Source organism: Populus alba, chromosome 7, assembly GCF_005239225.2.
Source record: "Populus alba chromosome 7, ASM523922v2, whole genome shotgun sequence".
In the NCBI taxonomy this organism is placed as follows: Eukaryota; Viridiplantae; Streptophyta; class Magnoliopsida; order Malpighiales; family Salicaceae; genus Populus; species Populus alba.
Window position 1 is genome coordinate 11,443,766 of NC_133290.1, and position 72,089 is coordinate 11,515,854.

Below are 72,089 nucleotides of genomic sequence, written 5' to 3' on the forward strand. Positions count from 1 at the left end.
GCATTGATTGAAGGTTTTAATTGAAAATTACTTGCTAATCTTTTAAAGCCATTTGTTAGAGAAGTTTTTAGAATTAGTCTGTTTTTCTTGGCTATTACATAGTTATATTCTTTTTGTCATTTGGCTAGCTCAAAAGATTGCACAAGAATAATTGATTTAAGAATCTTTAATATTGGTTTAATGTCTTTTTTCATCGCATTAATGAAGTTGGATATATAATATGCTTTTAGCAAGGAATTACCATTAATGATTTGAGTTCCTCGGATTTCTCCACATAAGGTTCTACATCCTTCTCTTGTTCTATCTTGTTGAAATCTTATACTATATCATTACAAGCGTCAAATTTTATATAGATTATCTTTGAGAACTTATCTTAGTTAGTTAAGTCATTACCTCGTACCAGGAATCCCTTTTAATATTAGATTATTTGATAATTGAGTGTCATAGTTTTATTAAGCTTGTTTTTGACTGAAAGTTACCCTGGTATCATGCTAAAGTCATAAATTTAACATGTTAACTCAGATGAATTCAAATTGAGTTTTTTAGCCTTTTTATGTTATTTAATTATTATTTTTTATAAATTTATTTATTATCATTGTATTTTTTTATTCATATTATTTGAAGTAATTGAGTTTATTAATCAATATTGAGTCCAATGATCTACTTTTTTAAGAACACTTGCATTGTTTTAGTATCTTTTTTTCTTATTATTGAAAAAAATTAAGTCAACATGAAGTGTATCGCAGACCCCTGTCTAGTTAGGGTCTTTATGGGAGTATAGTAAATATTATATTTCATAGTACTTTTTACATCAAAATAATATATTATTTTTATTTTAAAAAAATCATTTTTAATATAAAAATAATCTAAAAACAGAAACTTGGAGTTCCGAAAGTCCCTAATCACCGCTTAAACCCTCGGTGAAACTGGGTGAAGCACCGCATTCATTGGAACTGCAACTTCAAATAATAATAATAATTTGAAGCTAAAATATTTTTTTAAAAAATATAAGTTGAATCGGAAAGGCAAATGGAAACTTAGTTCGCTATAACCAATCTTATGCTGCTTCCACTAATTAGCATAACGTAACATTAACCCGTTTTAATCCACCCTCCAATGGAGATCCCAGACCCACCGTATTTCTCTTGTCATTCAGAGTCTTGTGCCCATCTCCTTCAAACTAGCCTTAAATCGAGAGACCCTTTAAAAGGAAAATCAATCCATGCTCAGATGGTTAAATTAGGCCTTACCTTCAGTGTCTATTTAATGAACAACCTCATGAACTTGTATGCAAAAACCGGGTCTCTTTTAGATGCCCACGATTTATTCAATGAAATGCCTGTGAAGACCACTTTCTCATGGAACACAATTCTTTCTGGGTATGCGAAGCAGGGAAAATTAGAGAAAGCCCATCAGGTGTTTGATTTAATACCTGTTCGTGATTCTGTTTCGTGGACTACGATAATCGTGGGTTATAATCAAATGGGTCGTTTTGAAGATGCGATAAAGATTTTTGTAGATATGGTGAAGGATAAAGTTTTGCCGACCCAGTTCACACTTACTAATGTCCTTGCTTCATGTGCTGCCACCGGGTCTCGAGGTATAGGGAAGAAGGTTCATTCTTTTGTTGTTAAATTAGGACTTCATGCGTGTGTTCCTGTTGCAAATTCGCTTTTAAATATGTATGCAAAGACAGGGGATTTGAAGATGGCCAAGGTTGTTTTTGATAGGATGAAGTTGAGGAACACATCAAGCTGGAATGCTATGATTTCCTTGCATATGAATTGTGGTAGGGTTGACCTCGCTCTTGCTCAGTTTGAGCTCTTGAGTGAACGCGATATTGTTTCATGGAATTCAATGATTGCAGGATGCAATCAGCATGGTTTTGATAATGAAGCATTACAGTTCTTCTCTAGTATGTTAAAAGATACGTCTCTGAAGCCTGATAGGTTTTCCCTAGCAAGTGCTTTATCGGCTTGTGCCAGTCTTGAGAAGTTGAGTCTTGGTAAACAAATTCATGGTTATATTGTTCGGACAATGTTCGACGCTTCAGGAGCTGTGGGAAATGCTTTGATCTCAATGTATGCGAAGTCTGGAGGAGTTGAAATTGCTCGAAGAATCATAGAGCAGAGTGGGATTTCAGATCTTGATGTGATAGCTTTTACGGCCTTATTGGATGGATATGTCAAGCTCGGTGATATAACCCCAGCCAGACAAATATTTAACTCATTGAAAGACCCCGATGTGGTTGCTTGGACTGCCATGATTGTAGGTTTTGTACAGAATGGCTTAAATAATGATGCTATAGAGGTATTCAAAACAATGGTGAGTGAAGGGCCTCGGCCAAACAGTTTTACTCTAGCAGCTATGTTGAGTGCCAGTTCAAGTGTGACATCTTTGAATCATGGAAAACAAATTCATGCAAGTGCAATAAGATCAGGGGAGGCATTGTCACCTTCTGTGGGCAATGCTCTGACTACGATGTATGCAAAAGCTGGAAGCATAAATGGTGCACGGAAAGTATTCAATCTTCTACGTCAGAACAGAGATACTGTCTCTTGGACTTCTATGATTATGGCTTTAGCTCAACATGGTCTTGGAGAAGAAGCCATAGAACTATTTGAACAGATGTTGGCACTTGGTATCAAGCCTGACCATATAACTTATGTTGGGGTGCTCTCTGCCTGTACACATGGAGGATTGGTGGAGCAGGGCCGAAGCTATTTTGATTTGATGAAAAATGCACACAAAATTGATCCCACCCTGAGCCACTATGCATGCATGGTTGACCTATTTGGGCGTGCTGGATTGCTGCAAGAAGCATACAAATTTGTAGAAAATATGCCTATGGAACCGGATGTTATAGCTTGGGGTTCACTTTTATCTTCTTGTAAGGTTTATAAAAATGTTGATCTGGCAAAAGTTGCGGCAGAGAGACTGCTACTTATTGAGCCTAACAATAGTGGGGCATACTCTGCCCTTGCTAATGTGTATTCATCTTGTGGGAAATGGGATGATGCTGCAAAAATTAGAAAATTGATGAAGGCTAGAGGAGTTAAAAAGGAGCAAGGACTTAGTTGGGTTCAGATCCAGAACAAAACCCATGTATTTGGAGTGGAGGATGGTCTTCACCCACAGAAAGACGAAATCTATAAGATGATGGACAAGATATGGAAGGAGATAAAAAAGATGGGTTTTGCTCCAGACACTGAATCTGTGTTGCATGACCTTGGAGTAGAGGTGAAAGATCAGATTCTTAGATATCACAGCGAGAAACTTGCCATCGCATTTGGGATAATAAGTACTCCAGAAAACACTACATTGCGGATCATGAAGAACCTTCGAGTCTGTAATGACTGTCACAATGCAATCAAATTTATCTCCAAGCTTGTAGACAGAGAAATAATTGTGAGAGATGCTACTCGTTTTCACCATTTCAAGGATGGTTCCTGTTCTTGTAAGGACTATTGGTAGGCATATAGCATTTAGAAACAAACTTCAATTGTCAAGTCTACAAAACTTGGTTGATTCAGGATTTACTATGAAAAGGCGGATAGTTGGCATAGGAGGAAGTCACAGCTTTGGCTGATTCCCCACTCTTCAACATTCTTGTTACCCATTTTTAGTCAACTCCTTATTGGAACTCTGCTTAATGTGTAAATCTGAAGAAGATTCTGGAGATGTGCGTGTTGTTCTCAGTCATGAAGGTCCGTCACAAATTCACAATGGCTTCTGCAGGACTGTCTTCCTCAGAGATGGGACTGCCTTATTCTGGCAAGCTAAGTATCTTTCACAGAGGACTGTCATATCCACCATTTCTATGGTACACGGCTTGAGGATTCATAACAAATTTACAGCTGCTTCTGCAGGACTCTTTTTCTTGGAGGCGGGATTGCCGGTTCTGCTGTGCTAAGTAGCTTTGACTTCGAACGGCTACATCTGCTCCTCAAGCTGTGCCTACAACGCATGAACTCGCTCGATTTGCTAGTTCTACTTCTAAAATTGAAGGATATATACTAGTATAGCTGCTGCAATCATATGTTGCATCCCATGGAGCCATGTGAAAAATACCCTCACTTAGCGGTCCATGATCCATCATGAACATCAACTACGTACTACTAAAAAAATATTTCTATTATCTTTTGCATTTAGTGTAATGCTAACAAGTGCCTACAAGGCATTGACAAGGAGCATATTGATTATACAATTATTTATGCATTAGAAAATAAAATTGCTCCCTTTAGCGGCCATGGATGTTTTAACCTTGATGTGTGGATGGCTCACAAATGATTGGAAATGTGAATTCTAATGGACACTCCTTTTCAAAACCCTTGCAATCCCTCTACTCCCTGACTTTTATTTATGTATGATTTTTACACTATTTTTAGTAAGTTGATCCCCTTACTTATAATTCATTAAGAATCTAATACTTTTATCTGTTTTGATTTTATTAAATATTGTGGTTCAATTGTGTTTTTGAAATTTTTTTAGTTTTAAATAAAAAAAATTTAAATATTTTTTGATTGTTTTGATATATTGATATTAAAAATAAACTATAAAAAACTTATTTTAATATATTTTTAAATAAAATATATTTTAAAAGATAATTTCTATTACTACTCCTAAACGAGGCTTTTATCATAATAGGTTTTTAGTTTCTCCCTAATATAGTAGACGTGTTGGACTCCCTACTTTGCTCTAAAGGAAGATCCTCGTAAGAACATTATAAAACCTGAAGAATGTGGTCCTCTCTAAACGATCATACCAGCTAAACTAAGCCTCCAGGAATGTCAGGCTAGCAGCTGTTCTCAGACTTGGTATTTCACTAATGAAGAATTGGTTCCCAAACTAGAGCAGCGGGGAGAAACATAAGCTTGTACATGCCAGAGAGGAGGGAGGGGAAAGAAAAGGAAGAAGACGACCTTGGATTACTTCATTTAAGTTCCAAACTGGATAACCAGTACAACCATTGTAGTTTCTGTGAAGTAGGCATCGCCGGAGAAACTCCACCACCACCTGTTAAACCCTCCCAGTAAATGAGAAAAAGGGCGGAGGAACTGGTATAGGAACACTGACGCCAAGCTGGATAGAAGCGAATCATGTTAAACATGCTTGCATTTCACTAAGTGCCTTCTTCATGCAGAAATAAACACTCCACGAGATAAATTTTGTGAACCCTCTAATATGACAAGATTAATGCTGAGAATCTTCAAGAAAATATCAACGCTAAATCACCCTGCAAGTAATTCTCCATTGTTCCTCTAATTTACCATGAGTCATCAAATCTTTCCAAAAAAAAAGGGTAATTGAAGCCAAATAACATAAAAGTTATCAGTTTGTAGCTCTAAATATTCTCCAATGATACAAGTGATTTTTTTATTTCACCTGCCCAGCATCTATTTCCGTTAATTGGATTCGTTTCAGCAGCAGCAGCAGCAGATGTAGTGAGTATGGCAGCTCCATTTCCACGCCTGTCAAAAGAGCATTAATATGTAAAATGTAAACGAGAAACACAGTCCATGGAAGGAAAATGATAAAACAGGCAAGCGAGAAGTCAAGATGAGAAAGTAATTGTTAATGTTCATGATGTTGATGGCTTCTTTAAAGCTGTCAGCCTGAAGGTTAGGAGAAAGAACTAAGGATATATGTTAATTCATTGCCATGTTAACTGTCAGATGCCTCAGAAACATAAAGGGTACTCAAGAAGAACGGGGCCAAGAATTTCAATGATGAATCTAGATGGTAAAATCTCTGAAATTCACGTTCAAGAAAAAACAAATTCAAAAAAGCTAAAATGAAATTTGGTTGATAAAAACTTGAAATAATAATTGTCTAAAATAAAACATCAAAACTATTAGAATGAAACCCTCACTCAATAATTATAAAAAATCATGAATAAAAAGTATAATAAATATCTCCATAAAAAGAGTTAATTTTTTGATAAGTTTAAGAAAAGTTTTTTAAGAACAAGCATGAGTTTTTCTCACAAGCACATATATTTTTGAATAAACCAATATGTAATTGAAAAAAAGTGCTTATAGTGTTGAAAAAGATTTAACCCTGATATACTGATATTAAGTCAATTTAAATAAAGCTTGAACAACTTTAAAAAAATCCCATAACATGAGAAATAATGAAACACCTGAGTCTGAAATATAAAGCCTTAATATCGCATATAAATAACTAAAATAGACCTAAAAAAAAATAAAAGGAAATATTTGATGCCCCTTTCTTCCGTGTAGAATAAGAAAACATTACAGATAAGCTTTTTGTCACCTTTAGTGTTTTTTTGGTTAAAAAAAATTATTACTCAAGTTCATAAATTATAAGGAAATAAATAATAAAGTTGATACAACAACTCAAGTCTATATTATGATGCTTCCTTGAAATTTGATTGATTTGAAATTTTAACTCTATAAAATACATGGCTTTGAAAACTTTTACTAAAATTTTAGCTTAATCTAATAATTGGATTAAAAAATATATTTGTTAACATCAAATTATACACAATGAAATATTAAGCTAAAAAATCAAATATAATTGTCCAACTCCTTACATGTATCGTATCATTCCTCCTACAAAGTAAATGTACGAAGAGTGTAGCAGTCAATTTTTCACCAAGATTTAAGGTCTACTACATCTTCATGCATTTGAAAATTACTAGTTTTGTACTTGTGCTTCACCGTGAGTCAATTTTTTTCAATAAAAAATAATATATAGGCTTTTTAAATACATTTTTAGATATAAAAAAAAAATTCTCAATCACAAATTAAATGTTTATACATGTATCTAATTAATTAAATCGATATTTTATCAAAAGATAACTCAGATTAAGATAATTTGATCTCACAACATAGCCTATGTACTTAATTATATTTAATAACTATGTTTCTTAGAATATTATTTTTATTTAATGAAACAACCACTTGTGTCAATCAAAGGTAAATAAAGTTGTAAAAAAATGCGAGCTAAATCAAAACATGAAACTCAACCATAAAATAACCAAATGTTGAACAACAAAACTAGGAAAAAAAACATTAATTCAAATAAAAATAACAAAAGAAAAAAGATATGGGTCAACCTGCGTAAACGCAAACTAACCTCATGATCATGGGCATATGACTGGGGTAACCTCATTAAAAAAAAATTAAAAAAAAAAAGCACAAAGACTAATTAAAAAAAAGTTAAATATTGAAGGATAAAATTAAAAAAATATTAAAATATTTTATCTCGCAATACGGTTCATATAGTAGGTTGTGTTTAATAACAATATTTCTTAGAATATAATTCTTATTTAATTAAATGATTATCTATGGCAATAAAGGTTTTAAAAAAAGTCACAAATAAAGTGAATTGAATCAAACTATATAGCTTAATTATAAAAAAAATAATGTAAAATGATGAAACTTAAAAATAATTGAGTTAACCAACATTAATCTGTTAACCCCACAACCATGAGCACATGATTGAGATAACCCAATAGAAAAAAAAAGTGAAAAAAAAATTGCAAAGACCAATTCCTAAAAAAATTAAATGTTAAAGGATGAAATTAATTTTTTTTTAAATGATGTTAAAAAAAGGAAAAAAACTAAGGTCAACCAATGTTAACTTTTAAAACTCATGATCGTGATCATGAAACCAAGAATTACCGCGCAAAAGACAAACCTAAAAACCAAAGAAGCAAAATTCTCAATAAAAAATATTGAAGCATGAAATTGGAGAAATTTTTTTAAAAAAGAAACAACATAAACCCGAGTCAACCCGGGTTAATTTGTTAACCCTGTAATCATAGGCATATGATTTGAATAATCTTATAGAAAAGAAAGAGAGAGAGAGAGAGAGTAAAAAAAACCATGAAGATCAATTCCATAAAAATCAAATATTAAATAATGAAATTGAAAAAAAAATAATTTTATAAAAGGACCTAAAAAACTCAAAGTTAACCCGTGTTAATCTTTAAAACCCGTGTCTCAATAAAAAGAAGTCGAGGAATGAAATTTGAAAAAGAAATGCAATAAAAAAAAGATCCAAAACAAAATAAACATCAGTAAAAAGAATAGGGAGAAAATTCATTATTAAAAAAAAATCAAATGATGGAGATGAAATTGAAACAAAATTTAATTAGTGAAAGGATTAAAAAAATCAAAAAAATGAAGGATCAAATTTGATCTAAAAATCAAATGAAACCTAATTATTAGGGATAAAATTGAAGAAAAAAACCAATCAAAAAAAGATAAATAAAAATAAAATTAATAGCAATTAAAAGAACAAGGACTAAATTGAATATAAAATATAAATGGTAGGACATTCTCATACTTTGGCCAACCACTTTTCCTTTTTATTAATATTTTATATTTGTGAAAGACCAAATTACCCATAATTCAACTTGATTATAATAAAATAAAAAAAATCAAAATGAAATGACAAGATCCCTTTGAATGGAAGCTTTATTTTTATTGATTCCTATGGCAGTTGAGTAATTTAATTATGCTTAATCAAAATGTCTAAAAAGCCCTTGGACACAAGTTGATGTTTTTTTTTCTTATAAAGCTAATGTAGTCATTGTATTTTTCATAATAGAAGTTAAAAGTTAGGTTTGCTCCTAATTAATTTTCCAATGAACAATATGTACCTATAAAAAAACCAAATTACCTCTTAATTGCTAGGACAATGATTGTTTTTTAAGGGTTAAAGTGAAAAAGTATTGTTTACTGTTACAATATATCTTTACATGATTTAGTTTCTGTTACTAGATTTGCTGCTTGCGCTTTATTGTGCATCGAGCAATTATTTTGGATGTAAAAAGGAATAGTAGGGTAAAAAAATTCTAGAATCACATCATTGGTTGAGTTGTTAATTTAAATAATATGAACAAGAAAATACTACAATAATAAATAAATTGATGAAAGAAATGAGAATGAAAAAAAGATAAAAAGAACCAAACTTAAACTCATCTGGAATTTAAATAATTTATTGTTTATGAATGTTTTTTATATTCTTGGTTATTGTAATTGCTTATAATTTTATGAATAATGATTCTCAAATTCCTCTTTTGAACGGGGAAATGTTTTTGGATCGGAATACAAAATCCTTTTTTGGCTGATATAATTTGCTTATACATCATTTCTACTTCAAGATCCTGGTAAGTTGACAATGGATCTAACTTTTTCTTAGCTCTTTTAATTTCTTTTTAGTTTTTAATTACCATGTATCGTTTCAAGTTAGGTTGTTTATTACAGAATTTCGATTTTTCTTCATATTCACTTGTGGTGCCTGTGTGTTTGGGTTTGTAGGCTGGTGTTTTGTTACAGAGTTTCTATTTTCCTTTGACATGCAAATTGATTTAAAATGCATTCATTGTTTTGGCTGTTTATTTTATTTTATTTTTTTATTAATGTAGATGTACGAACTAGTTTGCACGTACCTCGACTAATCCCATAGGCCCTGAAGTTAATGACTATGTAAACCTTTAGTAGCCATCATATAAGCAACCACAAGGCTCAAACCTGAGACTACATAGAAAGCAAACCTTTTAATTTCAAGCTCTTACTACTGAGCCACTGTTGTCGATTGATTTTGATTATGCATTTTGACATGGATTATTTAGGATCATCATGTTACAAAGGTCTAATCTTTGGTAGTATCTTAGATTTTAACATGTGGAACCGTTTGGAAATACGGTCCAACATGTATTTTTAAAAAAATAATTTTTTTATATTTTTGAATTGTTTTGATGTGTTGATCTCAAAAATAATTTTAAAAAAAAAAAAATATATTATTTTGATGTATTTCTAACTAAAAAACACTTTTAAACCGCAACAGCAGCTACAATCCAAAAAAAGAGTTTCAATGGGAATTTAGTCATTAAAAATATTGATTGTTTCAGTGGGAATGCAGTCATTATGGTATATCCCTAAGGATTAATGGAAGGGATATGCCATGTTGTTGTGGGTAGATTGCATAAAACCAAACAGCTTGAAGGATCCTATTTTTCTGCAATTCGTAGACAGTGAATGTGAGTTTAGTTCAGGTGATCTGGTTTGGATTTATGCTTTCGTAGCAGGAGAAGAAGCTCTTAGTTGTTTCATTTGATCAACGAGAACTCTTCATTTATTAAGACTAATGATAACTTATCTCTTATAAAAATTAAAAATGGAGAGGAAACAAATAAAAAAAGACCTCTCTAAATGTGTTTATTTGCGAGGTGCCCTGCGCAGCGCACAGAAAGTTTGAGTTTTATGCTTTTCAAACTGAGCACCACTTAAACAAACATGGTTTCTAGAATGGGTACTGCAACCATTGCAATATTATCTGTTTTTTGTGTTTTAAAAACGTTTTTAAAAAAATTTAAATTTTATTTATTTATTTCAAATTAATATATTTTTAGTGTTTTTAAATTATTTTGTTATGCTGATATCAAAAATAATTTTTTAAAAATATCATTGACATACTTTTTAACACAAAAAATTATTTAAAAAATAACTACACTTCTAAATAAAAAAACTCTCAGTTTTGCTCTAAAGATGCAAAACTGTAATGAAAGAACAAGTTAAATGTAAAAAAAAAAAATGATAAAAATAATCCAAGGCCATAAATGTTTTGGAATCTTTTATGTTTTGAAAATCTTGTTCCGGCTCTCCCTTGTTTTTGTCTCTATAACCCAACTACCTCTTATAGATTCAAGATTATTTTTTAAAAAAAAATTAACCCTAAAAGATATAATTTAATTGATCAGTTTCTGAATTTATTTTCTAAATATTACCAGTTTGAGTCTCACAAACCTCAAGACCACTAGAGATTTACATGGTCGTCAACTTCAGGATCGTTGAGATTAGTCGAGATAGATGCAAACTAATTTGGACACCCACGGTAATAAATAAAAAAATTATAATTTTAACCAAATATCTTTCAATTTATTTTTTATTAATTAGTATTTTCAATAATAATTTTAACTAAACATATATTTTAATCTAATTAGTAGCAATTAAATTTTTTTTTTTTCATATTACAATTGCAAAACCAACCACAATTTCATACATGCACTAAAGCATAAATGTAAAAACAAAAACAGGAAAAAAAAAACAACAACTAAAGGGTCAATTGAAGCAGAAAAAAATCTCAATTTTTTTCCAACACTGATGTGACAAAAAATAAAAATAAAATCAGTTCCTTACAGAGAACGCAGCTATGCAGAAGCAAGCAAGAAAGCATTACAACAATTTTGTTTTTTTCAGTGGACCGAAGTGACAACCACCCTACTTTTCAACTTTGTTTACTAGCTAATGTGACCAAGAAAAGAAAAGGACATTTTTATTTTTTAAAGGAAAAGAGGCAGTATTTTTGTTCATAGTTAATTTCAGTCCTAAAAGATTTAATTTACTTTTATAAATTAAATTAAATTAAATTAAATTTTATCAAATTAAACATCAATTAAATATCAAAGTTTTTTTCCCAACGTTGTGAGAACCTAGAAGCTAAGTAAACAAAATTGTAAGTTTTTTTTTTTACACTGCAAGATAATAAAACAAAATAGTCAATACCAAACACCCCCCCCCACAAACACAAAATATAAAAAAAAAATTGGAAAAAAAAAATAAGAGAACAAAATATAAAATTCTTCCAAGAAAAAAAAAATAAAGCTCGGTTACAATAAATAATGCTCTCTCACAATTTCTTCATGAGCTTCTTTATTTTATTTTATTTTGTAATAAAAGCATATGCAACAATTTTTCTAGAATTTAAACTATAATCTTTAAATATAATAATAATAATAATAATAATAAAAAAAAAAAGATCATTATGAATTGCACTATTACAATCAGCGTCAATTAGTAGCAGGACACGGTAGCAATTATAGTAATTTTTCCTAGCAGTTACAATAATTTTTTCAAGGCTGTGAAATGTTAAATTTAAGATAATAAAATATATAAAATGAAATTAAAAAAAGAAAAAAATTAAGAAAGAAAAACTCAAAAACACAAAACATAAAAAAATGTTATAATGAATTGTGTTTGTAAGATTATTTACAGTAAAAACATCATTTGTTTTTAATTTATTTTTTTAACCTGTAGTGACCAAAGCTGTGTTTTTCTGACTTACACTTGCTTAGAGGACCCCACTTTAGAAATTTATAGAATAAAATATCAGAGAGAGAAGACAGTGCTGGCTAAAACAGGTTTACGAAAACACAGAATTAGCCAAAACGAATAATTTTAAATGTTCAGGACAAACTACTAGAATTATCATGATGGCACATCTTGAAGTTCTCAAACTTCAAAACTATAGAGTACACATTAGTCATTTGATTAATTCACTGCACTCCAAGCCACACATCAGGAGTATTTGAAAATGCAGGTTAATTTATATTTTTAAAAGATTTAAAAAAAATTATAAAACATTAATTTTTTTATATATATATTTTGAATCTTTTTTATGCGCTAATCTCATAAATACTTTTAAAAAATATAAAAAAATATTATTTTAATAAAAACACTTTGAAAAACAACTGCAATCATACTTTCAAACAAGTCTATTGAAATAATAAAATAATTATTTTGCTCATCTTAAATAAAATCTAATAACTTATTAGTAAGGGTTATATAGTTTTTCATAAAATTTATTGGTCATTATCAAATTTATTAGGACAAATTGGTTTTTTTGTGTTTTTTTATAATAAAATGACTTAATTACCTTTAAAAATAAGAAAGATTAAATTGGAATTAAAGGGCTTTTTAGCCTTTTTATTTTTTCAGCATGGTAATTTCATGATAATTTTGTTTGCTTTCTAGGTCGCTACCTTGACAATGCATGTGACTACTTTCGGTGTCATCGTGCGGCCTTTCACAATAGCATTAAAATTGTTTTAGAGAGTCTTTTCTGTTGATGGGATGGTGTCCATAGTAAAGTGACAGTAAGTCTTTAACGAGTTTTTCTTTCTTCTCCTCTCGAGTATGATATTAACAATTATTTTTTATAGTTAATTATTACCTTTTCTTGTTTGCTTTATTTACTATTGATGCCTTTTTTTTTTAATTATATTAGTAAATTAATTGAGTTTATTGAACTCAGTTATGTTAGTGACATGGGTCTTATATTTTTCTTGATTCTATAAAAATGTTGGTGTCACTTGGAATATATTTTTTTTATGTTAGAAATTTTTTTACCCGATTCATGACATAGCATGAGACATTTATCCACTAACACCTAAAACAAAGGATACTTAATCACTACTACTTGGTGATAAATCAAAACAAAGCAAAGGCCCTAATATATTTGGATGCAACCTAAAAACAAAACCAATAATGTAATATGAAAAAATAAACTACACATGAAATGGATGATAGAACGACATATTTATTTATAAAATCTTAGATATAATAAATTATGCAAGCCCTAAAATAAATGAAAAGATAAAATATAATAGCCCAACTAATTAAAATAAAACCAAAGTTGAATTTTGTAATTCATTACCAAAATTGAAACCTAAATTCAAACAAATGGTTCTGCATCGTCTTGATGATTTAAAAGTTCTACCATATATTAATGGAAAAAATATGGGTATTTATTTTTCAATGCAACTAAAATCACATCAAAATTCATTCTATAACTCTAGTTATTGACAAAACAATAGTGAAATGTTAAAATTGACAGATTTAAATCTTTTTCTTCCAATCTTTTTATAATATTTGAATACTTATTTATAAACCCTTCTTGAATATGAATCAAATTAATTAAGATTTGCTTTTAATTTCTTGATATCTTGATATCCTCTTGAAGTCCACCTTAACTCATGTATATTGAAAAAGTCTATTGATTGCTTCAATGAACCTCTTTATTCGAACTCTTATAACTAGATCCAATAAAATCTCTAATTGTTCTCTTGATAATAAAGCTAGGATCACATCAACTTTGGTAGGAAATCACTCGATTTTCACTCTCTATGCCTTAAAATTTGAAAGGAAATGAAGAATTGAAGGAGAAGAAGAAATTTCCCAAGCTCTCTCTTCCTCTCCATAAGACTTAAGCCTATTATATTGGGAAGGAAGGATTTTTCCTTCAATTTATCAAAATGCCACTCATTTGACACTATTTAATTGGAAGTTTTCACTTTTAATCATATAAAATTTTATCTTAATTAAGTTTTTTTTTAGTTGAGAATTATGCTATTTAACACATAGTTTATATTTTTTTTTTATTAAATTCCATGTAATTTTTAATTTGTTATCAAGTATGATTATAGAGATTATTTTTTCTGGATCTTGGCAAGAAATCTTTTTAGAATATTGGTAAGTTTTTTATTTTTACCAGCCATTATAATTATTTTTTATTTTGATTTATTTATTATCATTTTTTGACCTGTTTCCTGATTTTTTTTTTTTTACAATATACTAGTAGTGTATAAATATTTTTTTGATGTTAAAAAATATGCCCTACATCAATCTAATCCAAAACTATACTTGTCCTAGACTAAAATCATGTGATTTTATTTTTAATTAGATATTTTTCAATGCAACTATAATTGTATCAAAATTCATATGGTTTTGTTTATTTTTGCATTTCAAATTAATATTTTTTTTATATTTTTAGATTATTTTGATATGCTGATATTAAAAATAATTTTTTAAAATTAAAAATATATTATTTAATATATTTTTAAATAAAAAATATTTTAAAAAATATCCATAACCTAACTTTCAAACAATGTTGCAGGCCGTCGGTTGATGAGCGTGCTTTGATCATTGTTTTGTGGTTAATTTGTGTAATTATCGTATTGAGTCATGATAAAAAATCAAGATGGTGGGTAATTAGGACTTCAGGAATATTCTCCTCGAAAATGTCCAGCCGCAGTGGATCATAACTTGACCACAATGCATCTTACAATAAACACTGTATCTTGCTGACGAATGGCCCATGTTTTATTAGCTGTAAGAATCTTTGTTTGGTTCAGTCTACTCACATCCATATCAGCTTTAATTTTATAAAGTATTTTTTATTTAAAAGTATATTTTTATTTTTAAAAATATATTTTTAATATTAATATATTAAAATAATTTAAAATCATAAAAATAAAATTAATTTTAAAAAGGTTTGAATGTTATCAGAGAAAAGGATAACATTAAAAAACATAAAATAATGTGTGCATGTTTGCAGAAAGAAAGGAACAAGACGAAAAGCCCCCATAAATAAACACTCACATAGTCATTCTCAATCACCTCCACCAAGGCATCAGCTATTGTTTTTCTCCTCTCCCAAATTCGTTTGCTTTTTGGCCATGGCTTTCCAAACACAAATGTTAAGAAGAAAAGTGAAAGAAGCCAAAGCCAGGTTTTGCTGGAACTCTCTCTGCAGTTCTTTCTCTACAGTTCCTTCTCCTATTGATTCTCCTCCTCAACTTCCACCATTTGATTACCAACCAAAACCTTACAAAGGACCATCAGCTGATGAAATCTTGAAAAAACGCAAGAAATTTTTGGGTCCTTCTCTTTTTTACTACTATCAGAAGCCTGTTAGTCTCTAATCTTATGTACCCTTTTAATTTAATGGTTTCCTTCTTCATATATGGCATAAAAGTTTTGATCTTTGTTTGGTTTTACTGTGTTGTCACTCTGTTCATCACTTTCTGATCTTGCCCTTTTGATTTCAATCTATCTTTCCTTTTTCATTTTGTGTTGATTGATGATGTTGTTGTCGTTTTGCAGTTGAATATTGTTGAAGGAAAGATGCAATATTTATTTGATGAAAATGGTAGGAGGTATTTGGATGCTTTTGCTGGGATAGTGACTGTCTCTTGTGGGCACTGCCATCCTCAAATTTTAAATGCAATTATGGAGCAAAGCAAGCTGCTCCAACATGCTACTACCATTTACTTGAACCATACAATTGCTGATTTTGCTGAGACCTTAGCTGCTAAGATGCCTGGAAATCTCAAGGTCTTTGGTGTCCTTGATCCCTTTCTTTTAATTTCCTTTCGGTAAATAATCGTAATTCTTGAAGGAATATGCAGGAACGATGTAATTTAGGTTTTGATTATTTGTTTTTGTTTTTGTTTTAAAATGATGATCATTATTCTAAGTGGTTGGTTGGATAATGCTTAAACTAATTAGTTAAATTTTTCAAAACATGAATTTTCTTGGTAATCAGTGCGTAATTCATCATTATTTGTGTCAAAGGTACAAAATATTCCTGAAGTAAACTGTGAGGACGATCATTGAAGATTTTGCTGCTTAAACTGATTTGAAAACAATATCTAAATTTTAAACTTGTTTGCATGTGCAGGTTGTCTATTTTGTAAATTCTGGATCAGAAGCTAATGAATTAGCTATGCTGATGGCTAGACTATACAGTGGTAACCTTGAAATGATTTCGTTAAGAAATTCATATCATGGTGGAAGTTCTGGTACAATAGGACTGACAGCTCTAAACACATGGAAATACTCAATTCCGCAGGTTTGTTGGTCTACTGTTGCTGCAGGAAAATATGATCACTCGTTGTAATTGGATTGATTCCAGGAAATCTAACAGAAGAATACTGCAGGGCGAAATTCATCATGTTATTAACCCAGACCCGTACCGAGGAATCTTTGGCTCTGATCCTACTGGTTATGCCAGAGATGTGCAGGATCACATTGATTATGGTACTTCAGGAAAAGTTGCTGGATTTATATCTGAAACCATTCAGGTTGGTGACTTGACTTTGACACTTGTTTCCAGTAAGACTTTGATACTTGTTTCCAGTAAGCAGCGTATATGGTTGTTTTGACAACCGTGAAAATGAAATTTCAAGGAAACTCTATTCTCTCTTTTGGATGAATATAGGGAGTTGGAGGAGCGGTTGAATTGGCCCCTGGATACTTGAAATTGGTTTATGACATTGTGCGTAAGGCAGGAGGTGTTTGCATAGCTGATGAGGTGCAAACAGGGTTTGGTCGCACAGGAAGCCACTATTGGGGTTTTGAGACACAAGGTGTAATCCCTGACATTGTTACTATGGCAAAGGTATTTAAAATCACCTCTTTCAGATTTGTTCATCAGTGCTGCAAAGATAATTCTATGTTTTAAATAGCTCTCACTTCAACATGTTACTTTCACTATCTTTTGAAAACTGCATGACCTCCCACAAGTAACACCAAATAGCATTTATCAGGGCATTGGCAATGGTTTGCCATTAGGAGCTGTAGTAACAACACCAGAAATAGCACAAGTAATGGCGCAAAAAATTCAGTTCAATACTTTTGGTGGGAACCCCGTGTGCTCTGCTGGTGGGCTTGAAGTATTGAGAGTCATAGACCAAGAGAAGCGTCAAGAGCATAGTGCTGCTGTTGGTTCACACTTGATTGGACGTTTGAGGGAGCTACAAAGAAGTCATGACAGTAATTTATCTTGAACTTGGCATCTCAATACTCTGTTGTGATATTTGCCTGTGTGATTTACACGACATTTTCTGCACGCCGTATATTAAGTATTCTGTTGGCTGTCTTTTTGCACCATCTGAAATCTGAACTACTTTCAAATGCAAACCAACTATTACTAACTTGCTATAGCAAACCATTCTTTTGAGTGTGGTTCTATTCATATACCAACATACACTAATGTAAACCTAACTAGATTTTTGTTTAGGGCTCTTTTCATCCATAACTATATATAAAAGCACAATTTTTTAAAAAAACTTTTGATCGATTATTATAAATTTAATACAATATTAACATTATAGCATATCTCCAACAGTAACATGTAAATTCCACCTCACTCTAATTAAGAACAAAAATAAACATTGAAGATAATTCATAAATTTTTTTTTATTAAAACCTAAAAAATAAAGTAATCTCATCTTTTCATTGTTTCCTATTTCTAAAACCCTAAACAACATAAAATAAGTTTCTTAAATCACTCCTAACTTGTATAGTATATCATTAGCACTTTATTTTGCAGAGTTTGTGCCAAAAACCTAGTTCCTGTAAGTGTGTGCAGATGAATTTTCTTTTATGCATGTGCTTGTACAATGTCTTGGGATGGGCTTTTACACAAATAAGCTGCATCTGAATGTTGTGCACGTGTGTTTTTGTAAGACATGAGCCAAGCTAGTTTCTTTCTTTAACAGCTTCATATAGGATTAATTAGTTTTGCTGCTTCTGTAGCCTTGTGCAGAATAGAAATCAAGCCAGCCAAACAGAAGTCCAAATTTTATCAACTTTTTCGTCAGATGTGATGATTACATGAATTTAGATGTTGATATGTAACTTCTGAATTACTACTAGTTTAGTGCATCACAGTGTTTAACTTTTTTATGATATTTTAAGCTGCTCTGAAATTTTAATTGTTGTTTCAGTCATTGGAGATGTAAGGGGCAGGGGCTTAATGGTTGGGATAGAACTTGTGACTGACAGGAAGGAAAAAACCCCTGCCAAAGCAGAAACCGCAATCTTGTTTGAGAAACTTAGAGGTAATAAGGCACAACCTCCTAACACCATAAACGTAGAAAAGATAAGCCTTTGATTATGAAATGATTTTCTCATCGATTTCTACTTTGTATTTATCATCACTGGTTCCTGAGTGCAGAGCTTGGCATCTTAGTCGGCAAAGGTGGAATACATGGAAATGTGTTTCGTATCAAACCACCGATGTGCTTCACCAAAGATGATGCAGGTACTCTTCATGTCTCTTCAAGTGCTTAAATAAATCAAACCCTCGTGTTTTTAGATAAGCAATAAGGTAACTTTCAGGAGAGATTCTGAGAGCTTTTAAGAACTGCCGTTTCTGTGAAAAAAAACTCTGAATTGCTTGCATGATGATTACCATTGTTAATTTTGTTTACATGCTCTTTTTAACCAAATGATCTAATGTCACGGTTTTTGTTTTGGCATACGCAGACTGTCTTGTTGACGCGTTGGACTATTCAATGTCAAAGTTGTGAGGAGCTACCTGCCAGAAGCTGAGATGAATATGTAATTATTCACCATTTTTTGGCATCGATCTCTTCTGATAGGTTGCTTTCAATAATATCGAGCAAATATCTAACCTTTCTAACAATAGGATGAGTTTGCTTGTTTCTGATTCTATTACCTGAAAAAATCAAACTGTATTTCCATGTTCTGTGGATGCACATGTCATGATGTGCACCAATGGATACGTTACTTGAAAACTCATGCAAGGAAAACATAATCCAAGAAAGGCTTTAGTAGTTATCGGTGTGCGCGACAGATAATTTTTAGGTCAACGATGCTGGCAAGGCATTAGATTCTTTCGTTTTTAAGGTGCAGGCAGAGTCAATACTCAAGAAAAAACTTCTATTGCAAGAGGACCTCGGACCTCTGAGGACAGTTAATGTCCAATTTCTCAGAATTATTGGCTCTGTAGTTCCAGGTTACTCAGCAATACCCTCCAAATCAGGCCATGTGCCTAAGCAACCATCTCTAAATGTGGATTCTGAAGACTAAAATATTGATTGAGCTCAACTGGTGATATTAAAGTGGTGGGGATGGATAAGAAGATTTAGAAACTCACAAAATGAAACTGGAAAGGCTCTTTGCTTTGTATTTCTTCTTGCACCAAACATAAACTACAAACCAGAAAAAGGGTGAAAAAATTGCTAGTACAGAAGAAAAGAAACGAAAAAGACAAGAAACATCACTAGCTAGATAAAAAGTAGAGACCAATCATGTTAAACTATTCTATGAAGCCATTGAAGAGTGGACTCAGGATGGTGGATTGATAGTGGCAATCTGATGAACACGTCCAAAGATTTGTCGTTTTAATTAGTGGAATGACATGGATTGGTTAGTTCAGTATTGCTGACAAACGTTGCATGCTTAAATGATTACAGCAAGATTAGTAGAACTAGTAATACGATAGTAACAACATCGCTTTCTTTTTTGCTTTGCTACTTACTTTTGTACATCCTTTTTGAGTAGTTTATGAATAGCTTTAGCTTAGTTAGGGCTTTGCTTGTGTTGCTGGAACACTATCCTGTTGTCTGACAACTAGGTTATTTCCAGTAATTATCATCCATGCTCATTATGGGATCACAAGACAACTGAGCTAAAGCTGTCCCAGTCAGAATTCCCTGGAAATGAAACAGAAACTAATGGAAACAAAATGGCTATGAGTTGCATCTTCTTAACTGTGCATCAATGATATTACATAATTTCGGCAGCAAAACATCCATGCCATTCATTATTGACTTCATTGTCAGCTAGGGTTTTCCTAGCCTACATTGACCATTTCAGTATAAGCAAGGGAGATGGGAGGCAACAAATAATTTGCAATTCTCACGATTTATGTACAAGGCAGAACAAAAATACAAATCACAAGTAGACTACAATTTACATGACAAAGTTTCATCTGCAGACTCAAACGTGATATATCATTTGATGGCAAGACAGTAGCAGCACTGAAAATTGATTTAACCACAAACTTCCTCTTGATAGAATGGCTATTTATATCTAGAACTTTCCAGCTGTAGGAGGCTGCTTGAAAAATGTCAGCAGCTTGAATTGTCTACATAAGATTACATGATTACCCTAAGACGCCCTTTTTCTTTCTGAGTATGGCTCCAGTGATGATTATCTCCTTGAGACCTTGACCAGCTATAGGGTCCTAATATGAAGCTAGGCAGGCTCACGTCGGGGAGTTGCCCAACGTGAACTCAGATCCCGAAGCCGTTGTAAGTATTCTCCTAAGGCAAGCAGCCCTCGAGCTGCCTGACGTGTTGTTAAGATCCGAGACATCTGCTGCAAAGTTTCCTGGCGTATATGGTCTGCCTGTTAAAACAAAGAGTTGATGTTAGATATAACAACAAGCCCAGCTGGTTGACCTCATTCAGAAAGCTGGGGAGCATAACTTCAAGCACAACCAATTTTGACCTATATGCTAGCAAAAACTTGATCACCCACATCTGCATAACAGGATTATTTCATGACACAAGGCACTAATATGCTTTAATGCAAGTTAAGAATGCCTTTTCCTCTGAAATTGAAGTGATTACTTCATGGATTGTGTGTGTTATGAGTGCACATGCCTAAGAACATAGACTCAAACCATTCGAGAATGCAAAGAGAAGGTGCATTATAAGACCTGCTGCACAAAGCGGGCCACAGCTTCTAACTTCTCAATTGCACTTTCCAAATGAGGCGAGTAACTTGCTTCACCCAACTGACCAGCTGCCACAGTCTCTGCTACATTTTGCTGGAGTTTTTCCAAACCTTGTGAAAGAGCATCTTCAGCTTGCTGGCATGATTGTCTGAGATTAACAACATCCATAAGTTGCTGTTCTGTCAAGGGCTCCATGCAAGGCACGAGAATCTGTAATCAACATAAATTTGTGAATATATCTCAGAAGAAACTGGGTCGGAATAGAAAATATGACAGAAAGTCCAGAAACACAGAATAAAATGAATACTTGAGTCAATGAAGCAACTATTTGAATGATGTAAGAACTTATTAATTGTATGAACCAAATGATAAGATGCTAATCTATAACATATGTTACTGCCGATACTTACGTCTAGGAAGTGAGAAACGCTCTATTAACAACCACATGCAATCAGCATGACTCTATACCAATAGCAGAACCCTCCAAATGAATTATCACTGTATAAATATTTGCGCTTTACATGACTAGACAGGACTTGCTGGCTATTATGTGCAAGACAACACAATATAACCACAGTTTTGGAGTAACAAGGGCCATAACCATATTTACAGCAAAGTAGACAATGACCAAAAACCAACTGTATAAATAATAAACCAGACTGGCAATATGTCACGCACTTTAACAATTGCCAGCATAATGCTCGACGTGAAAGAAATTTAATATACCGAGCCAAACATCAGCGCAGACTGGAATGCAGTGATAAGTTGTCAAAGTTAGATCAAGTTTACCCACCTTGGCAAGGTGGGGAGATCAAAATGAGGTATTTCACAAGTTCAAAGGCACCCCCACATATAACCTTCAATTGATAATTTTAAATAACTAATTCATCACCTTAAGAAGCTCTGAAGGGCGAAACCCTCCAATCCACAAGAAAAACCTTTCTGCCGACGATTTCCACAGGCCAGACATCACATAGAAAACATCAGCTTTTGCTGCAGTTGCTTTCAGGCGAAAAAGTTCGAAATAGTGGCTCATGTCCCTCTCTACAAGTATGCGGAGCTCTACGTCACTTATATGAGCGTTTAAAGCAGTCTTCATATCACAAATATGTCTGTTTTGCTCCTCCAACCAGTGCCCATACTCCATCTCAAAAGTTGCAATCCCTACAGAATCCTCAGAGTCAGCATGTGTTTGATAGATAAATGTGAACGAACAAGATTAAAGTTAAACCACAAGAAGTAAAATGTCAAGAAATTAACAGAGAAAATACAGGCATTTTTCAGGTGAGAGTCATGTATTGACAGAAACCTCCTAGGACCATATTTTAAGTGCTAATTTCGGGCATGTCAGCCAATAAAGGGGACAGCAGTTCACCTTTTATTTGCCATTGAAGTGCTTAATCATTGTTTAAACATTATACATAATAGTAGTGCATGAAGATCGAGTTACAAGTATATGAATTAAATAATGCAACAAATCGTTTCTACTTTGGATGGTCTCCGGTGCTCAAATGAGCTCAAGCAAACTGAAAATTTTTCAACTAAAATAATTTTACGAATTTATTAGCAACTAAACCCCCTATCTTCTTTTATAATTTTGTCATTTTCCAGCAAGAATCAAACAGAGAGTAAACGACTAACTTGGAGACAAAAATAAAAAAGAAAAAGACAGCTCATATAGAAAATAAAGTGAACCATTAACTTTTAAGAATAACTTAAAGGTCTATGGCATGAAACATTTGACAATGCCCACTGCAAAGTGAGAGAGACATGTAATTCAAACTTGATAGACCACCATCTGGGAATTCGGCAACAGAACAAAAAGTAATAGAGTACTTTGGCAAACATACCTGAGTTTGTAGGTCCTCCAAAACCTAGCTGACTAGCATCTACTCCACCACCTATATACAGGCCCTGTTGTCTAGCTCTGTCAAGCTCCTGCTCCAACTGAATGAGCTTCACACGACTTGATTCTAGCTGCTGAACATAAGCCTGTAAATAAAATTAAAATCACATTTAGTAACAATAATCCTCTTATTGCTTGTAGGCCAGCAGTTTTTAATGCATGGTGCATGGTCCTTCCTACCTTCTTCCGCAAACGGCTTTTACGAGCAGCCTCGCGATTTTGTGCAAGACGTCTTTGTACCTGTAAGCATTCATATGTATAGTTACGAAGCAAGTATTCATATTTTTTCAGAAAGAACTCTCAAGGTTAATTTTTTTGTTGTCATAAGAGAAGCTTGTGGTTGAAACTATTGGATGATGAACATATTTGTATCAATAGACAGAAAAGAACAGATTCTAAAGATCTATGGATGAAATGATCTAAATATGGAAAAGGTCACACTGTCAAACATATCATATTATTTCAGTGTTAATATCTTGATAATCTCAATTAAATAGTGACCGAAACTATAACAAGACTAAAGTAAGACTTCAATGGAGAAAGAAGAGATACAAGATATGACAATCAAGAGATAAAAGACATCCAACATAGTTTAGCAGAACTAGAAATCCATAGCCAGCATCACTATCAGACTTTACCTTATCAGCAGGTTTAGATGCTTCTTGGTCATACTTGTTAGAATGTCCAAGAGTACCCTGTGAAGTATCCTCTGACTAAAAACAAATAAATAAAAAATATGCATCAGCTTGCAAATCCGAAAGTAAAACCAGATATTAGAACTAAGAGTGAGCTTCCAACAATTTTCACCTGATTGTCTAGCTTTGTGTCTGGTGCTATAATCATCGATGCAGAAGCATTTGGATTGCCAGCTATGAACATTGTTGAGGTATTAGGATTTCCATTACTCTTAAAATTTTCTCCCCACATACCAATCTGATGCATAGGGTCATAGATGCCCATCCTTCCGGAGGTGACAAACTGAGTGGTTGTGGAATTCATTCTCCTTTGAATTGGGGAGGCAGATCAATAGGCTCTTGGCATAAATGCATAAATGCGGAGATGAAAATAATAGGAGGCGCTTGAGTTCAGTTGACAATGGAAGAGTTTCAGAAGTTGGGACAAGAAGTCTTCACATTAATGCTACGAAACAGAACTGAGTAAAGAAAAACACAATAAGACAGCGACTGACAAAATATAAATCAAAATGACAAAGTGGTAGTGCTAAAGAGCAGAAAACTAAAGGGAAAAATAAAAAGTGAAGCAAGTACACGAGATCCCAACTATACCAATCTGGTATCAGAGACTAATATCTTACTGCACATCACTATTCATGACTTTCTGGTACCATATGAACCCTAGGGAGGCAAAAGTAAATGCACATTCATGGCAGATAAAGAAGAATCTTAGATTCATGGAAGTGCACAAGCCACTGACACTTCCCCTGAAAGGCATTCCACAGCCACGAAAGGTCTGTGAATGTGCTCTTTCAAAACACTCACATAAGCTTCACATGGAGAGAGACCACCAAGCATGAACACCCCCCGCCCCCTTTTTTTATTTCATTCTTCCTGTGTCTCGGCTCGTTCCTATACCACCATTCTTGGATCTACTGTTTGCTTGTCTCACTTAACGTGCTTATGGTGGAACCGGTCCTACATGCGTGGTTTGCTATTGTGGTAGGAAATCTCCAAACATGTGGTATCTTTAATCATTGCCACCAGAGAAGAGGAGCAAGAGGTCAACTAGAATGTTGTGTCTTTGTCGACAATAGTGATAAATGGATTGCACAGAAGTGAAAACAGAGGAAAACTAGTGTAACTCTGTGATCCGAAACATCTCCTGAAGCTTTCCCTACCATCAACTTTAAGGAGTATCTCACAGTTACAGATGAGCATTACAGCTCTCGAAAGCCAAAAATAATTGACAAACAACTTGTTTTCAGACCGAAGCAGCACAGCTGCAATCATAAAAAGGAAAGGTTGGCAGCAGAACAGCTTGTTTTCCTCACAGAGAAAAGCAATCGTAAATCAATTTTGGCTTCCATCGAGGCCAGAAACTTAGAAGAAACTCACTTTCAATAGCTAAAAAAGAACCAAAGGAAAGCAGAACATATTCAAACACTCAAAAATTTTAGGACATCAAAAAGAGCCCCTCTTCCACGTCAATCAATGATTCGCAAATCTCATCACGATAAGCATAACTCAACTCTCCAGCATCTTCTAATCAGCAAACAATTCAAACCAATATCATGTCAAACATATAATCATCACACGAGTAAGACTTTTGTCCATAAGAAAACTTTGCAAAAGAAAAGAAAACAAAACACATACAATTAGTTCATAAAAAATACATACATACATACGTATATACATACATACATACATATATATATATAGTCATATAGTATCAGCTTTAGAACACTTGAATTCTCCTAGCTAAGCTAGACTTGAACAGAACAGCTTGAAAATTATTAGATTTCCTTATCTTTGTCGAGCCCTTTTCAACTTTCTCAATAACCAAACAGACTCCCTCAAAAACAAACCAAAAGAAAGCAAAAGAAAAACAGACCTTTTTTTCAAATCAAAGCAACATGAAAGAAACTTTCCCGCCTCTGCAACTGCAAGAAGTAGGGCTAGAGGCAATTTTTGGAAATTTTCTGAAGTGAAATCCTAAGAGAAGAAGTAATAGAATTTGTTGCAGTAATTCTCTCAAAACCACCAGTCCCATCATCATTAGCAACAAGAATCGAATGGCAATAAGACAGCTTAAAAGAGACTCTCTTCTCTTCAATAGTGTTCTATATTCATTTTTTTATTTTCTTTCTTTTCTTTTTTTATATTTTTTTATACGTATGGAATTAAATATATTGTATTTAAATTTTAAAGAAGATATACTCTACAACTTTTGAATTTTTATGAAAAACGTCGCAGTTAGTGTAAAATTTTAGGGAAATAATATTATTTAAAAAACATTAGGAAATAGCATAGTTTAACACAACTCTTATTTTGAACATGGTTTTAAACAAAACCATGATTCAGAATATCAATTGGATAAATCATGATTGTGAATTGCTTTTTATAATTAGTATTTAAGCACCTATCTATGCTTCATTGTCCCGCTTCTTAAAAAACATAAATACTAAAAAAACTACCATAAAAACAATCTTCAATCACTGAAAACACTCTTTAATACTCCACCAAAATACCATAATTATCTTCCCCTCATTTTAACAGGTCTTTCTATTTTTATTTTTTTTAAAATCATTAGCTAAAACTTGATTAACATCCTTCCCGTTGTGACAAAAGGTGGAAACATCACTAGTCATAAAAAATCAATATAAAATAATTGTATTGTTTCATAGTTTTATGAGTTTTGTTAATGAATTGAAAATTTTTTAGTTTTGATTTATGATTATTTATATTGTGTGTTGATAATTGAGTATTTTGTTGATGTTGATGTAATTTTGAGTTTTGAGTAATGCAATTATGTTTGTTTTTATGCAATTGATATTATTTATGGAATCAATTAGGTTTGAATTAGATAAATTAGGGTTTGAATTGATTTTTGGGTTACTTGTCATATGTGATAATTTTGTTTGAATTGAGATAAATTTTATTTTTATTGATGCAATTAGGTAATTTTTCAATTAATTGATGGTATTAATAAAGTTATGGTTGAAATCATAATAAATAGATTTTGCATTGAATTTTGGTAAAATTCTAATAATGAGGATTTTGTTTCAATTGAGATCATTTAAGTTTTTATTGGTGTAATTAGATATGTTTTCATTGATATTATTAAGGTTCAAAATAACAACAATTAAGGTTTGTGTTGAATTATGAGATAAATTGTTTTGATGAAATGGGTATTTTTATTTTATAAAATATGCCTTCCAACTTCTTTATGTTATATCATTATGATGGTATTATTGTTCCTGATATAAATAATAGTATAACTTATATTAATAGAAGTATTATGTTATTGAATACTACTAGAGACATGTCATTTAAAGATACCAAACAAGTTATATATGGAAGACTTGGGATGAATTATAATGATGTTGAAATAGTTATCACTTGTAAATGTCTTGTTGAGAAACATTAGTATTTTTCTATACCAATTACATATGATGTGGATTTTAAAAATATAATAAAATTGTTTGTCCAAAATAGAACAAACATGATTGAGTTGTATGCGAATAGATGACCTAAACTTAGAAGTTCATATAATACAAAGCATGGAGATATTATTGTATTTATACCCATATTTGCTCAACCAATTAGATAATCATTATATTTAACTAGTGGTGGTATGTTTAGGACATTAAAAGATAGGATTATGGGAATTTATGATGAAAATATAATTAAAATTGCATATTGTTTTCCATATAAGTACGACTCCTACAAACCTAGTGATAATGAAGATGAGGGTGCCATAAATTTAGTTGAAACATCAAATAATGTTAATGATAAGATAATTAGGCCTCATGTTCTAGAATTTGATTATGATATTGAAGTTGATGATATTGTTTATAATAATCGGTCTATTTATCATAAAAATTTAGCTATTGATTTTTTGGTGGATTTTAGAATTAAAGATGATTTAAAGAATAATGTTAAGCAATAGCATAGTGCATATTCATTGAAATATTAATTTTATTGTTCAAACTAAATATTTGTTCAATTACAATGTGTTAATGCTCTTGAATGTTAAAGATATTTACATAAGTTTAAGATAAAATTATGTTATGTCATAACCAACAAATAACTGACCGTTATTCACATTGGCGTTTATATATTAATAAATTGTTATTGTCATTACTTGTTATTTAATACAGCCACTATTTCTATTGATAGTTTATTAATAAAACCACAATTCTAATTGGTGATGGTATTATCTGTGATAACCACGAAGAAGGTGTGTGTTTGGTCTCAATTAATAAAGGAGGGTCCATGAATTTATTTAAATTTTAATTACAAAACTAAAAAATTTAATTGTAAATAGCACTTTTATTTAGATCACATCAAAAGGGTGAGGTAGGAGAAACGTATTTTCAACGGTACATTCCAGATGGAGAAGTAGAAGAGAGGGATTTTATTATTAGGAATGATCAATTCTAGACCACAAACAACATAAATTAAAAAAAATACAATGTTGTTAATTATTGAGTTCTTGGTATTATTTTATTATGTCTTGGTTTTATTGGCTCATCATGGCTACAGGGAGTCAAAGTTTACACAGGCGTGTCCACCAACGCTAATGTGCGGACCAGAGGATCTATCAATGCTCCGCCTCGAAGGTATCTTGTTTAGGGATGCGATGTAACTGTTTTTCAGTTAAATTTGTTTATTTTTAATTAATTTTTTTTATTATTTTTATATGTTAATGTTAAAAATAAATTTTAAAAATAAAAATATATATTATTTTAATTTATTTTTAATAAAAAATATTTTAAAAAACAAATTTTATTGTACTCTTACACCCCTGCACACCTCCACTGCGTTTGTGTCTAACGTCGTTTTCCGGTGAGTATTTCAAGCAAATCGAACAAGTTCTTCTTATCTTATAAGACAAGCTAAATTGCAATGGAACTTCAAATTTTGAGATTTAAGTTTTGAGTGGTTTACACGGGCATGTGAAGAGCGTGAGCCAGCGGATCAGAGTGAGATTGTTATGCGGGCATGGGGATCACCCGAGAGCATCTGTTTGGTTACAATATTTTGCGAGTAGGATTTGTTTTCCTGGAGTGGTATAATAACGGCTACAATTGGATTAGATAATATAATTATTAATTATAAATCTACCGTGCAAAATACATCTTGTATCCCCTTCCATGGTAAAGTGTTTTTTTTTTTCTTAATTTGACTTTAATTGTACCAAATTGTAGGCTAATTTGTTGGACAATAGTTGGATTGAAAGTCCGGGAATTAAAGTTAAAAATATTGAGAAAAATAGTGACTTCAACAAAATTTAAATGAAATATTGATTGTTGTTCCATACTTTTTAAATTATAAATATTAATTTTTTTTGGCTTTTTTAAAATTTAAAGGCAAAATCAATTTTGATCTCAAACTTTATTTTATTATTATTATTATTATTATTATTATTATTATCCTTGGTTAGAGAAATGTAAGAGAAAGTTGTTGTAATCTAACATTAGAAAAGAGAAAATTTATGTTGACATTGATCCCTGCTAAGAAAACATACTAAGGTTTTCTATAAAGAGAGTTCACATTAATTTTTGTTTTTTTGAAATTTCCTAGAAAAAATATATCTAAATTTGGTAAGATTTTTTATTTTGGGTTGATTTAGGTTTTTAAAATGGGTTTGTGGGTTTTTTTTATGCCATGAATAAGTTTATTAAATTGTCTAGGATGTTTTTTATGTGTTTTGGTTCAATGGGTTGAAAGATCGGTTTCTAGATCAAAACATTATGCCTCGTTTTTTGTTTTTGTTTAAAAAAACAATTATCATTCACCCTATCAAAAAATAAAAATTAAGGGCTTAACATTCAAATCTTAATTAAATAGGCAACACCTGACTTTTTTTTTTCAATGTTTTTTTAATTAATTCCTTTTATGTATTTATATTTTCAAAATAATTTTTTTTTTTATCTTTTATCTTGTTTATGTAGACTCTTTTAAATAGCAGTTATCTTTTAATTATTTTGTATGTGTTTAATTTTTTGAGATATTTTCTTATTTATCTTTATTTTTTATGTTTTATATAAATGAAATTTATATTAAAAATAAAATATTTTTTTTGGATAATATTTTTAATATGTGTAACTTTGTATAATAATTTTTTGCTTTTTATTTATTTAATCAATTTCATACATGTCTATTTTATTATGATTTAATTAAACAAAATAATAATTTTTGTGAACAAAGTTTTTAAACATGACTATTTTAAAGATACCGAGTTGTGAAACCAAATATTTCAGCCTATTTTCAACTCTTAATTTTTTTTTTATTAATGACTTTTTATTTATTAATATACATAGTTTTTTAATTTATTTTATTAAATATATAAATAAAAAATTTTTTATTTTTATTTTTTATATATGTAATAAACACATTGAAAAAAATCTATATATATATTTTTTTTATGAAAAAAATTAACTAATGAATAGCCAGTATTGCAAGTAGTTTTAGATCGTAAAAGTCAGCTAAAGCATGACCCACATGATCTGCACGTGAATTGAAAATCTTCATATATTAGATAAATTAATTCCATTGAATCACATAAATTTAATGGCTAAATATTGAAGAAAAAAAAACTGATTCGGGAAAAACTAAAGCAAAGTAGGCATTATGCATGGTTAAAGAATTTAGGTGTACATAAACTAGTTAAGATACAGAATTTAGATATTAAATAATAAAAATATCATGAAGTTTCGTCATTGCTGACGATGATGTAATTGACCCTATGGCTGTGGTATGATCACAATGCATGAATGAATATATTAATATTAATATTAATATATGCATAGATAATTGATTCGCTCACACAACCATAAAATACGCAATTATTAAAATAAAAAAATGAAAACCATACCAAGATTAGAGTTGAGGAAGAGAGAAAAACTACAATAATGAAAAGTCTGCAGGCCATTTTCTCCAATAAATACTGCATAAATATGAAAAATTAAATAAGTGTGCAATACATACATCAAATATGTTGAATAGCTCTTTTAAGGAAATTAAAAAAAAAAAAAAAAAAAAAAGCAGGGACAGAGACATGACGCAATGTGGACAGTAACTTCATTAAATATGAGGATTAAGAACTAATCACTTAAATAGATAATTATGCGTTTGATAACATCGTTGAACCTGTGTCTTAAAAAACCAATTTATTTGAAAAATTAAAAATAATTATTTTTTAAAATATTTTTTGATAGCATGGGTTTGGTGATGTTAAAAATTAAAAAATTTAAAAAATAAATTATTTTAATATATTTTTAATTAAAAATATTTTTTAAAAACATTATAAACCATATTCTTGAACGTACACTTAGTTTGGTTTTGGACGAGGCCTCGTTTGTTTGTTTGCTATAAAATAATTTTTTTAAAAAAATAATTTTTAGAAAAAATAAATTCTTAAAAAATTGGATTATTTCTTGATATTTAGTAGTATCATAAAAAATAAATTAAAAAATATTTTACAGTATTTAGTTATGCTATGAAAAATAAACTAAGAAATAACTTATAAATATTTTTTTTTTGAATTTATCTAACATATATATAACATTAAATAAAATTATTTAACCACTTACAATAAAACAATGAGATATAAAAAATATAATAGTAAAAAAACAATTTATTATATCATATATTTATATATAGCTTATTTTATAAAATATAAATATTTAAATATAATATTATAGACATATAACCTTGTTAAATATTTTTTAAATAAGTTTTATTTTGAAAACCTCAAAATATTTTTTAATTAATGAAAAAGCAAAATTAATTAATAGTTTATTTTATAGGAGTTCGAGGAAAGAGAGAGATTTATGAAATATATATATTCTGTGTTAAAGAAAAAAAAAGTGTTTTCTAGAATTAAAAAGAGAAAAACACTTTCTGTTAGGAAAGGTTTATATTTTCGGAAACTAATTTCCAAGAATTTACTAAACATTTGGAAAGGTTGAAAACTAATTTTCAAAAGAGTAGTTTTCTTTAAAAAATCAAGTCCAAAATCTCATTCTCCTTTGCCGTCCGTTGCATGTTAAGTTTGTCACGTGACCACCATTCAAAAATAATTGTCTCGTGGAAAAAGAATAGACCCCTTCTTTTACGCATCACACGCCTCTCACCGTCACCCACGTAAACCACATTTTCTTACCTGATAAACTAGTTAATGTCCACTTCTACTTTTATAGCTTTGATTTTCTAATATGACCCTTATGATTTTTAAAAAGTCTTAATTTTATCGTTTATTGCTAAATAACCAACGAGAAGCTAATTATTAACATACTTTCATTTATTTTTAATTACTGCTCTCTGTTTTTTCCTCTCAAAAGTCAAAACCCCACACATATTTTAATATATAAAAAACTTATGAAAAAAAAAAAACTAGATTTAGAAAGCTAGGCTATTTAGTGGTTGGGTGTTCACATTGGAACCTTTTGGAAGCTAGAAGGGTAAAAGATATTGAAAAGTCTTAAACTTTTAAGTGTGGCAATGGAATATTGATGATTTATAGGGACAAAACAAAAACAAAACAAAAAAAGTTAACCCAAATGATTAAAAAAAAAAAAAAAAAAAAAAGAAAAAATCCAATTTTTGAGTAGGAATCTTTATCCACTTGCGTAATTGTTTGTTACATGTCTTCTAAACAAATATTTTTGAAAGCTTGGCGATCCTACCTAACCATAAGCAGCTGATGGCTCTTCATGCCCTGCAAGGACAAGATCATAGTTGTAAAATCCTACACGATGAATTTATATAGAAAATTAGAGATTTGGTCACAACACATGTTATTTGAATAGATCAAACTTTTGACCTAAAAATTGTTGAAAGTTTGGTAAATATTACTTTTCAAAGTATTTTTTATTTAAAAATATTTAAAATAATATATTTTTAAATTTTTTAAATTTATTTTTGATCTCAACACATCAAAAATATAAATAAATAAATAAAAAATAAATTTTAATCAGGCTGCACTTTCAAATGATGGTGAAATATATTAGAATTGATTGTGCCTCTAATGTCGTGTCAACTATAAGCAAAAGCAATCCTTTTTTAAATACCAAAAAAAAATATTTATTTAATCAAATTATACTATCCAAAAGTGAATGAATTTATGTTTTTTTTTTAAATTATAAATTATGGTTATTGTTATTTGGATATTTGAGGTTTTAAATTTATTATTTTGTATTTTGGATATTTGAATTATATTTGTTACTTGGAACTTTTAAATCTTTAAATTGTTATTTATTTTTCAAATTAATTAAAAAGTGAGTTTGGATTGAAATTAAAAGACTTGTTTGAAACTAAAACAAATTTATATTAAATCATTTTTAATATAATATTTGATAATTAACCCACCAAGCTAACCAAGAAATCACATATATTTAAGTTGATAACCAGATCGTTTTAGATTGAGTCCGACGATTATAAACAAAGAGCCACCTCAACAATTAATATATTATAAACAACTTGCTCCTAAAATATTCACAGTTTTCCTGCCTGTTGCCCACTTATATATCACTTTGTACTTAAAAAAAACAAGAAATTTTGGCTTATCTGCGCCAATAATTAATTTAATTATACATCCTTTGAAGCTAGATACACAGTTTCAAGCTAGATATTTTATATATAAACTGCCCATACATATCCAGAAAGCAAACATTTCAAGATTTGATCACATAAAGCCATCTAATAGATATTTAGTAATAAAAAATTTGAAATCAAGAGATTAATTTATTTTTTCTATGTTTTTAAATTTAAACCTTGTGGTTGCTAATATAATGGTTATTGGAGATCTTATTTGATAAAATTAATCAAGATATATACAAGTTAATCTGAAAACTAACATTAATAATAATAATAAAATAAAAAATCTAATAGTGTTTACATCATTAATTTAAGGGAAAGAAATCATAGAAATAACGGTGATCGATGAAAATAGCCATTTAAAGCTTAATGGACGGTTTTCAGCCTCCTTTTATATGGTAAAGAATATCTTTTGGATGATAGGAGCATATCAAGGTAGGATATTTGAACAAAAAGATCAAAATATATTTCTTACAAGTGAATATATCCAGATATAGCCAGTCTCAAAGTATGATGAATCTCCCGATAAACAGAAAAATAAAATAAAATCAATAATTATATAGATTCTTAATTCAACGGATGGCTTTGATGCTTCCTTTTATATCATTAATTTGGATGATGAGATTAATGGGAGCAAGAACGTACGTATAGGTGTCAAGCTCTCTTACACGTTCAAGATCTTTGCCAAATTAACTCAGTTGCCCACGTCTGTTATGGCCCCATGCCATGCATGCATGAGCTCTGTACTGTCTCCAGCTCTTTCCATTTTTAGAGGATGTTCCAAGCAAAATTCATCCTACAGGGACGCATTATAGAGACAACATGTGCGTGGTCTTGTTTGATTCATGAAGTACATTTCTTTTTTTATTCCTTGTCGTAAAGTCGAGTTAGTAATTAAACCCTCAAATTCAACTTTACGTACGCAATGATATCATTTCTTGAAATATTAGCTTATAATTTAAATTTTAAAATAAAAATAATTATATATTTAACATGACAACAGTGTCATGATAACTAAAAAGTTACGAGATTTAATTTTATTTTAATTAATAAAAAGAATTAAATATAAAGTAAAATAAACATATATAAATTTTAAATATAAAAAAATAATATAAATTATATATCAATAGTTTACATAATAATAATAATAATAATAATAATAATAATATAAGTATTTGAATTGGGATAGTTATCTAACAAATGTTTTGGATCAGTAGATTGCAAATGAAAAAAAAAAACATTACTATATATTTCAAATCAAAGAAATTTTTAGCTGAATATGGATAATTAGACTAAACAAAATATGTTAGGGAGATGGCACAATAATTATTGCTTATAGAAATCATAATTTTCTGATTGGTTATTGTAACGGATCTCAACATTATTATTATATATTAAATGTTGCAATGGATCGGATTTATTTGAATAAAATTATCTGTTGGATTAATGCATGGACGAATTTATTTTTATTTTTATTTTTATTATTATAGCTTTACAGTAAGAGTGTCCCTGAATGAATATATTATTTGCATGGACTGCTACCATGTAGTAATTTCAAGAAATGGGTCGAGCATTAATTTATACTATGATCCATACCATGCAAGGTGTCACGAGGCGTCACATCCACTAGCTTTAGAATTAGAAAGTTCATACAATCACTTTTGCTTTTATCCATATCCACGACGATAAAGGATCTATGCCTCAATTTTTCCACAATGTCAACCGTCGTGGTATAATTTCTTTTTCCCACAAATTAAGTAATTTACTTTTTTCTCTTGTAATTGGATCAAGGTTTCAAGTCACTAATTATTGATTATTCACTAATCGCTAATTAGCTATAGTTCCCGTGGAGTGAGTTGTGCTGTCACCAGCACGGCTTCTTTTTTTTTTTTTTTTTTTTTTGGAGGGTTAATACAGTAGTGATACTTTAACTTATCAGGCAGTAATTAACCTGCTCTAATAGGGATGTTTAAGTAGTTGGCATGGATTAAAAAAGAAAAAAGAAAAACCTCATGGACACAATAATATATTTATAAAGTATTATTAGCAAAACTCATTTCAAATATATTAATATACTAGCTATTTGACTCCGTTACGCCTTTGGTTAGATATTATTTTTCTCCTTCATAATTGTATAGGATTTTTCTATGTAAAAAAACTTTACATATACATGTAATTAAATAAATTGAAAATTATTTGTGTTAATAAATAAATAAATCATCAATGATAACTGAAAAAATCAAGAAATAAATGTAAATTAAGATATTTAATCTTATAAGATGAGATATTTACCCTGCTGTGTTTGCTAAATTTTGTTTATTCAATTTTTTTATTTAATAAAATTGTAATAGAAATAGACAAACACATCAAATTGATCGAATAAAATAAAAAGTAAAACAATCACGGTTGTACATATCAGAAATATTATCTAAAAAATATTTTTATTTTATAAAATAAATTCATCTATACAAAAGATAAAAAAGAAAATCATAGATAAATCATTAAATCTCTTCAAAAATTAAAACACACAAAGTAATTTTTTAAAAAATCTCTATTCAAGAAAAAAAAATCACAGATAAATGAATATCAATCGAAACACAAATTTAAAAATCATTTTACAAAAAGACAAAAAAAAAAGTATCAATAAATAAAAGAAAAGGAAATAGTTAAGTGTTGTGGCTTCATTTATCATACCTGTTATTCGGGTCATGCACTCAATAAGAAAAAATAATTTTTTTATTTTAAATTTATACCTAATAAATATAATAAAAAAAAATCAGGGCAAAAAAACAGCACAAGCACATTAGGCCATGGGTCTACACGCGTGAACAGGCCTTTAAGCCCAAACTCGCACACTTAAACTTGTTTTCATTTTTTTGATATTTTAAAAGGACACACAACATATCGTTCACAATCTTAAAATGAATTATCAAGAAAATACACATGGTCATGATCCAAAGTGTTTCGTGTGTGTGTAAACAACACTGTCTCCGCAATAAACTATCTCCACGCGTATTGGTTTTTTATCTAATCTCAGAGAGACACGTAATCAATTAGATTTGTTCTAGATTATAGGAAATGGTTAAAAATAAAGCGATTATATTTACCAATTAAAGACTTTTTTTGAAGGAAAGGAAGAATTAAACTAGTATTAGTTGATGAGGTACACATGTTGGTGGCAATTAATTATATTATATGAGTCGACATTGTTAGCTTGTTTGAAGAGACGTAATGGGAGAACTAATATATTAAGAATTAATCCAATAAATATAGAGCGTGGATTGTCTAGTAGGAGAGAAAAATAATGGGAAAAAAAAAATGAAGAAAGGATAAGCTTGAAAAATAATAATAATAATAAGTAGGAGATGGTGCCAGTGATGTGTATAAAGTTGCAACTACGGTTGTGGTGGTGCGTGCTGTTTGGATGGATGATTCCGCAGTGACTTTCCTTTTCATATTCTCTGTTTATTTGTTTCGAATAAAGAAACAGAGACGTCACGCAAACACTTGCCATGGCTAGCCTCTCCTATTCTTTTTTTTTTTTCCCCTCTATTTGTGGTGTTATCTCAAGTGCAATCCAAAGTGGCCTTGCCACTAAGAATGGTTCTCAAATATTTTTGGTTCGTTCTTCCTTTCAAAAATAAATCATGGAATAATCTCCATCTCTCCCTCTCTCTCTCCCTCTCCCTCTCCCTCTCTCTCTCTCTCTCTCTCTCTCTCTCTCTCTCTCTCTCTCTCTCTCCCCACCCATTTTTGGATGCCATTTCGCTTTTGTTCATACAAAATTCTTTGCAATTTGATACCAAACTAAATTCCTTGGCATATGCATGCACGTGGGAAGTACACGTCTTTGCTTACGTTAATGCTTTTGCATCACCTGCTGTCAAGTTTTGAGGGAGGGAGAGGGAGACTGGAGTTCAAGGTTTTTATTTATTTTTATTTTTTTTTTGTTAATTGCGGGTATTTAGATTAATTTATGTGTATATTTTTATTAATTCTTTAAAATCTTGAAGTTAACGACTAAGTAAATCTTTAATAATTTTAAAATTTATAACATTCAAACTAGTAACATCTAGAAAATAAATTATATCCCTCAAAATTTAGCTCAAGTTTTTAAAATGAGGGAGGAGCTATATTTTATTAATGGTTTCTTTTATATTTTTTGAAATAATTATAATTTAATCCTCAGTTGCTTGATTTTGTTAAACAGCTGTCCTTTTGCACCTTGCATTTATTATTCGGTAAAAATATTCTTAACTCTGTTGTTAATAAGTGCCTCCTCGTACAAAATAATTCCAAAAAATTGGAGATGGTTTTTATTTTTATTTTTTTAAAAAAAAAAAGAAATTATTATGGAAACTCGGTTTTAAGAATTTTTTGAAAAAATAAAACAACCTTTCTGTTTTTTATTCAAGATTTTAAAAATAAAAACTATATAAGCAAAAATAAAAAATAAAAAAACTATAATTTTTTTTTTTTTTAAATATAACTTATTTGTATAAGCCCACACGACTAGCCCAACCCTCTTCTCTTTCCTGGTTTTTTTTTTTTTAAAAAAATTTCCTCTTCTTTTCTACATCCCTTTTTTCTTCCTTGCCAAATCAAGCTTGCATGCCACACACTTGCATGCATTGTTTTTTTAAAGTGCCACTAACAATTTCTTTACGAGGAAGACACACATGCAAACAATTTTTCAGCACACACATATACATACTCCTAATCTTACTTTCCTTTTTATGTACATTAATCTCTCTTCATATATATAATTTAAGCATTAGAGTTTTCTATATTCCTACGAAAACTATGTTATAATATCATATTATAAATAGATTTTATTAGAAGAATTGCTACTTTAGTAAAAAGCATCTACACATGTTATAATATCAATTGTAATCATGGTACGTAGGTGAATATACTGTAATTTCCTAATAAAAGCATAAGTATGTATAGCATCCAATTTTGATGTATATATCAATAGTTTTTCTTTCTCTTGAGTGGTTTTCAACTTTTTTTGAATTGTCAATATTTATTAAAAGTCCGTAATTAAATTAAACTAAGGCAAAGATCTCAAACCAAATTTGTATTTTATTATATAATCAAATAATTTATTAATTATTAAAACAAATATTTCAAAATAAAAAAAGTTTTAAATTAAAAAAGCTTCGCATGAATTATAATAAAAAAAAAAAATGAAGCTCTCCTTTTCTCTTTAATTTTCCAAAAAAAAAAAACTTACTTAAAACAACATACATTTAGCATATTCTTCCAGTTCAAAGTATATATAATTATAACAAAATTATGCAAGATTATTAATGATTGTGATTTTTTTGGAGTTCTTATGACATGCTTGTGTGTGTCGTAATTGTTAAGTATTAATTATTGAACAACAATTGAGTTTTATATTAATGATTTTTATTTTGTGAAATTAAATGTTATTTTGTATTCTTGAAAACTTAATTCATTAATTTATATATTAAACCATTTTAATTAAATAAATATTTAAACTTTTTTCATTTATAACAGATTATGAGAAATATATTAAATATAAAGTTGAACAATATACATGCAAAACACTTTGAAAAGAAAACTAGCTAGTATCTTTTTTTTTTGTGGGGAAGAAAACTAGGATCAATTCATATAACTATTTATAAAAAATACAAATTATTTGTAAAAAAATTTGATTTTAAAAAAATACTTTTTAATTCGTAAGAAACATCAAGAGATTTTATTTGTAAATATCAAATATATTATTTTACCTTAAAATATTATACATGCTAAAATTAAAAAGACTTCTACTCTATATAATTGAAAATGGAATTCTATGTGTAGTTAAGAAAGAGACTTAAAAACTAATGTAATTCTTAAAAAAATAGGTTAATCTCTTTTTTCTATTATATGCCTATTATAATTTCTTATTCAAATTAATTTCTCCTTATTTTGTTGGGAATTTCATATTTTTGCTGACTTTGATGGCCACCGCCAACACCTTATGTCAACATCATTCCTTATTTTAGTGTTGTTTACGCATTTATTTCCATTAATATTTTATCGTATCTGACTATTATGGATGCCGGTTTATTCTGCCTTGTATCCGTGCGAGCAGGAATTAGGGCTGAGGGCAATTTCTTAGAATTATCAAACCTAGGATAATATATAATTATTTTTTATAATAATATATCAAAATGATCTAAAAAAATTATTTTTATTCTGCCAATTTATTACTTTTAATAATAATTAAAATTATTTTTTATATTAGTATATTTAAAAAATTTAAAAATATAAAAAATAAATTTTAATTTTTTAAAAAATATAATTTCAACCATGTTTTTAAACACTACAATAAAAAAAATAAACCCAAACCTCCCCAGCACACCCGTGCATACACCAAATCTATTTGGTAAGCTAAGAATCTATGCCCAACAAAAAAAAAAAATCAATTAAGCCACACCAATTTCAAGAACATGGATTTCCTGATGCTACCCATTTGTTTTATTATTCTAGCTTTTAAATAAATAAGAAAATATAACGATTGAAATAGATGATCTTATTGTATTGGTGCTGTTCTTATTATACGAGTCAAATCATGGATTTTCTAATATGTGCACTAAAGGTAAAGGAAACCCGAACGCAATAAATAGAAGTTTTCCGCATAGTACAAAAACAAAAAAACAAAAAAAAATTATATGCCCAAATGAATCTATATATGATTTTCTTAAACGATAACGATGACGAGGATCTTAACGGTGGACCCCCAAAAAAACATGTTAATTGCAGCTTTAGCATTTGTGAATGCTGGAATAATGGAATTAATTGCAATAGTCAAGATTGTGCTAAGATTTTCCAAGTTCAGTAGATTTATTTTGCAAACTTTCCCATGGAAGAAAATCAATAGATGAACTAATTGTCACATCTTTGATTTTCTCGTCAAAATTTTCAGCTTCTATGCAAAATATTGATTACTAGACTCAACTATTTTGTTTATCGATTCACTCGTGTTTATATATAATTTATATTATTTCACAAACTCGAAAAATTACCCACATTCTTTCAATGTTATAAACAAATGAAATATATAAATGAATATTAACAAAAACAAGCACATAAATTATTACATAAACCAGTCTCAATTTTTTATTAACTCTTAAGGATATATACAAGTTTGTCTACGTGTGTTCTATGCAAAAATATTCTGGCCTCTGGAACTTGCATTGCCTACGAATATTTGGTAACTATTCTGTTAATTGTTATACTCCATGGAATATTTGCTAGTGAGCATATCTAATAAAGTGTTTTTTATCCTAATTTTATATTTTAGTTGTGGCCTTGATGATCCTTCCTATCTACTTTGGTGTTGATACAAGAAATCATACTTTGAAAACTTTTTAGATGCCTAAAACACCTTTCCAAGGATTTAATTATAAACTCCTTTTGATTTTCTTCCTGATGCTTATCTATGCTGGTTAATGGTTATCTTTGATAAGCATTAGAGAGCTTGTTTGGAAATACGGCCTGATCCGTGATTTTAAAAATTTTAAAATTTTTTAAGTTAAAATTAATATTTTTTTAGTATTTTTGGATCGTTTTGATGCGCTGATATTAAAAATAATTTTTAAAAATTAAAAAATATCATCTTAATATATTTTTAAGTAAACAACACTTTAAACCGTAACCGTTATAACAATCCCAAATAGACCCACGTGCAAGTGCAATGCAAGCACACAAACAGACAAGTGAAACGCAGTTTAATGCTGCGTTTGGACTAGGTTCTGCTGTATAAAGACTGTAGAGGCAGAGGGTGATTTTAGAAGATGAAGCTAGGTATTGCTATGTTTGTACCTTGGGCCCTGAGGCTACTCAAAATATAAATTAAATTAAATAAATAAATAAAGTCGGTTCACTTTATTTATTTATGAGCTATATTTAAAGAAACCTTTTAGAACCACTTGATTAGCTAGATATATTAAATTTAAATGCTAAAAGAAGAAGGATTTTAGGCATGCTAATAATTTTTAAAACAACAAATCTATTTATTGACAACATATATAGAATCACAGGAGATTATGAGAGGTAAATTTTGACATGCGGCCCAAAAACTAGAGAAGACATGCGGCCCAGAAACTTACTGAAATGAAATCACAAGCCCAAATCCACTATTAACGAGCAAGTCGAAGTTGTTGGGGGCCTTAATAAGGCGCTGCTGCTGTTATTGCTCATATATTCCATTTTATTTATTTATTTATTTATCTTTTCTCTTGGACCACTAATATGTTCCTCCTAGTGTCGATTCCTGGAAAACACCCTCTCTTTTTTTTTAAGAAAGAATTGTGTATTTATGTCTAATTGATAAATTGAATATTGTGTCAATAATTTTATAAATTTAATCTTATATCCAATAGTTTTTTTTTTTTTAAATCTATCAATATTTGACCTAAAAAACATCTCATTGCCGTAACCGATTTTTGATGTCATATTGAAAAGTAAAAAATCAATAAAAAAAGATGGGGAGCAAAATGAAAATTAGATAAAGAAATAGGAGCTGAAATTAAAAATAAAATAACTTTGAAATGAAAAGATCAGGGAATTGAAGGATAAGGAAATAAAACAAATGAGAATGGGCATATAGACTATCAGGTGATGTAAAACCCTATGTTTTTTTTAGTATAATTTCAACTTTTTATTACTTATACACGTTTAAAATGGATTAATGTATATATGACTATATATCTCATTATGTATTAATGTTGTAAATAATTTTTATTGATGATAAAATTATATAAATTCTTTAATTTAAATGAAAAACCCGTGCATGTTGTATATGTATGCTTAAAATAAATCTTGTTGCTGGTACGTTGATTGGAGGGCCTCCATATTGGTAAGACTTTGTCTCAACACACACTCACACACGTGTACAATGAAAACAATAATGATTAGTAATATAGTTTTAGACAAAGCTAAGAAAGTAGCATAATGGTTTTTAATGTTTTTTTTCTTTTTAATGATATCTCAAGTTGACTAAAGCTTATGCGAACAATTTGTATATATTGCAATAACCAATCTGAAATTAATAGGACATTAAAAATAGATATAGTCATATATATCTTTAAAGACAAAATATCATAAAATAATTACTCTTAAATGAAATTATTTCTATTGACTATATAGAGTTAAAGGATAATGTTATAGATCTGCTAATAAAATAAAAATTTTTCATTTATTTTCTCTCGGGTCTGGCACTTGTATTTTTTAAAATGAGGATTGAGTTTTGTTATCAAATCAAGGTTCTAAATCACTATCTTAGATTTAATGATCATTTTTCTTTTCATAAAAATACCACATACTAGTCTAGATCAACTTTAACAAGATTATAACATGTATTTTTATTAATAGGATAGTGTTTATAGCATAATCATTCAATTACCTAGATCCTACCTAAAACTCTTAAGATTAATAAAGTTTCTAGTTATAATAAAAGTAATTAATGATTTTTATTTTCCATTTTTTACTTGTAGTTAGCTAAAATGTCCCTATAATACCAATTAAAAATCATATTAATTTTTCTTAAACCGAAACTCTAACTACAAAATCTTTATCCTCTAGTGTTTTTTTTTTAGCAATAAAGGTCTTTTTAGAATTCTCTAGAGTGGACAATCTTCTCTCTCTTTCTCTCTCGTATCCACATCTTATAATCGGCAATTAAAAAAGTGTTGGAAATTTGATAACAATAGTTTTTTAAAGTATTTTTCATTCCAAAACACATTAAAATAATTTTTTTTTATTTTTTAAAAATTATTTTTGACATTAGCACATCAAAATAATTTGAAAACATTAAAAGCATATTAATTTAAAAAAAAATTTTTTTTTTTTTTTTCAAAAACGCTTTCCAACTACAGTGTCAAATATTATCTAAATATTTTTTTAGGCTTGGTTTCTGAACTAAGTTGTTAAATTCACTCACCAACCATTCTTAATTGACAATAGCTCTTTCAACTTATTTCATGACCAATTTAATATAGAAATTAATTGACCCAACTATTTAAATGTGTGGGCGTACATACACCGTAAGATTAAGTTCTTATAAGTTGTTTATTTTTTATGTTTTAAAAGTATTCTTTAAAAAAATTAAATTTTTTTATAATTTTTTTTGCTTCAAATTAATATTTTTTTGGTATTTTCAAATTATTTTGATAGTAAAAATAATTAATTTTTTTTGATATATTTCTAAATGTAAAACATTTAAAAAAACAACCACTATTACACTCGCAGACACTTCTTAATAAGGTATAATGGATTGCTATAAAATTTTTGAGAAAATCTGATGAAGAATAACTTTAACTGCTCATAATGATCACGTAATAGCCCAATGCATGTCTAATTACGAGCCCATTTATTTTTGCATTTTTAAAAGTATTTTTTTTTAAAAATAATTTTTTAAAATATTTATCTTTATTTAAATTATATATATATTTTTATGTTTTTTAATTATTTTACTATATTTAATATAAAAATAAGTTTTTTAAAAAATAATATTATTTCACATATGTGAAAAAACCACATCCATTTCATAATGCTACCCAGATTAAATAAAAAAAAATCTCGAGGATGTGAACCTCCATCGTTTTGAAGTTGGACGGATAAAAAATATCCAAATTACATAAATAAGGCCTTAAGAATATGCAACAAAACCCAATACAAAGTGTCTTCTCTAAATAACTTCACGAAATTCATTCTTTAAAACTTATGATTAGCTTAAGAGTTTAATTATATGGTGTAACTGATTAGTGTATAATTTATGCAAGTAAAAATGATTAAAGATTGGGTTACAATTGTCGATGTACTAGCGGAGATTGTTTTAAAACTATTTTCTATTTCTCTTCTCCTTTCCTGGTTTTTCTTTTTCAATAAAAATATATAAACTATTGTTCAAAAAATAAAATAAAAATAGAAGTCATAATCTACAACAGTAATTTTAATATTTTATGTCCGTGATAATATAATTATAATTATAAAATATTAGGCCTTATTTATTTTTATATTTTAAAAGTGTTTTTTTTTAAAATTAATTTTTTATTACTTTAAATGAATATTCTTTTGGTGTTTTTAGATTATTTTGATATGCTAATGTTAAAATTAATTTTTTTAAAATAAAAAAAATATCATTTTAATATATTTATGAATGAAAAATATTTTAAAAAATAATTACAACATATTTCTCACTCCTACATCCAAACAGGCTAAATCTCACATCCAAAACTGACTTTTTTTATTAGATTTATAAGAAAATAAATTTGACTAAATGTATTAATAAATTCTCTAGGACGTGATCTCAAGATTTGAACCTAAATTATAGAAGAAAAAAACATTTTAATGGTCACACCAATCCCTTAAAATTACCAAACATTCAGCTGGTGACTAAAATATCTATAATCATATAACATAGATTACACATGAATGTCCCCTCACGTGTGTGGGCCATGTTGAAAAAAAAAAAAAAAAAAGTCAAAAAAATAGACTGGTAACATCTTAACAGTAATCAAATGGAGGTTTAGTTAACCCTGGTTTCCAAAGTAACCATGGTCGGGTCACTCGAAATCGCAAACAGACCAATAGAGTATAGACACGACATGAGAGGCTTTAAGAAAATGCCGCAGAGCTTAATAAATTAGAATTAAGAAATAAATAACAATCATTAAAATCCTTTTAAGAGTCCCCCCCTCCCCCCCCGTCCTTTTCTTAACTCTCCACGGGCAGCCCAAGCCCACGATCTTTTCAAATTTTCACACGGTGAACAGCCCTGCCCGACCTGCCCTAATCCTGACTAAGAAATTACGGGCAGGTAGTCAGTCAGTCACCCCCACCCACACCAGTACTCTCTAGCTTTCTCTTTCTTTGTTTCTGAAGATATTTATTTTTATTCTATATCTTGTGGACTCTCTCTGTCTCTACGATCAAGATCCAACGGTCCAAAATGGATGGAGCTCTAAACGCTTGTTTTTTCCGGTTTTAGACCCTGAAACCTTCAGATCTGCTCTCTCTGTGCTCAGATCTTCGTTCCTGGTATGCTTCACCTCTTTGACTCTCTTCCTTGCGTTTCAATTTCTCTGTATGTTTCGCTTCTTTTTGAGCTCGGTTTTGCACTAGCTTACTGAAAATGAAAGTTTGTTCTGTTAATATCTTGTTTACTTGCCGTTTTGAGTGTTTTTAGCTCCTTTTGCCTCAGTTCTCTAGTTTTCAAATGATTTCGAGCAATTCCTCGTGTTTTAGGTGCCGTTCTGTGAAGTCTTGCTGGCTTTTGCTTCAATCCTTAAGGTTCCGTTGAATTTTAATGCGTTCTCCATTAAAAACTGCTAGTTCGACGTCAAGAACAACCATTTTTTTTCACTTGCTATGCAAACTTCTTGTTTTTTCTGCTCCTGTTACGATTTTCTTCAACAGCTAGCTTGATTTGGTGATGGTTTTTCAAATTTGGAAGTTGTGTGTCGCCGACAAGGGATTATCATGACAGAAAGTGGTATTTTGTCTAATTTTAATTAAGTATCCACATGAACGAAACTCTTTTTCTTTAACATTTCTTCTTAGCACGCTGTGTAGCCTTTTTCGCAGTTAAACCCAACATTCTTTAATACACGATTTTTTTTATAATTACGATTCAGTTTTTTTTTTTAATTTGTCTTTTGTGTGGCGTGAGATCTGACGGCTGAAATTGTTTCTAGAGCAGATCTAACGGTTACGGATCCTGTTTGTGCAGGTGTTTTATTTCTCTTTTTTTGACGCACGCAAATGGAGGCTACGTACGGTTCAGTGACAGTTACTCTTACTAACGGCTTGTTAATGTGCGCCGGCGAGGTTTTGACTGCTTTGCTTGTTTCTGCTCTCTTCAAAACCCAACTCCTCAAGGCTCTGGTAAGTTGTGTTATTATTCATTTTGTTATTGTTAGAAAGGGTTTTTCTTTCATTTTTGCCTAGCTTGTTGTCCTTGATGCTAACGGGCGCTTTTGCTATTTAGTACTTGATTTTCCTTAACTGGGTTCCTGCTTTTTATTTGGTCTCTGTTTGTGTTTTTAGTTTCTCTTTGGTAAGCGTGTTTCATGTTTAATTTTATGCTAACCTGCGCCGAAGGCAGCTGGTTTTGGACCTTTGGTCTGGTATTTGCCATCCACGTTGCTAACATGCGCCACAGTGCCTTTTTTTTTAGGGGTGTGGACATTTCTTAGGTCTGGCTTAACGTGCGCCAATCCTTAGGTGTATGTGGCATTATCTTGTTTTTTTGCTTTCATATGCATTCTTTAGGCTAAAGTGCGCACCGGCTTGGTTTTTTCGAGGGTGTTTGATAGCAAGTTTAAACCTTTTTTTTTGTCAAATCTAAATATTTTTTCTTCAAATTATTTTTTCAATATTCATCGTTTTGATATTTTAATGTTAAAAATAATTTTTTTAAAATAAAAAAAATATTATTTTGATATTTTTTTAAGTAAAAAATATTTTAAAAAATAACCAATTTTAATAATAAGCGGTATAGGACACAGTTTGAGTTGTTGGTTTTGTTTGCACGTGTGAGCCGGTTGGAATTTAAAAAATAAATAAAAAATCTCTGTTTTAAATTTTTTTTTATGTCATGTTGTAAGGGGAAAAGTCAGGTCAAATGAGAAGCATCTATGATGTGGGAAAGGCGTGTTCGAATATTATTTTCGTTGTGTCTTATGTTATGTCATAGGAGATATAAGTATATAACTATTCCTAGACGACACGTGTTATTATTTTATTTCTTAAATTCTTATAAATATATAAAAAATATGTAATAATGATATCTTGATTATTTCAAGATGATAAATCAGCCAGAGTAGGAAGGGTCTCCACTTTTTGGCATTTACTGTGATTTGTCTCTTCCAGTTATGTGTTTGCTTGCACGTTTTGGCTTGTCCCACTCCCATCAACTTGCTTTATTTTATTTTATTATTCACCACGCCAGCCTGAATTTGTTTAAATGAAACCAATTAAGTTTGAAATGGTCGAGACCCATTAAAATAAAGGAGTGAAGTTGTTGAGGGTCGCTAGTTTTATGTCGTGGCGTCACCTGCTCCGAATCTTCTAGGTCCCCCCCCCCCACGGGAATAGTCATAGGTGAAGTCACCAGCCTAATTGAGACGATAAAGATGTAAAAGCCACTATTTTTATTTTTTTATTAATTTGCTATTATGATCCATGATGGAATCTTTGTACTGAAAGTTGTCCAAACAATGAAAGATGAATTATATATGGAATCTTGATTTAGAGTGACGTGGCCGGTGAAGGGATGTTTCTCTTGTATGTGAAGAGAACCTCGTTTCCCTTTCCCATTGTGGTTGCGGTATATATTCCAGTTGCACCGGGGTCATGTAGCTCTTTCTTTTCAAAATAAGGAATAAAGAATTATATACTGAAAAAAAGGGAGAAAAGAACATGGTTCGCTTTGTAATGCGCTTTAATTTGTACTTTAGTGGCCACCTCTTTAAATGGACGTGCTTTAATAAGTTTATGGGCCTCAATGCTCTCGGCTATTCGGTCCACCGCTCTTTTTGATACCTTCTCATCACCCAGCTGAGAATTCAACTCTTATTTATATACTTTATTTTTTTTTAATTTACAATCTTTTCCCACATGCTTATGGGTATAATGGGATTAAATAGGTGTCCTAAATTGATGTAGTTAGAAGTTGAAAAGTTTCCAAGGCCAATAGAAACAAAGAATGTTTAGTTACTGGTTGTTTTCACTTTCGAAATAAAACTTACAAAATGAAGCCAGTCTCTTTGATTTCCTAAATATATTTTTATTCATCAAGTGGTGAAAGTGTTCCAAGCGGCAAGACATCGATTTCACGGGTAAAATCTTTCTAAGAGTTTTTTTATATGTTTGCTAGCTACATTACATGTCTCTCCGTTGCTGTCTTCTTAATATTTTGTTTGTCATTTAAGAATATGCGATGGTGCTTTTTTATTTAGCTCATTCTTGGGAAACTATATTGTATTACTATACTATTTAATGTACTAATTTGGAGACCTTGTGTCCAGCAATCTTTCATTGCCCATGATATACAAAGTCTCCGTTTGACCAGCTATGAAATGCTATTTCGTAAAAATGGTTTCAGGATCCCAGTGGGTTATTGCTGACCAACAAGCCTAGAATGGACGGAGATGAGGCACAAGGCCATGACAAGCCAGTTGATGCAGAAGGAGATGATGACAATGATGATGACGACGATGACGAGGAGGAAGGGGGTGATGGATTAGGAGAAGGTGAAGAGGAATTGTCCTCCGAAGATGGAGGTGACTTGGGCAACAATCCCAACAATAACAAGAGTAACTCAAAGAAGGGTCCAGGTGGTGGAGCAGCAGGTGGTGCAGAAGAGAATGGTGAAGAGGAAGAAGATGACGATGAAGAAGGCGAAGGTCAAGATGACGACGACGACGACGATGAAGATGACGACGACGACGACGATGACGGTGGAGAAGAGGATGAGGAAGAAGTTGAGGAGGTAGAGAATGAGGACGAAGAAGAAGAGGATGAAGACGAGGAAGCCCTCCAGCCCCCAAAGAAGAGGAAGAAGTGAGGTAGGCGAATAGTGGAGCCTCCTCAGTCCAGATATACTGTTTGTTTCTCAGTGACTTGTTAACTTTGTCGATCTTCTTAGATTACGAGGGGGGGCTGTTTAGGATAATGGTATTATGCATAATTATCGTACTTTCCTTGCATGGTTAGAGTAAACTCTAGAACTGTGAGCTGCGGCGGCAATGATTAATTCGAAAAATGTAATGATTATGATCTTTAAGCCACATTTAATCAGAGCTTCTATTGTTGCTGATGTACTGCTGCTCCTTGCAAATGGGTTGGTTTTATGGACTGATTTGGAAAGTCAATAATAAATCTCAAAAGTAACCAACCGTTGCTAACCGTGAAAAAACAAGTTAAAAAAGATGGATAGGACTGGTGGGCAGAAGACGTGCTTATAGTTTACGCAGTTAATTGTTGATGTTGATTTGTGTGAAGGCCACAATCGTTGTTAGCACCTAATTCGTTGTTGAGATGCTAACTTGCAAATGGGTGTTGCTAACGTAAACAAATTAATATGGAGGTTTTTCTTGTTTTTTTTGTAAATTTAAAAACCATTTTCATATATAATTAAATAAATTAAAAATTATATGTATTAATAAATACAAAAATACAATTGTTGACGTTAACTAAAGTTCAAATTATAAAATTAAAAGATAAATGCGATTAAGAAATATGATATGGGATCCGGTTACTATTAAAGATTTTGTTTTTTTGAACCAACTCCTTATTTAATTGAATAATAATAAAAATAGATATGTACAGTAGACTAATTTATTAAAACTAGAAAAAACAAATAGATGACTAATATTAGAAAAAAAAAACTTATAATCTTATTTGAAAACCAATTAAAAAATAAAAAATTTCTTATTGATTAATATAAAGAAAATATCAAATTTATTTATTTTAATTATTCTCAATTAAAACTTAGTTCGGGCATCAAACACATACATTTAATCAATCTATTTAAATTAATTTAATATATATAAAACAAAGCTAAAAGAAGGGCTATATGCCTGGCTCTATGTGGGCTAGTTAGCCTGACCCATCAAAACCAAAAGGCCATGCATGCAAGCCTACAAGGTAAGGTAAGGCCTGTGTGGCTTTTTATTTATTTATTTTTTTCAAAACTAGAGGGGCTCTTATTTATTTTGAAAATAAATTAAGATAGGTGATGTGTTACTTGCTATGAAAGATGATATATCCTCTGGAAACATAGTTTCTAGCCACAGAAAAGGTGGCTGAAAATTTAGGTTAGGGTTTTTGAATCCCAAAATCTATTTTCAACATATTTTTATTTAAAAATATAATAAATAAATAAATTCTAGAAGCCTGGTTAAACCCATTATGAGCTTAAATTAGTTCAAAATAAATTTAAGACATGATGTACCTTTTTTTTTTCAATAAGATTAAGGCCAAAAATATATATCCATAAAACTCTCATTAAATAGAACCCTTGATATCTAGGTCATTTTATTTTATAGTCGAAATCAGGTCAACTAATAACTTTATCTCTCTATTCTTGTTTTCCAATCACATTTTTTTTTTCTCGTCAAAACAAGAAATAAAAATGAATTTTTAGAAAGATAGAAATATTATAAAAACTAAGAGGATTAAAAAGAAATTGGATCCAAAGTAAGTGGACTTAAGTATACTTTTACAAGCCAGTTGAGATTGGTAACTTATTTTCTTAATGTGTTACACTTTGATCATATGTTTTTTTTTTTAATAATTTCATCCTGCCATAATAAATCATATGAAATTAGTCATTAATTTGGCCACGGGAAAATGCAATTGAAGAGAAAAAGTTTGATAATTAAAAAAATTCACAAATTCCTTTTCATCTTATTTCGTCATCATAATCGGGCCAACCGACAACTTGCTTTCTCTACCCTTGTTTTCTAGTTATTTTCTCTATTTTCTATCAAATTAAAAACTAAAAATAAACAAAATAAATTTTTAAACCCAAATGAAAATTGCAAAATCTAACAACTTGTTGGTAACCAAATAATATGCTAAATTAAATTCAATTCAAGAACATATTTTAATTTAATTGATAACCTATTACAATTTTTATATTTGAAATAAAATATTAAATCACAGTAATAAAATTTAAATTATATTATTTGAAATACATGTGAAAATGAGTTGAATTAACAATTTTTACTATTTTACTTTTAATTTACAAATTATTCTTGTTACATTAATCATTTTGTTTTTGCTATAAGGACCTGAATATTTATTTAAAATGACATTAAACTCAATCGAGATTATGGAAAATTGATGTAATAAAAATAAAGACAGCAAGAAACAAATTAAGAAAGAGTATAGAAAGGGAAAAAAAGAAGTTATTGGGAAATAGATTTGGATTAAGAAAGGTACCTGCATATTGCTGAGGCCCAGCAAAATCTGATTTACATACTTGGCATAATTAGTTCAGGATGCACCCTTGGGAGAAGGAAGAATGCATGCCTGCATCAGGCAACGAGAACCTGAACACCATAGGCTCTTGAAAATGCCAGGTGCTCGATGTCCCCAACACTCCATGGGCTCACGTGACCAGGCTTAGGCAGCGTGCCTGGGCTATTTTTTTTTTATTTTTAATAGGCCCAGACAACTTGTTTAAACCCAATATTTTTTTGAGAATTTTTTTGAATTTTATGGGAGTGTCTTTGTAATTTTTTAGAAAACTTGCCTGAGTTTTTTGATATTTTATATTAATCTAATATGTATTGTTTTAAATAAAATATAACTCAAAATACTATATTAGTTTATAGGAGTGAAATAATTTTTTACTCTCTCCTCCTGATAAAAAGACAAGATTCATGAGTTATAAATATCCTATGAATTTATAAGGTTTAAAGTTCATAATCTTTTTTATTTTAATATTTTTAGTATATTTATTTTTAAAGTTTGTTGCTCTAAAATATTATTATACTTTTTTTTATATATAAAAAATATTAACTTAAGTATATTTATCAAAGATGATATTTTATAAGCACTAATCATAAGCCATCTGACTTACCACACATCAACCACTAAACATATTAATTAGAAAAAAATAAATGAGATTAATAAAACTAAATGATAATCTTATTATTCAATGATATAAACCTTATTTCTAATGATTTTTGAGACATCATAGAAACCCATCCGTAGAGTTTCATCCCCTGAATTCAAGTCAATTTAAAAACTATTTTTTCCCGAGAAAAATCAAGAATTGAACACAATAGATAGAGAGAATTAGAATGGAAGCATGTCTGATTAGATTAAAAAGAAAAGGATGCTAACGACATGACTCCTCCACTGAGAAAAAAAGAAAGAGGTGGCTATTTTTAGAATATTATTTCCAATGTTAATTTTTAGAGAAATTACTATAGAAAATAAAAAAATCTCCTATCTTATTTGATTTTGCTTCTTTTTATGAATTAAGTTTCATATGAAATTCAAATTAATACCTTTAAAAGGACTCCAAACACAAGAATTGATTAAATCCTGTGAATTGTGAATTAAATTTAATTCATAGGGATTCTAAACCAAAGTGTAATTTTACATGACAATTGAGATTGGTCACTTATTTTCAATGTGTGTTACACTTTGATTATCTGTTTTTTAAAATTTTATCTCTTATAACAAATTATACAAAATTGGTTATTAATTTGGCCATGGAAGAATACAATGGAAGAGGAAAAAAGTTTGATAACTAAAATAAAAATAAAATTATCAATGCTCTTATTAACAATAATATACTAGATAGGTGGTTTGAAGCTATGCCATGAATCAAGTCAAATTTTTTCTAACTTAAACGATGTCAACATCCTTTAAAGAAGCAAGAAAAGTTTCACCGAGTTCAATAAAATTGGTTTATTTAATAATATAATTAAAAAAAGGTATCAATAATAAAAAAATAAAAAAAATAATTATAATAAATAAGCTGTCAATATCATACTTAAAAAAAAAAAATAAAAAAACTCCTTGAACTCATTGTCACTCATTATCGTTTCATTTATAGTGTTTTGTTTTAGTACCTCCAATAAAACCTTAATCCCTTTTAGTTTTTTCCTTCTTTTAACAAGAGTATGAATAGAAAAAACACACAGTAAATGTGCGAGCTGTCTTAGTTAATTTCTTAATTAATAGTTTATAATTAATGAATACAAAGATGAAATGGGACGAGGCACCTTTCTTTGGATTTTAATATTCTATTTTTGGTACTCCCCTCCCTCCTCTCCATTTCAACAGCAAAGCTCGCGCACAAATGCAGATAGATATCAAACTAAACTCGTTCATATATATATATATACACACACACACAATTCAGAATTCCTGTGCTCATCTTGTTTAGTACAGATCTTCAACATCCTTGGCAAACAATCAAGTAATTGGTTAGTACAGATCTTCAACATCCTTGGCAAATGATCTTCAACATCCTTGGCAAATCATCAACTAATTGGTTAGTACAGATCTTCAACATCCTTGGCAAATAATCAAGTAATTGGTTAGTACAGATCTTCAACATCCTTGGCAAATGATCTTCAACATCCTTGGCAAATCATCAACTAATTGGTTAGTACAGATCTTCAACATCCTTGGCAAATGATCTTCAACATCCTTGGCAAATCATCAACTAATTGGTTAGTACAGATCTTCAACATCCTTGGCAAATGATCTTCAACATCCTTGGCAAATCATCAAGTAATTGTTTAGTATGATCAACAAGTGCTTGATAACATACCAGACAAATCATCTCCACTCCCGTTTCATTACATGTTTTCATTAATGTATTCGGACCCAGCACCAGTACTAAAGTATTCTGACAGCATCTCTCAACTAACCCACAACTAGCTTTTACTTTGTTGGAAAATGACCTAACACAAATAATATATCAAGATTTCTTCACAAGGAACTGCTTGAGTGCCATATAAATGATCTTATAAGATTCAGCTCTTAATATACTGATCGGCTGCTAACCCACAAGTGTTCCTTCTCTTCGGCAACGCTCACTGCAGCACACAATAACACAAGAGAATGCCTTACTCCAGCAAGTGCTAGAGATAACCATGAACAGTCCTGGCAAGAATTGGGATACACCAGTTGACAATTCAGATTTTGCTTGGCTAAACTATGAACAGTTATGAGTAGCACTGCAAGATATCTTTCGAGCAAGATTTCTTCGCAAGTTATTGCACAACTGAGTGAAAAATCACAAATGAAGCAGCTAATAAAAGCAAATATATAATAGATGCCCTCCAATCCTTCATGATCGTTATGGTATATTTCAAACTTGCTTTTTTGTAAATTTATAGGTCGGAAAATCAAGATTTTATTGGATTTTTTCATAATGATTCTCAAACATTACCGCACCCACAAAAAGAAAAGCAGGATCTGCTTACAAGAAAAGTGCAACTAGCAAAGAGCATATTGCAGTATGTAATCAGTGCATTGATATTGAGAACCTTTATTCCATAAAAGATCCCTTCAAAGACACTAAAAGAGCAACAGGGAACGAAAGTTGCACTTTGATGGGCCAACTTGAAATAATAAAGACACTAATTACTAAGCATCAAACAGAGCAACTCGAAATATAATACAATAAACGGAAAAAGAAGAAGATGAAGAGTCGGTTTGTTTTATATTTTAAAAGTGTTTTTATTTTTAAATTAATTTTTAAATTTTTTTAGTTTTAAATTAATATTTTTAGATGTTTTCATATCATTTTAATATGTTATTATTAAATTTTTTTAAAAAAAATAATATAAAAATCAATTTCTACTATACTCTTAAACACCCCGAAATAAATCACAACTATTTTCGATGCTCAAGCATAGTTGAGTTAGTTGAAGATATCTATTAGTAAGGTTCAGATACTTTACTTGTAAAAAAAAGATCCCTTCTTCAACGACAAGATCACTCTTGCAAACCCTCATATGTTAAGGTTAGATTACGAAAACAGAGTATTTAATATAAAATAAATAGCGCTCCAAAATATGCATAAAATAGATAATACTCATTTTACCCGCCGAGTCTGTCTATGGATGACAAAAAATCAAATTAAGCATCCAAATATATATGTGAAGATGAAGACAGAAACCATGTTCCCACGTTGCAGCATTGAAACAGAAGCAGAGTGTCTTGTAGAGAAGCAAAGGGTACCATTTCTTACAAGGTAAGTCAAAGAAAGTGACGACGACAAGGAAGGGAAAGATGAAGATGAAGATGAAGTATGAACATTGTTCCTCAAGCTCAGAGCAAATCATCTGCAAATATGGAGTGCAGTGCAGTCGTGTAAAAATGGTTTCACAAGATAAACATAATTGACCTCTCAAAGAAAAGATTTTGTTCGAAACTTTCAGCAGAGATGAGCTTTGGAACATGAAATCAGATGCCATTACTATCTGAGAAGGAAAAACACATCCAATTAGACAATATAATTGAAAACTGCAGATCTGACTACGTGCCAGCAGTTTTCGAAATCAACAGACATCCAAGAAGCTGAAAATCTCATCATTAAGCCCCTTTTAGTCCCTTTTATATGCATGGATTTTCAATTCAGTCATTCGATTAATTATTTTTCAATGATTTTTTTTTAAACTACAAATAAGACTCACAATCTTGCATAGCATTCTTGCTGTTGTGAGCAATCCTCCATGACGGTTGAGACGCAAGATTAATGGTGATTGATTTGTTTAAAATAGGCGTGAAACATCAAGTCAGTTTGCACTTTTTACTTGTTGATCGGTTGGTACATCAATGTCATTGTTAATCTTTTTATTATTATATTAATTTTGATGGGTCTAAGGTTTGCATTCCCAATCATATAGCTCATCTAATAGAATCTGAGGCAAGATTCATAAAAGATACATGTGGAAAATTCTAATGAGCCATAAAGTTTATCTAGACATTTAGGGTTTAGTGTAAATTGCATCCTTTTAAATACCGACATATAATGTAACTCGTTACTCTACTAAATCTGAAATGGTCAGTTCAACTTTTTAGAAATTTTATTGGCCCAACAAATTCATACATTTATCTTCAAATAAAACCTAGAAGTCTATAAAATCTAACAAGGCATCTTCAATTAATGCATCTTCAAATTTTATTGGCTCAACAAATTCATTCGTTCATCTTATAAATATGAATTATTTAAAAATCCTCATGTACATGTATCAAGTTTATATTCGAGATGATATTTGATTTCATATTTTCCAATACATATCACGCGTTTCTTAAACATATTAAAAATTAACGAATAACAAAAAAAATTAATTACTTAAAAATGTTTTGAAAATATCAGTACCTCATAGATAATCTTTGATAGCACTAATTTCAATTAGTTTTGTACACATAAATTTCACGTATTAAAATGCACTCAAATGGTGAAAAAGATACAATAATGAATTTGATTACAATAAAAGGTGAAACTCGCTTTAAATGCTCTTTACATTCACAAATCCTTTTATTAATGGTTAGATATAGATCTTGCTTTTAGGCTCGTATGAATATCTTTCCATCTAAAATAAGATTTAAATGTCATTTTAATCAGAGAATTTGTGCACGTAAAAAGCACTGCAAAAGAGTTTCCATCTTTTCTTGTAGTCAAATTTATTATTGTAATTTTATCACTATTTTAGTATATTTTAATACATGAAATTTTTGCAAATTTCTAGCATGTCTAGTGGAATACTCTCTTCCTCTCATCTCTCAAATCAACATATGTAGCATCCAAATTTGAAAAATATGAAGCATATAAGTCATTCTCCAATCTATGTTCTGAAGTGGATACCATGCTAATCACTCGTCTAAGGACTCAGTTTGAAAAGTCGAAGTTGGTTTCTCTACCAAATTCACCTAGAAAAGGAAGAATTTCCATTTAAATAACAAATTCATTCATTTTAATAAAATTTGGCAGAGTTTTTCTAATATGAAAACCCTACCTAAATTTTTATCTCATATTAATACCAGCATCATAAACAACAATATAACCCACATTTAGCTCATATTGTCTCACACTTATATAAAAATGCCCTTCGGCCATCATCCATCATTTTCACCAAATACTGTCACACACCAAACATTTCCAATCATGAATATTACATAGTCGATACTTAAATTATCCATACATTATGATAACCATTTGTTTCCATACAAGATTGTAATATCTTAAATTAAGGTTACACAGCTGGAATCTAAATGTTAGAACTTATTTCAAAGTTGTACCTAGATAATGTTATAACAAAAAAACTATAAATTAAGCAGTTAAGATCAAGACGACTGATAAGAAGTACATGCATATCATATGTAAATTGTAGAATAAATACGTTTATAATATCAAAGGATTTATTTCAATCCCAATATTCAAAGCAATTAAAATTAAAGGCGAACTTTCTTTGAGTTTATGTTGTCGTACAAGCTCATAATAAGTCAAATTTCATTTCACATGCTTCTCCTACAACTCCTAACAATAACCATTAATGTTTGTTTCAATATATTAAACTATTTGTCTAATAATTAATTCAATCCAACACATAATTTTACATTGAGCACCCAAATTAATATTAATCAATCATTATTTACTTTTTATAATTTCACATAATTTCATAAGTTGCAAATATCAATAAATTATTTAAAAAATCCATAATTTACTTTTTATACCATCAAAATAAACTCTTCACTTAGGACTTTCACATTTCCAAATTTTCAATTTAATTCCCACACCTTATAAACACATCAACTCTAGGATTTAAAGTTTCTAAATTTTCCAAGAACATGGCCACACTTATCAAATCATGCAACAATCCCAATTCCACCCCTATAACAATAAATTTAACCATTACAACATCAATCAACACAAAAATTATATCACCAAACCCAATTTCTAAATATTTCATGTTCACAATTTAACTTTTCAGCCATATAAGCAAGAATCCAAAACAACCAAATTTTCAACCTATCAAATTCAATACAATTAATTTAAATTTTATATACAATTTTTTCAAACTTACATACTTCATTTAATTTAATTCTATTCATAATAATCACCTACACTTTTTTTTATTTAAATATCATTTAAAACAATGAAATAAATCTATCGGCATGATTAACTTCTCGAATTTCCTAAAGCTTTCTAGCTAGCAGTTCGACTAATTATCATAAAAAATATAATTTGATTTGGTTCCATACTCATTTAGTCATCAAGATTTCTAAATTTCCACACCTACACCTTCCTATATTATCTCAAAGATTTAGAGTGCATTTAATTAGCTCATCTTAAAAGTGTATATATAAAAATATGTATCCACATACCTTTTCTAAAATATACCAATATAATCTACCCATCAACACCAATTTAAGATCATGATAATCACATTTAAACATTCTTACATCATTAAAACATCAAGATTATCACTATGTTACCCAATTTAACCCAAAATCTATAATTACAACATTCCAATACATCCAATACAAAACATTTAAATTCCTAGCAATCTTCATTAAACATTCAACACAAAACTCAAGTATTTCAAAACATAATTAGAACATCACAATCAATATGATTTAATTAAATTTATAAATTATTCTCAACTAACTTTTTGGCCAATTCAAACGGACTTATAATTGGTCATAATTTCCATAATTTATTTCTCAAACATACTAATTTCCATACCAAAACACTTCATACAACCTATTTCTACAACTTTTGATACAACTTGAATATGTTTCTTAACTTCCATACATGTAATTTATACATCCCAAACAATCTCTACCCTAATAATAATATTTGCCATGCTTTCATATTAATTTCTAAAAATTTCAATATCATAATTTAACAAGATTCCATCTTCCTCTTAGTTTTCCCCCCTAAACATAACACCCTACCTTTTAAATAACTTCCATAAATGCCATTTATTTCTTCAACCATAATTTTTCAAAATACACACATAATATGAAACCCTCTATACACAACTAGAAATCATTCCCCAAATACAATTTCTCATATCAACTCAATCAAATAAATATACAATATCACTAAATTAAAATCAATTTATTTCATTCATTCTCGTAAAATTACGACTACGAATTCAACAAAACTTTCTTTCTTTCATTTTGGGCACAAAGCTACCTCCTCTCAAACACCTCGCTAGTAAAAATCAGCCAGCAACATCACTTGCAATTCAAGAGGAGGGAGAATACTTTTAAAATATAAAAAATTATTAACTCTTTTAATACACACATTTTAGATAAATAATTTCAGCAAAACTGGATTTGTGTAAAGAGTACAAGGTTACATTATTAAGTATAGGATTATACAAAATTTATAACATCATAATTAATCTATAAGTTATCGAAATACCTTTCTACAACATTATTAAATTATGAAAAAATATAAAGAATTTAATTATAAATTGAAATGCCTTTCTAGAAGCTGTCCGGGTGGTATAGTTGGTTATCATGCTAGTCTCACACACTAGAGGTTTCCGGTTCGAACCCAGGCTCGAACATCTTGAAGTGATATTAGTTATAAACTTTATGTGATACATATATTTTTCTCAATATTCCACTTCTGTCCTTTTTTTTTCCTAATTATTCAATTGTATCCTTAAAGGATCCCAAGTTTTGGTGGATTGTTTTCAAACTTTTTATATATATATATATATAGTTTTGAGAGAGAGAGAGAGATAGAAGAAATGGATTATTTTTTTTTCTTAAATAAAAATTTTGTTAGACATTTAACTATAATTCCAAAGGATGATTTAAATTTGTTTATTTTCAAATCTTGGATTAACATATAAAAGAATTATTAATTCTTTTTAATATACACATTTTAAAAACCATTTAAAAAAACTTAGAGAATACTTTTAAAACAATAAAACAATTAACTATTTAAAAAAACTAACTAAAAGTATATTAATATATATATTTTTTAATTTATAATATCATTTCATAAAATTATATAAAAAAAATATTGATTTAATAATTTTTATACAGAGTAGTTTAAGAGTATAGCCTCATGAAGAGCTACATTGAAGATTTCTACGTTGAAAAACTGGGATGAAAATGCAGTCTACCATATTTTCTATAAATATTTGTTTATTTTACAGATTAGTTGGAAGAGAAATTGAATATTGTTGGGAACCAACTGAATACCATCCCACCATTAAAAATTCAACCGCTTGTTTGATCAATTATTACCCAAACTAAACCATAAACAAAATCATCTGATAGATAATCCAACTATCAAGGGTTTTCGCCTTGATGAAACGAAAACCCAAATTTCTCAATCAATCTTCCTTTTTGGTTAATTTTATTGATTAATTAACCAAATAGCTAATCCTCTCTCTCTTTCTCTGTTTCTGATTTTCAATGGCTGATAATGTATCAGACACTTCACCTTTAATCCCCCCCTCTCCGATCACCGAACCCAGCGAGATCGACCTTGAAGCCGGTCCCGGCGAGCAAATTCAGTGCCGTATTTGCCTCGAAACTGACGGTAATTCTCCTTTTTAATTGCTTAATATTCAGTCCAAAAGTCGTCTCTCTGGTTCACCATTTTCGAAATTTATTTGTAGCTTTGACTTGATTGTGGATGTAGAAAATGTTAGGTACAAAGAGTTTAAAATTGTTTCTTTTTTAGTTCACTTTGATAATTTGTGGAGGTTTTACTTGCATACTTCAGAATTTTTTTACCTACTTTTTGTTTACTGTTATTGTTCCATTTGTGTTAGCTGTTGATGTTAGAGATTGTTGATGCTTGGATTTTTGTAGCCTTTTTTTTTAAATAAATTTATTTATGGCAATTTTAACTAAAATGTGAAATATTTAGAGTTTGTTTCTGTTTGCATTTTTAGAATTATCCACTTCATGTTTATTTTTATTGTAATCGTTGGTGTATTGGCTGTTGATTGTAGAGATTATGAAATTGAAGAGAAATATTAGATCTTGGGGTTCGTGAGCTTGGCCTTGAATTTAGTTAAAATTATCATCTTTGTAATGCTTAGTTGTTGTTGAACAGATAATTTGATCATGAAAGTTCCTTTTTTTTTTCCAGTTTTACTGATCAGCAACAGGGTAGCTTTTGTATGACTTGGTTTTTCTTTTTTAACTCTTATGTGAAAGCTTTAGATTTCTGGCTTGAAAGTTCAGGCTAGTTGTGTTTACTTCTTAAGTTAATTATGTTTTCATTTCATCAGGTAGGGATTTTATTGCACCTTGCAAGTGCAAAGGAACGGGTAAGTATGTACATCGTGAATGCCTGGATCAGTGGCGAGCAGTGAAGGTATGGATGTTTGTCATGTTTCTTGCACAGTTTTAGTGATATGGGTTATGTTATTGTGTTATGGATCCCACATTGTTGCTTGAATTCTATGTTGCGACATCGTTTGATACGACTATTCTTTTGACCTGACTAATAGCCAATTTGGGTTTGGATAGGTCACTGAACAATCCCTTTGTTGCGCTCAGAGTTAATAAATATGTCCTTCGATGTTTGTATGTTGGTTTAAAAATTGACAGAGACTTTTGTTGCATATCATTTTCTTCACTGATGCTTGAGGTGGAATTTCGTGGCTTAGAGGCCACTTGCATTTTAATAATTTGGGTCTTTTACTCCATCTCTTTTGTATTTTTTTTTGTGAAGAATGATTGCTATTTCCTTTAATGTTGCATTCTTTGTCTTTTCCATAGAATGCGGTTTCTTTGAACCTGGTAGATTTTGTGAAAGTAGGCTATTACCAGCAAGGTAGCCTTCATTTAATTTTTTTTTTTAAAAGGAGATGTAGAAAATTTATGAAACTGGACAATAGACCTAGAAATGGATAGGAAAAAAAATGCTGCTCCTTTATGGTTAATATTTACATTATGTGAATGAAAGTGTTAACGAGCACCTCTATATTGGGATAATACACTGTGTATCTACCCTTCTGGTGCCTGCCAAGCTAGCAAACTATATATGACACTTGACAAGAATTAGTTGGTTAAGTGATTAATGTGATGCATTGGTAGTCCAAGATTGCCTTAACAGAGGCTTCCATACTGGATATAGGGTATGCTTAGTTATTTTTCCTTTTTACACTGGTCAATTGCACTTGTTCTTGTAAACTCATACACACAAACTTGGATCTTCCATGGTAAATCTGGAGGCAGGTTATGTAGGCTGTCATAGTTATGTTTGCTGGAGTCTGTTTGATTGCATGAAGCAGTTCACTTTCTTTACTTTTCATGTCAAGTTCCTGCAGGCAATTGATGTTTTGTAAAAAAATGATGCTCTTTGTGATAAGTTGTTGATTGTGTCTATGCAACAAGTTAACCTGCCACTTGTCCCCTCTTACCCTGGAATTTCTACTATTGAGCTACTTTCTCTCTCTCTCTTTTTTTTCCTCCTGACAATCTGTTTATATTTTTCAGGAAGGGTTTGCATTTGCTCATTGCACAACCTGCAAGGCTCCTTACCATTTGAGAGTTCACGTTGCTGCTGATAGGAAATGGCGAACTCTGAAATTTCGATTCTTTGTGACTAGAGACATCGCGTTTATATTTCTGGCTGTTCAGCTTGTAGGTCGTCAGCACCCTGCTTTTGGTTATTTTGATATATACCTTTCTTGTTCTTTTTCTTTCTTCTCGCGTCAGAGGTTCTATTGTCATTTATTTATATTAATTTGGTTCAGGTAATTGCTTCACTAGCATATTTGGTGTACCTAATTGACACTTATCAAAAGTCTTGGCTTCGTCTCGCATGGGGCTTTGATAGTGAGCTTAGTTTCTACTACATATGTGGTAATCTCAAAAACCTGAAGTGATAGTTATCATAATCCCTCTCAATGCATGCTTATGACACACAGCTATAGTATCATGGTTTTCTTACAGATTAATAGTTATTTTGTTTGTGACTTGGGTTATGCTCAATTTGCCCATGTTTATCTGTTCATGGTCCTGTCATTTTGTCATCTTAAGTGTATTGAACTTAACTTGATTTATGATACCAATTCTTTTATAATCTAATTTTTTTTTCTTGGTGCATGAAGGTGCATATCTCCATGGTCTGCAACCTTGAATGGTATTTATTCATAAAAATTGGCTGCCAACTTGAACTGACTAGTAGATCTGGCTGTTCTTGTTAGATTATTTGTCCCATTTTTATATGAAATCACATAAATTGTTCTGGAGTTTTATGTAATTGGCTGCTTGAATGTCTGTTACTAATTTAGAAACTGAACCATTTGTCCATTAATTTCAGCATATTATGAAAATTATAAGAAAAAAAATACCATTTGTCTTTTCAACTTTAAAAGATTGGTAACATTAAAATTTTAAAATACAGTTTGATTAACTGGTGTCTGGAGGCATGTGAGATTATGTTGAGGATTCAAGCATGGTCTGTTATTTTGCATTATTTTTTCCAGAATACTTGTATAGAATCTTCATGGTAGAATGTTGTCGTACAGGAGCACTATTATTCTTTGCTTTGCTGGGGCTATCTGGGTGCTTCATAACTTGCTATGATCGAAGAGTACGCAATGATTTGGCTCAGCCTTGTCGGGAGTTATGTCTTTGTTGCTGCCAGCCTGGGTATAACTCTGCTCTATATTCTTGCAACAACTGATGCACATGATATAATTATTCTTACTGCTGGATTATCATATTGTTATCCTTATAATTGTGTGGTGGAGTTAGGTTAACTTGACGTGAGGAGGAAAATGTACGTTAGAGTTGTCAATTGTGATTTTTGTAAGAGACTTGATTTTTCTTTTACGTGTCTTCCTCTTCATAAAAGAGATGAGGTATTTAAAAGCCTTTCCAAATCTTGAGGAATTTAAAAACATCTTAGATGCTAGGCTCCTTTGATTGGTGCAATAATAAAAATCTTGCTCAAAACCATAAATGTTAGGTAAAAAATCTTGGTGCAATAATAAAAATCTTGGCTTGAAACCAAAATGTTGGGTTAAATTCTGGAGGGATTTCATTTGATTAAAAAATGTTGAAGGCAGGGGTATCTTGGATTTCTTTGTCAGAAGCCACATGGTTGGAACCATAACCTAGTAATGTTGTTGGTTAATTGTGCATAAAGGAACTATTTGATTGATTTATTTTTAAAAGAGAATACTCATTTTTCTGATCTAGATGTATTCGTTAGCACTCCCGCCCACAAAAGCTAAGATCAAACAACCACCAGCAAATTCATGTGTGGTGTAGAATCCTTGACTTGCCTTAGGAACAATATGTTTATATTGTGGGCATTTGTAAAAGCTAGGGTTCCTCAATCCCTACAATTTTACAGCCCAAAACTGTAGAGAAAAAAACTAGGTTCTCAAACCCTAAGGTCACAACACTTAATTGTAGAGAAAACTCTGAAATGTTTATTTATTAATATTCTCAAAAAAATAAGCTAGACAACCCTATTTATATTAATTATAGATCTAAAATCCATATAAAATAAAGATTTTTATTAAAACTTACCTAACTAGTAGAATCCAACTAGCATTATGATTCCCAAATTAAACAAATTCTTGTAAACCTCAACAATTAAATGAATATTACAATAAAAATAATTATGCCATAAAATTAAAAAATAGCATCCTGCATCATGTTGAACTTTTAGGTCGTCATTTATCACATTAAAGTTACATTTATGTTTTGTTTGCACGCCAATTTATCTAATTGAACAAAGGAAAAGATTATTGTAGTCTTTCCCTATCTGGGTCATTGGATTCTGCCTAAGTTTTTGTTTAAATTACCAAAACCTTCCTGATGCTTGAGCTAATCAACTTTCACATCTTGGCATTTCTAAATCAAGCCCTTACATCCCTGACCTTTACAATTCAAACACAATTTAATCCTTGCATTAGGTTACCATTTGTTAAGTCTAATGTGCCAAATTTGAATTTTAAAATGTTCTTACATGTTGAAAATACCCCTCAACTTCACTTTGTTCTCTTTTCCTTAATTATCATCTCTATATCATTTGTTTTAAATGGACTTTTTTTTTTTTTCTTTTCAATGGTTTCAGATAGCATTTAGTATATAATATAATATAATATAATATAATATAATAATATAATATGACAGTAGTACCTTTTTAATTTTTTATTATTCTTCATCATCTATAGATTTAGTGTTTGATTTGAGAAAAAAGAGGGATGAAATGTTGAGCTGGCCAAACCTTAGGGAGGTTTTGATAATTTGATTGAAAACTAATATTTGAGTGTTTAAGTAAATTTTATTCAAACAGAACAGGCTGTTACCATAAGTTTCTCGTTGGTTTGTTAGAAGGGTGTTTAAAGTTTAAATTGGGGCCAAATCAAGGTTTGGCACTGGAGTTCATTTGGGTGGGTGTATTAAACACAAACTCTGGTCATTAGGGAAGGAGTTCAATTTTTTTTTTTCCTTTTTTGTTTTAATTACATATGATACACCAAAACATTCTCTCGAAATTTTTTCATTCCTACTTTTTCACCAAGTATTTTGGTTATTGGATTTGAGAAATTAAATCAAATAATGAGTTATGCAATCTGTCTGTTTCCTTAATCTTGCAGAGTGTGTGCAGACTGTCATTTACCTGGCACTCTTTGTATCTGGACAGACTGTACTACATGCTTTGAGAGCTGTGCAAGCACAGCTGGCGAATGTGGTTGCTTAGGAGGTGCTGGTGAAGCAGGGTTACCACTATTGTTTATAATGGCTTTGATAGTGCTTGGACTATTTACTGTGATTGGCATATTCTACAGCGTGCTGGTGGCCACAATGGTTGGACAACGAATTTGGCAGCGGCATTATCATATACTTGCGAAAAGGATGCTAACAAAAGTGAGTGTAGTCACCTGCCTTCATATCTTTTTTATTATGATTCAGTATAATTTCTATGGTGCAGTAAGTCACCAACACCAACCAAAAAAGAAATTATTACTCGTAATACTTTTTGGCCCACTAAATCTTACCTGAATTTTGTGAGGGAATTGGCTCCAGTAGAAAAATGGTTAAAAAAAAACAAAACAAAACAAAAGGACCTAGTGAATTTCTTTGTGAGACATGTCTGGCACTAACATTCAGGGCTCTGTAGAATTTCTCAAGCTTAGCACAGTTTTGATTGATATACCAAATTTCGCTCATTGAGGTAATGGTCAGTTCAAGGAAAAAAAAAATGTTGTCAAGGTAACCATCTTTGCCAACTCATTAGGTCCGAAAGTCCTTTACAATGAAAACTTCAAAGGTTGCTTTAATACATTTTATCCTTGGCTTAAAGATCTATCTTGGGGTGATGTTTTCACTTTGGCATATCATTGCATCACAATCTTGAAACATTTTGGCTGGTTACTGCATCAAATATTTACTTTTTTGGCATCGATGCAGGTTTCTTGGTCTAAATATTTATCATGACTTGTTTCTCTTGTGAAATGACTTTAATATGCTCTGTTAGGAATATGTTGTTGAGGATGTTGATGGTGAAATGACGGGATCCGACTGGTCTCCTCCACCACTTCCAACTGAGCATGTTCAGCAGCTGAAAAATCTGGGCCTTCTCTGAGTTGAAAGGGGGTGATATATTGATCACAGGAGACACAGACTGACTCTGTTTTGGTATGTCAGTCTATATTGTGGCCTTTGAAATCTATCAACAGCAACGTCTTAGGCAGTTACAAGGTAAGAGATAGCGAAGGCACTTTGATGGCTCAGCTGCATATATAAATTTGGGAATGATGATTTGTAAAAATTGCCTGGTATTGTTACAAACCTTCCATCAGTTAAGACAACCTGAACAGGCCACCCTGAAATGGCTAACAAAAGACTTTATCGTATATTTCATGCCTGTGACCAATTGAAGAGAACATTTTTTTATGTTCAATGGCTTTCTTCAAAAAGCGTGGTGCGCTTGAGATTGTAACTAATTACCGCCGGAAAATATATCACTCTGTATCAGCTATTATCTGGCATATACCGTTTACCAAAGGACTTGGCTTTGAAGTCGACGTCCTGAAAAATACTGAATTATGTGTTTCTTTTTGTTTACTGTAAAGAAATATATCTGTTTCTACATGAAACTGCTGGTTTATCGGTAATTCTCGCCCAAGTAATGTATTTGGAACTGCTCCCTCCAGTACTATTTTTTCCTGTTTTCCTTATCCTGCACATCACCTCACATGTTTGCATAGATTGAGGTACAGAAGGATCTTTATCCCCCAGGGTTAGAAGATGAAGATGAAATCTTAGTTTAGCAATCGAGTTAGATGGTCTCATAAAAGCATGCTAGATGGTAGATGAAATATTCAATAATGAGAGTGTCTTCTCAAGTTAGGTCCTTTTGTAAGGTCTTTTTTACAATTAATTATTTTATTTTATTTTTTATGGGGTTATTCTCATCTTATATGTTGATATAAAAGTTTTGCGGGTTAATCTAGATCGATTTAAGTTAAGTTTGATTTATTTGTTGTTGTCTTGGGCTAAATTTGTTATATTTAAGAAGAATTTTAAAATTGAGTTTTTTTATAACAATATCATTCTCCTTTTTAGTTTTTTTAATTATCAGATTTGATCGTTATTTTTTTATTGTTATTTTATTTTGTACTTTGATAATTTTTTTTAATTAATATTGTTTTTTTTTAATTTTATTTTTAAATATTAAATTAGTTGAGAATTAAACTTTTTGATTGATATTAATTCTAGGATTTAAGGTATTTCAAGTTTTGAAGATTAATTAAGGTTTCGAGTTTGCTTCATTTTTTTTTTTTTTGAACTTATATTTTTTTCAATTTTATCCTTTAGTATTTATTCAATAGAAATTAAGCTTTATTATTTTTATTTATTTGCTTTCTATAATTCTTTTTATTAATTCTGAAAATGATATAGGTTATCTTGGTTCTTTTTATTTATCGTTCTTTGTTTTTAGAATTAATTCTCTTTTTCAATTCTATTCTTCAAGGTTGGAGAATCGTAGGTTGATTTAGTATTAATTTTTGTTTTAAATTTCATCTTTTAAGTTGAAGTGTTTTTGATAGTGTGTTATCTCATTCGAACTAGATAGGTTGCTCGCGCGTTGCCGTAAACTATTTCTAGAAACACGCATTACTTTTAATTGTAAGATAATTGAAAAGAAAAAAAAGAAAAAAGGCACTTTCTAAGCATGTAATCAAGAGCTGGTAGCATTAAAAAGATATATAATTTGGCTTTCAAACAATAGATAAGCAACATGCAAAAAACTTGCTTAACCTATTTTAATTTCATATAAGAGTCAAATTATAAAATGTAAAGAGACATTAATCTAACATAAATATTGTTTGAGTAATTCAAAACAAAAGGTGGTAATAAATAAAAAGAGTATGAAAATCTAACTTTTAAATGAGAAATGAAGTTCAGCAACTGTTAGCAATTAAAAAGTAATAAATGGTTGTCAACTCTTTATTACTACAAGGATCTGAAAAACTTAATTAAGTATCTACAAAAATATTTTATGTATTCATCTAAGTGCTTGGACTTAGTGTGTAAAATGAGTATAGTAAATATCTTAAACACTCATCTTAAAAGGTAAATTTTTTCCTCAAAAGAAAGCAACCTAAGAGTACCTAAAGCCTTTAAACTTCTTGGGCAAGCATTGGCCAAATAGTTTTCTTCACCAGATTCTATATATATATATATATAGCAAAAAACCTCCTAGATATAAATAAAAAAACTTATGTACGCACCTAATTAAACAATCTAATAACCATTGTGTAAATTAATGAAAAAAAAATTCATCAACAATAAACTAAAATGAAATTGAGAAAACCAAGCGAAAAATAAAGATTAAATATCTCACATGGCAACACGAGTAATTTACCTGGTCATATTTAATAAATTCCTCTATCAAAATAAATTTGTAATAAAAAAAACACATATATTGTAATAGAAACCAACACACACATAAAATTTATTAAACAATATATATATATATATATATATATATATATATATATATATATATATATAAATGCAAGGTTGCACATATGAAAAATCTTATAAAAAAATAATCTATTTAAAATTATGAAAAAAACACAAATGAATTATACTCACCTCTTTTAAAATAAACACACCCAATATTATTTAAAAATAATCACAATCTAATTAAAATATAAACCAAAAATTTATTTGAAAAAATATACACAAATAATGCATTATTTTTTAAAAAATTGAAAAACAAAAAAAAATATAAGAAAAAAGAACCAGGTCAGGTGCTTATGGGCTAGTAAGTTAGGCCTAGCGCCTTGGCCCAATGAAGCAGCGACTGGCGCTAAGGCCTGTAATGCTAGGCCCAATCCGCCCCAAATATTTCAAAAAACAAAAATGACATGTCTCCTGCTTCAACTCAGAATCCGGTCACTATAGTGGTCGAAAAAACATGGTCAATCATTTTTTTCACCTAAAAATCTTATTTTCAATCCACTTTTGACTCCAAAACACCTAAAAACACCATAGAGATCTTGTTAAACTAATCCTGACCACAAAAAAAACTGCCCGAAAAAAAAAATTCCAACCAGAACAAAAATTCTTCCCGAGCTCATATATGTTGTTTTAGGTGTTTTCTAGGTAAAAAAAGCTTAAACGTAACCTCCCTCATCATATAGAATATTTTGACATAAAAATCAACCGTTTTAGTAGTCAAAATCTTTTCCTACGACCATTTTCTCACTCTAGGCCAGAATCCAGCGACTCCCTCTCTCTTCTCCCAACAGAAAAAGATCGAAAAGAGAGAAAAATGAAGTTAAGTACCATAATGTATTGTCTTGAAATTCAAAGGACCGGTCACCATATACCTAAAAAATATGGGGGATTCAAGTGAATGTTTCAATGAAATTTTCAATCCGCCCCCATGTTACCCAAGATTTTTACTTCAGTCCGTTAGCTTTCAATTCAATCCTTTATATCTTTTGAAAGTTAATAAGCTTTATAATTTTTTTGATTTGCTTTCTATGAATCTATCATGTTCTCATTACATAGGTCGCGAGTTTAACACGTTAATTCAAGTTTGCTTGGGTTTATAAAAAAATATTCAATTAGTTATTGCTTTTTTTATTGGATTTTTTTCAATTTTATCTTTCAACATTGAGTTGGTTGGAAATTGAATTTCATAATTGTTTTTTAATTTTTTTTTTATAAGGTTATCCCAATATCATGGTTATCCCAATATCATGACTCGAGTCGCGAGTTTAGCAGGTTAAATATGTTCATTGTTTTAGTTCCTTTCTAATTCAATATTTTTTTAATTGGACTTTGTATTTTTTTTATTTGTTTTCTATTGAGTTATCCCGATTTCATGATCGAAGTTGTGAGTTTAGTAGTTTTGATCTAAGTTGATTCAATTTATTCTTTTAGTCAATTTTTTTCACCTTCCTTCAACTCAGTTATTTTTCCTTCAATATTTTATTTGATAATTAAGCTTCATTTTTTTTTTTTTATATGAAGTTATCCTGATTTCGTGGATTTAGTTTTTTCTTCTTCTCAATTTCAACCTTTAATATTGGATATGTTGGAAATGGAGCTTCATAATTTTTTTATTAATTTGTTTTTAAGTTATCTCAGTCTCATAACTCAACTCACGAGTTTAATAAGTTAACCTAAATTGACTCGGATCATTTTTTATATATTTTTTTTAATTTATCTTTTATTAATTTCATCTTTAACATGGTTAGTTGAAAATTGGCTTTCTACTTTATATATATATATATATATATATATATATATCTATTGGGTTATTTTGATCTTAAGAACCAAGTCGCTGGTTTAGTAAGTTGATCGGGGTTGAATCAGTTCATTTTTTGGTTCATTTTTAAATTGATTTTTTTTTTTCAATTTCATACTTTAATATTAAGTTGTTTAGGTAATTTAGTTTCATATTTGTTTTTCAATTTTCTTTATGTGGATTTATCCTGATCTCATGGATTTAATTTTTTTTTCTTTCTTGATTTCAACCTTCAATACACTGAATCTATTGGAAAATGGAGCTTCAATTTTTTTTTTAATGAAGCTATCTTGGTTTTATGATCCAGATTGCGAGTTTAACAGGTTAGCCTAAGTTGTCTAGTTTTTTTTTTTTTTTTTTTTTCATTTTTAATTGATTGTTTTACAATTCCATCTTTCAATATTAGATTGATTGGAAATTGAGGCCTCGTAAGTTTTTTTTATTTGCTTTCTAGAGGGTTAGTTTGATTTCATGACTTGGGTTACAGGTTTTGGCATGTAAATCTGGGTTGACTTAAATAATTTTTTTTTTTTAATATTTTATTTTTCAATTTCAGGTATTTAATGTTGGGTTGATTAGAAATTAGCTTTCATAACTTATTTTAATTTTTTTATATATAAAACTTATCATGGTCTCATGAACAAAACGTGGACTGTGGTAACTGTTCTTTTCAGATTTAACATGTCAATAATTGACATCAACAAAACGATAGTACAAACCGCACTCAATTTTAGCATCTAATATGTTGTTTTTTTAATATTTTTTAAAATAATTTTCAATATATTGTTATATAAATATTTTTTAAAAAGTCTAATATGGATTTATTTTAAGTTTATAATTAATTTTTTATTAGAAAATAAACTATTAACATTTTGATATTTTTTATGTTAAAAAAATTTATATATGATTGAAAGGGAAGACGTAACTGTATTGGGAGCTTGGCTTGCTTGGGCACACAATCATTGCTTCTGCCATTGATTAAAGAAATTATTTTTAATTTTAGTTGCGTTTACGTTATATTTATATACCTACAATTAAAATTGACTCAATAGCTTATAATATTTCTTATTATATAAATATTATTCCTCCTAAAATCCCTCAATCTTTGGATAAAATTATTAATTGAAAAAATGAAATTTACCTATTCAATAATAATGATGTTCGACTTGATATTTATTGTTGGCTTTATAAAAAAAACAGGGGACTCCTGCCATTTCTTGAAGCCAAAACTGCTGCAAGAGATGGTGGGCGGCCGCCGACCACTGAAAGCCTTGCTCCTATTCCTATTACCAAACTACCCTCCCTTTTCCGTCATTTTACTTCGTCGGAAAACATTAGTATTTTCTCAATTACAATCCATGTTTATAATTTTAAGTGATTGGAAAGAGTTCTGTTTCCTCTTTTGATTTTATGAATTTAAACTTCAAACTATTATCCAGAAAAACTATGGAATATTTTTTAAAATTATCTAAAAAAACCCCTTAGTTTGAATTGATTTGCTTTGATCCAAGAAAACTTTTTATGTTATATATAT

General features: G+C 30.1%; 5 protein-coding genes across 9 annotated transcripts; 4 read left to right on the forward strand and 1 right to left on the reverse strand.

The window, feature by feature from the left end:
* Nucleotides 1-909: 909 nt before the first annotated feature.
* Nucleotides 910-4,248, forward strand: LOC118043618 (pentatricopeptide repeat-containing protein At2g22070). The gene has a single exon (XM_035051645.2). The coding sequence runs from the start codon at nt 1,117-1,119 to the stop codon at nt 3,472-3,474; it is 2,358 nt and encodes a 785-aa protein (XP_034907536.1). The 5' UTR covers nt 910-1,116; the 3' UTR covers nt 3,475-4,248.
* Nucleotides 4,249-15,136: 10,888 nt separating this feature from the next.
* On the forward strand, nt 15,137-19,181 carry LOC118043619 (alanine--glyoxylate aminotransferase 2 homolog 1, mitochondrial). Its single transcript, XM_035051646.2, has 9 exons — nt 15,137-15,505; nt 15,699-15,929; nt 16,276-16,446; nt 16,535-16,678; nt 16,816-16,995; nt 17,144-17,369; nt 18,326-18,439; nt 18,556-18,642; nt 18,867-19,181. Exons 1-9 carry the CDS (start codon nt 15,272-15,274, stop codon nt 18,908-18,910), a joined length of 1,431 nt encoding a protein of 476 aa, XP_034907537.1. The 5' UTR covers nt 15,137-15,271; the 3' UTR covers nt 18,911-19,181.
* Nucleotides 19,182-20,235: 1,054 nt separating this feature from the next.
* On the reverse strand, nt 20,236-25,742 carry LOC118043620 (transcription factor TGA1). 5 transcript variants are annotated; one of them, XM_035051648.2, is made up of 8 exons: nt 25,562-25,742; nt 23,801-24,146; nt 23,632-23,706; nt 23,174-23,233; nt 22,938-23,079; nt 21,980-22,251; nt 21,070-21,297; nt 20,236-20,756 (listed from the first exon to the last, which is right to left on the reverse strand). In XM_035051648.2, exons 2-8 carry the CDS (start codon nt 23,990-23,992, stop codon nt 20,604-20,606), a joined length of 1,122 nt encoding a protein of 373 aa, XP_034907539.1. In that variant the 5' UTR covers nt 23,993-24,146; nt 25,562-25,742; the 3' UTR covers nt 20,236-20,603. The 5 variants fall into 5 exon arrangements, with proteins under 5 accessions (XP_034907539.1, XP_073266472.1, XP_034907543.1 ...); XM_073410371.1 differs by lacking the exon at nt 25,562-25,742 and adding an exon at nt 24,493-24,950; XM_035051652.2 differs by lacking the exon at nt 25,562-25,742 and adding an exon at nt 24,309-24,477.
* Nucleotides 25,743-45,158: 19,416 nt separating this feature from the next.
* Nucleotides 45,159-49,108, forward strand: LOC140955791 (uncharacterized). Its single transcript, XM_073410453.1, has 3 exons — nt 45,159-45,327; nt 46,019-46,173; nt 48,395-49,108. Exons 2-3 carry the CDS (start codon nt 46,051-46,053, stop codon nt 48,854-48,856), a joined length of 585 nt encoding a protein of 194 aa, XP_073266554.1. The 5' UTR covers nt 45,159-45,327; nt 46,019-46,050; the 3' UTR covers nt 48,857-49,108.
* A 10,771-nt stretch (nt 49,109-59,879) lies between these two features.
* Nucleotides 59,880-66,913, forward strand: LOC118043529 (uncharacterized). The gene is made up of 7 exons (XM_035051543.2): nt 59,880-60,343; nt 61,044-61,129; nt 62,257-62,403; nt 62,517-62,625; nt 63,294-63,417; nt 65,382-65,652; nt 66,263-66,913. Exons 1-7 carry the CDS (start codon nt 60,217-60,219, stop codon nt 66,368-66,370), a joined length of 972 nt encoding a protein of 323 aa, XP_034907434.1. The 5' UTR covers nt 59,880-60,216; the 3' UTR covers nt 66,371-66,913.
* The last annotated feature ends 5,176 nt before the right edge of the window (nt 66,914-72,089 follow it).

What these genes read in the sequence shown, in the direction of transcription:
- LOC118043618 (XM_035051645.2), top strand. Translation starts at nt 1,117, where the DNA reads ATGGAGATCCCAGACCCACCGTATTTCTCTTGTCATTCAGAGTCTTGT.
- LOC118043619 (XM_035051646.2), top strand. Translation starts at nt 15,272, where the DNA reads ATGGCTTTCCAAACACAAATGTTAAGAAGAAAAGTGAAAGAAGCCAAA. An exon ending in TTTACTACTATCAGAAGCCT is followed by an intron (nt 15,506 to 15,698) that starts GTTAGTCTCTAA and finishes GTCGTTTTGCAG; the next exon opens with TTGAATATTGTTGAAGGAAA. An exon ending in CTTCACCAAAGATGATGCAG is followed by an intron (nt 18,643 to 18,866) that starts GTACTCTTCATG and finishes TGGCATACGCAG; the next exon opens with ACTGTCTTGTTGACGCGTTG.
- LOC118043620 (XM_035051648.2), bottom strand. Translation starts at nt 23,992, where the DNA reads ATGAATTCCACAACCACTCAGTTTGTCACCTCCGGAAGGATGGGCATC. An exon ending in ACACAAAGCTAGACAATCAG is followed by an intron (nt 23,707 to 23,800) that starts GTGAAAATTGTT and finishes ATTTGTTTTTAG; the next exon opens with TCAGAGGATACTTCACAGGG. An exon ending in GCCCTTCAGAGCTTCTTAAG is followed by an intron (nt 21,298 to 21,979) that starts GTGATGAATTAG and finishes TGTTGATTACAG; the next exon opens with ATTCTCGTGCCTTGCATGGA.
- LOC140955791 (XM_073410453.1), top strand. Translation starts at nt 46,051, where the DNA reads ATGGAGGCTACGTACGGTTCAGTGACAGTTACTCTTACTAACGGCTTG. An exon ending in CCCAACTCCTCAAGGCTCTG is followed by an intron (nt 46,174 to 48,394) that starts GTAAGTTGTGTT and finishes AAATGGTTTCAG; the next exon opens with GATCCCAGTGGGTTATTGCT.
- LOC118043529 (XM_035051543.2), top strand. Translation starts at nt 60,217, where the DNA reads ATGGCTGATAATGTATCAGACACTTCACCTTTAATCCCCCCCTCTCCG. An exon ending in ATCAGTGGCGAGCAGTGAAG is followed by an intron (nt 61,130 to 62,256) that starts GTATGGATGTTT and finishes TATATTTTTCAG; the next exon opens with GAAGGGTTTGCATTTGCTCA. An exon ending in CGAAAAGGATGCTAACAAAA is followed by an intron (nt 65,653 to 66,262) that starts GTGAGTGTAGTC and finishes ATGCTCTGTTAG; the next exon opens with GAATATGTTGTTGAGGATGT.